Source organism: Mytilus galloprovincialis, chromosome 4, assembly GCF_965363235.1.
Source record: "Mytilus galloprovincialis chromosome 4, xbMytGall1.hap1.1, whole genome shotgun sequence".
Classification (NCBI taxonomy): Eukaryota; Metazoa; Mollusca; class Bivalvia; order Mytilida; family Mytilidae; genus Mytilus; species Mytilus galloprovincialis.
Genome location: NC_134841.1, coordinates 39,966,429 through 40,031,246, shown reverse-complemented (window position 1 = coordinate 40,031,246; position 64,818 = coordinate 39,966,429). Strand labels below are relative to the sequence as shown.

At 32.4% G+C, this 64,818-nt stretch overlaps 1 protein-coding gene across 2 annotated transcripts; it reads right to left on the bottom strand.

Moving 5' to 3' along the window:
- Window positions 1-8,208: 8,208 nt before the first annotated feature.
- Window positions 8,209-60,740, bottom strand: LOC143072123 (salivary peroxidase/catechol oxidase-like). Of its 2 annotated transcripts, none has more exons than XM_076246931.1 (13): window positions 60,659-60,740; window positions 28,081-28,286; window positions 25,686-25,821; window positions 21,412-21,626; window positions 20,873-21,052; window positions 18,468-18,525; window positions 15,777-15,883; window positions 15,260-15,361; window positions 13,556-13,648; window positions 11,794-12,511; window positions 11,227-11,396; window positions 10,372-10,474; window positions 8,209-9,285 (listed from the first exon to the last, which is right to left on the bottom strand). In XM_076246931.1, the coding sequence occupies exons 2-13, from the start codon at window positions 28,277-28,279 to the stop codon at window positions 9,111-9,113; spliced, it is 2,256 nt and encodes a 751-aa protein (XP_076103046.1). In that variant the 5' UTR covers window positions 28,280-28,286; window positions 60,659-60,740; the 3' UTR covers window positions 8,209-9,110. The 2 variants fall into 2 exon arrangements, with proteins under 2 accessions (XP_076103046.1, XP_076103045.1); XM_076246930.1 differs by lacking the exon at window positions 60,659-60,740 and adding an exon at window positions 29,851-29,940.
- Between the last annotated feature and the right edge of the window lie 4,078 nt (window positions 60,741-64,818).

Here is a 64,818-nt window from a genome sequence, read left to right as displayed (position 1 = left end):
TGACAACGATGCGGAAGCAATGTTGTTAAACAAACAAAAACTAAATTAAATATTTAAAAAATGACAAAATGAGGTAAAACTTGATAAAATACAAAAAAAGGAAAACGGAAACTAAGGAAAAAGGAAAAAGAGATATGAGTGACGGAGATCTATTTCTCAATTTAATATTGGAATTACAAAACAAAATTTCATTTATATGAAAATTATCAAATGCAATCCTCCTACAAAACTATCAATTCATGAAAGATCCAGGCTGATTGAAATCTGTTATTTTGCAATTGAAGATGGCGAAAGATCTATCTAACTTGGTTTTGAGGTGATAAAATTTAAATTGAAATGACAGTAATATTATTAGTATTTTGGACATGGTATAGAAATAATTGCTTTTGTAGCTATTCAAATGATCCTTAAACCTTGAAGTGTTCTGAATGCCGAGATGGTCATTAGCTCTTTACAGATAAAGAGAGGCCAATATAACCAAAGGAAATTCATATTCATAAGTAAAAACAAAACTGTTTTAAAAAAGCAGGGGTAATTTGAGGTGTTTGGTAAACTTCCATATAATTAGGATGTTTGGCTATCCATAAAACCAGGTTCAAATACCATATTTTTGTAATGCACTGTACCAAGTTAGGAATATGGCAGTTGTTATCAAATAAATCGTTTCTCGGTATATTTTTGTTTTTTTAGCAGTTTAATGTTTCTGGTTTTTTATGTGTTTCTCTTACAGTTGATGTGTTTCCCTCGGCTTTAGTTTGTTATCCGGATTTGTTTTCGCTTAATCGATTTCCGACCATTGAATTGCAGTATTGAACGACTGTTTCCTTTATGAAGCACACATCCTCTACAGACAATACAGCGTCGGTATGATTTCCCTTGAACAGTTAACACGAAAACATCGATGTTGCCTTCAACAACTTTATTTATTATACTTCATGTAAAATGCCAGATTTCTATTGGTTAATACGAGGAAGACAATTTACTCTATCCCATGGCTGAGCTGGAGACAATTATATTATTTTGAATGTCACCCTCTCGTCCAGATGAATCAAAAATCGATAATTGAAAAGAAAATGAATTAAATTTATATCAAGTAATTGAATACAATGCTTAAGTTCTACGTTTTGGCTTAGATTTTATTATGTAACTGTAAAAATTAAACATCTTGCCTCACTTTTGTTGATTTTTCTAATACTCGTAACGTTGTTATGTGCGTGATGTCATATAAAATACTTTTTAATAAAATTCATCAGTAAAAGACAATAATGATAGGACATTCAGTATCATTTATTAAATAACACATCGTAAGAGGGTGATAGAGCGGATTGGTACCCCTAAACAAAGCATTGTCAACCTTGGCTTCGCCGCGGTTGACAATGTTTTCTCGGGTAACACGCTGCTCTATCACCCTCTCATCTATGTGTTGATTAAATAGTGCGTATATATCTCGTTATGTATAAACTAATTAGAATAGTTGTACGCCGACACACGCTTCGTCTACCAAAAACCTGTAGGTGACGTTAGAATAAAAAAATGAAAAAAAGTATAAAAAAAAAGTACGAAGTTGAAGAGAATTGAAGACCCGAAATTCCGAAAGATTTTGTCAACTACAGCTAAGATTACAGGGATGGAACATTCTGAGTATTTAAAAAAATACAGTTTTTTTAATTTACTTTTATGAACATATCAATAATAATTAATATCAACACATAAGTGCTGACTACTAGGCTAGTGATATTCTCGGAGAGGATATATTCACCAGTAGTGGCATCAAAACAATGGTTGTTATTAACTCATCAACGATACCAGGGTTAAAAGTTTATACACCAGCAGCGCGTTTCGTCTTCCAAAACTATTTTTTTGTATAGAAAAAAAGACGTTTACAAATGGTATATCCAATCCGTCATTATCACACTTCATCTGTAGTTTAAGGGCCATGACTTGTTAAAATTAAGAAAATCTGTCAACTGGTACTTATCTTTGTTATGTATCGTCATTTTTAAAATGGCAGTTAAAAAATTGACAAGCATACATTCAATCTTACATGTATCATGTCTTCTTAGGAACAAATCGGAACCGAAGTGATTAACTATTCGGAAAGTACAAACATGTAAGTAGTAAAGCTCAAAAGGAAAGGAAGTGTTCTAACTGTGAACTTTCAGTTTCTATGTATGAACATTTTTTAAAACATATTTATTTATAGTGGATTGGGAAACAAGTTTTACAACTTATATTAATCCCTTTCCACTTTGCGGGTGCGAGTGCTGCCTTGTAACGGCATTAGCCTACTCTTTGTATGAACATTTAAGCATCATCTGCTTGATTTTATTTCTCCCAGTTACTATGATATTCTTGTTGTTGGTAACAAGTATGCTAATAAACCAAGGATTGATAAAAATGAAGTTGAAGTCACCCCTTTGGAAGTTTAAAGTGCGCTAACGTGAGTTTGTTGACCAATTATGGGTGTCTTTTTCATAGATGACCATGGAAAAGTTCAAATTGTCGTAGAAATTGTCCTGTTCTCCTTTTATGACACACCGTAAGACTTCACACATAAATTAAACTTACCATGATAGATTCAACTAGTGGAACAATGTTCACCACCTGATATTACCCACGCCCTCTCTTAGGGTTCGTGTTGCTCTATCTTTTTTTGTGTGTAGTACTTTGTGCATTGCTTTGAAGAAGTCATTTTTAAATATTTTGTATATTTATACCATGTGCAGGGGCGAGAGCTTGCAAACAGATCAACTGCCATCCCATCTTGTAGGTACCCGTAATAATTTCGAAGCATGTAGTGGTAGTTTTTGTTTGCTTCTTGTCACATGTGTACATAGTTGATTGGTTTGTCGTAAATCAAGCCGTGGGTGTTTTCATGTTAGTAGTTTTACACCATGTCTTGGTGGGTCCTTATATATTTTACCGTAAGATAGGGCTTTACTCGTTGTTGAAGACCTTTCGGTCAGTTGTTGAAGACCTTTCGGTCACCTATCATTACATACATCGATATCTGTTGGTCTCTGTTTGATATTTGTTTCATACGTAATCATGCATTGCTACTCGTAAAAATTATAGATTATTTATCTTTGAGCGTATTTCGATTTTTATAAATTTGAGATTTTACGTTTCCAGAGATTTTGTTCATAAAAGGGGTGATATTTAAGTTTTGGACCATAACACAAAAGTGTTTTGAGCAGTTTTCAGTCAACTTTGATGACTGATTTCTATGTACATGTATTGAGATAACCTTTCTTTAGTTTTTATGATATTGCATTAGGAAGTTTTTAATAAGGATGTGTATGCAGTTTCCTTTATAGTGGTGTTATTGGTATTGAGATTTCGTTTTATTGATTCAATGGTCTTGATTGCTTTGTTACAGATGTTTCTGTTGTGTTCGTTCCATTTTAAGTCTAAGATAATGGTACATCCATATCTTGCAGATTTTACAGGTTTCAGTGTGTGGCCATGCAATTTGTACTCTCTAACAATAGAATTGCGTTTTTTCTTGTTAGTACACTGCATTTATCAGAATGAAAGGCCATTTTCCATTTTGTTTCCCAGATTGTAAATTTGTTGATGTCCTCTTGTTGGTCCACACTGTCTGTGTCTGATGCAATGGTTAGATAAACAATGGTGTCATCTGCAATGAGTATAACGCTTGAGCGAATACCTTCTAGCATGTCGTTAATGTAGAAGAGGAACAAACTGGGTGCAAGTACAGAGTCACGTAGGACGCCTGCTTCTGGTTGTGTCAGATTTTTCTCCTTCTACAACTACCACATGGTGTCTGTCAGAAAGGAAATTCTCTATTCATTTGTTGGTTTTATATCTGATGCCATAGTGATCCAGTTTGTGTGTAAAAAAACCTGTGACTTACTTTATCAAAGGCCTTTGAAAAATCCATAATTAGGCAATCTGTTTGTTTCCCTGCATCCATGATTATGGTGACGTCATTTATGAAGTCTGTCAGTTGTGTTTTGCAGGATAGGTCTCTTCTGAATCCATGTTGTAGTGGGTAAAGTATATCATGTTTGTCAGCATGGGTCATTTCGTGGCTTGTTACAATGTCTTCCAGGATTTTACAGCAAATGCAGATAAATGAGACTGGACGGTTGTTTATTGCGTCAAAACGTTTTCCCTTCTTCTTTAATATTGGACTTATGTTTGCTCTTTTCCCAATTAACTGGTTTGTCACCTGGTTCATAGTACCTCCTGGTGATAGTTGTTGATATTGGCGCAATATCTGATGAAAATTCTTTTAGTACCGTTGATGTTAGAGTGTCTTGTCCAACAGCCCTATATGGCCATGGGTTTAGATTTAAAAACAATTTTATTATGTCATTTTCAGTGATTGTTAAGTCCTGTAGTGAAGGGTTAAGTTCATTTGTCATGTTGCAACGGTATTCAAATTTAAACATTTCATACTGTTTGTTAGTTTGCCGTTATTTGGATCTGGTTTTATGTCCTCTTTGTATTTTAGTATGCTTGTCGGATTTCTCTCTGCAACAGTCTTTGTATGTTGTTTTTTTTTTTGTATTTTCAGTGTTTGTGAAATTCATTTTATCCGTAAAAGCTGATTTAAACTATTTATTTAATATTTTTGCCTTTTCAACTGCGTCTAGATGGAGTAGCCCATTGCTTCGTAAAGGTGGTATTTGATTTCCATCTGATGTTTTGTGTTTGATAAATGTCCAGAAACGTTTCAAACAGTTTGGGTTTTATGTCGTTATGTGGATCAAGTGTTATCATGTCGGATTTCTCTCTGCTTTAGATCAGCTGGTAGTGTTTGTTCCGTTTTCGAGTTAGCCGTTTGATGACTGCTGTTATCCCAGGGTTGGCATCTTTTGATCTGGTTGTTTTCTGTGTTATGTTGCTAATTATGTTATTTTCTAGTTTGTCCTGAAAATGGCAAATGGGAATATCCACTCAAGGCTAGGGTCTTTATTTTATGAAGACTTGTTGTCATTTTTTCTATTTGAAAATAACAATGAGCAGAACCATCAAACAAAAAGGAAGATATATTTCCTAAAGTTGCCACAATATAATTGTTATAATGTTGTATGCATATGTCACAGTTCAGTGTACCAACAACAAGTATTCACTTTTCACAATGAACGAAACTTTTCAGAGCCTTGTGTTTAATAGTTTGATAGTACATTACGTGACATTGATACAATATATTATTATCTTTGTATTCTCTCCTTTTTAAAACTATTATATTACCTACTTTGACAGTGAAACTTGTAAACTTTACTATAAATGCCAGGACTGCAATTTATCTTCATTTGTTTCCTTGTAATGTCTACTTTCCTCTTATTTGTCGTGTTTTATGTAAACTTTCGATCTATCAAAAGTTAGTTGTGTAAAGTTTTAAAGCAGTTGACATTGCATTTTAAATCTTCCAAATAATCATGAATCGTGTGTTTTGTGTTCCTTTTTTTTCATATGTTGAATATTGTTAATTATGAATCAAAAGTAAAAACACAAAAATACTGAACTCCGAGGAAAATTCAAAAAGGAAAATCAAAAATCAAAAGGCAAAATCAAAAGTCCAAACACATCAAACGAATGGATAACAACTGTCATATTCCTGACTTGGTACAGGCATTTTCTAATGTAGAAAATGGTGGATTGAACCTGGTTTTATAGCTAGCTAAACCTCTCACTTGTATGACAGTCGCATCAAATTCCATTACATTGTCAACGATGCATGAACAAAACAAACATACTCAAAGAGTAAAAATGTCAAAAATAGGGGTACAACAGTCAATATTGTGTTATCATCTTAATATCACTACATAAACAACAAATGTAACAAAGTAGCACAAAAATGCATACATCAAATTTAACATTCTCATTTTGCTTTTCTTATACGGCTGAATTTATCTATGTAAAGTCTACCCATAAATGAAAGAAGGTTTTCATTACTGGTGTAAAATTGCGCGTTTGAAATTCGCACAGGTAGACATAAAAATAATTTTGTCGTATGACGGCATACATAAATGCAGACTCACGTAAAGTAGATATAACAAAAAACAGACTTACAGTAAAAATAATAAATAAAATAATGGTGTGGTTCAAAGTACGACGGGACACATAATTACAGTTTCACGTCAAATACGGCTGAATTTATCTATGTAAAGTCTACCCATAAATGATAGAAGGTTTTCATTACTGGTGTAAAATTGCGCGTTTGAAATTCGCACAGGTAGACATAAAAATAATTTTGTCGTATGATGGCATACATAAATGCAGACTCACGTAAAGTAGATATAACAAAAACCAGATTTAACAGTAAAAGTAATAATAATAAATAAAATAATGGTGTGTCCCAAGTACACGGATGCCCTATCCGCATTATCATATTTTATGTTCAGTGGACTGTGAAAATGGAGTAAAAACTCTAATTTGGCATTACAATTAGACAGAGCATATCATAAGGAACATGTATACTAAGTTTCAAGTTGATTGGACTTCAACTTCATCAAAAACTACCTCGACCAAAAACTTCAACCTGAAACTCACACTTTCAATTTCTAAACTTCAAAAACTTTAACCTGAAGCAGATCGAACGAACGAACGGACTAACAGACGCACAGACCAGAAAACATAATGCCCATAAAATGGGCATAAAAAGAAAAAGCAATAGAAAATTATGATCTATTGTTGTAGTTCTGTGTTGTTTACTTCATCTTTGGCAGCTTGTAAGAAATATAATTTCCAACTCAAAAAAAGCGTTTGTATCAACCTTAATAATGAAGTATAGTACTACGTGACTTTTGAACAGTATTAAAACAAGCTATTAAAATGTACCTGCATAAGCACAAACCAAAACATACCCTACTAAAAATAAAGACATAACTAATAAAAACGTACATAGGATACACATGTCAATTTATGAAAAATAATGTGTTTACACATTGTCAATTCATTTGATAATGTAGATTTTTACCTCCTTCACAAGCTTTTGAATTTGTTATGTATAATTTCACCGTCAATCGTTTCAACTTATTGTGATTTAAAAATTGAGAATTAAGTCGTTTTATGGATATATGTGTTTTAATAAGTTTATGCAAATGATTATCATCTATAAACATTCAGATTTGAGTGTCGTCTGTTGTTTGCACTTGCACATGTGGTTTGAATAATTGTCAATTGGTTATTGTTCTTTGATTTGTATATATCTTGTAATGTCCTTTAAAATATTTGCGACATTTTCCCCAATGACACAGTCGCGTTGTTAATTTTCTAGATGTATTGTTTTGTTTGGTAAATACAAAAGTATTACAGATGCTATAGATAAGATTGTTCTGTTAACGAGGGTTTTCCGTATTAAGTAAAACGAAATCAAAGAAAAGAAACTTAAATCAAATTAAAAAAAACAAAACAAGAAAAACCCAGAACAAAAATACAAGAACAAAAAAGAACTGAAAAATAGAATTAAAAGAACAAAAAAAAAAGTAAAATGCAAAAAAATGTGGAGAATTCATATGTACCCTATCGCGATTCAAAACTTCGGACATTCGCTACAACAGGGTCTGATTTACAAACTTAGATGATAATGATCAGCTTGCTAAGGAGGCATTCATCTTTTTAAATATTTTTCAGATGAGTTATCGTCTTGAATGCTTCATTTTACATGATTTCATACGAAATGAAATTAGACCAATTGGATGTAAAAATAAAAAGGCGGTGTCAAGCATCCTCAATGTCACTCATCAACCACTCTCTTAAATGATTGATTGATTGGTGGAGATTACTTCCACGATCAGCATTGTATGCTTGTTCAAAGCGGTCAGTTTTTATTGCTGAAAGAAGACGCACTCCCAGGAGAGATCCATCGACCTCCGGCAGAAATCAACATCAGAGTCGAATGCAATTACGAAAGATACCACCTGCTCCAGATGTAACATCGTATACTTGTTTCTGAAAAGACGTCTCTTTGCAAACCTTGTGAAATGCAAGATAGCATATTTGGTCCTGTTAGAACAAATATGCTTTACCCTTTATTCCTAAGGAATAAATACCCGCCTTTACTATTTGCTTCCAGCGGAAATAATATTCCACAATATTTTTTTTAATTTGGAGTTAAAATTGTGAAAGATCTAATCCAATTATGTAAACTCTCCGGATATCTTTGAAGAGTTATTTGCATGACATACTTGATAGGGATTTTTAGGGTTTTAGATTTCAACATAACAATGTAAAAACAATTGAGTATTTTTTATTAGTGAATTCGTATCGCATTTCTTAAGAAATAACGAAATATGTTCTGTAATTTCATTTTGAGTGAATAAATGTTATTTTCAGATCTTTACGGAACATACATTTTTCTTTTTACAATGGGCTTAATTAGGATTGATTGTTGGTGTTATTGGAGATTACTAGTATTTAATTATGATGGATCGATGTCCAAGAGAACTTTGACAATAATCATTTGAGCCAAAAAGTAATATAAGATTGCGCAATAATTCCAACAAAAACCAAAAATAAATCCATAGTATTTTGGAGCAGTGAACGAAGCTGTGAACATCAAATTGAATACATTCTTTTGAAATGATGAATTGTACTTTGTGTGTATCCATGTCATGTTATTGCTATCAAAATTTAGGTAAATAGTTTTCTCATCAACACTTTTTAATATAATAAAACAAAAGATATTAAAATAAAAAAATAATAACGACAAGATAATCTTAAGCTAAGATGGCAGTCTTTCCCTGTAGTGTATTAGTTAAGTGATTGCATTATTTATATGTTTTTTCTGTATTTGTATGTGTCCCTTTAAATTATAAGGCAAACATAAAACAGTAGTTTTCATATACAAAACAACATCATTTGATATAAAACAAACTGTAATAACCACCAAGTATATTATGCTAAGATAAGAAATTATATCGATGTATCGTCCACGAATCGAGTAGGCAATTTGATGCATTTTAAATCAGTCCTGTTTATTTTCTCCTATATTGAAATGCATCAAATTCCTTTGAATAAGATATTATCGATATTATTTGAAGCATCTATAAAAATAAAAGAACTGCCATAATTGTCCACAAAATAATCCCATTATTATTGTGTACAAAAGGAAATTTCCCTTTAAGAACTATTTCTTAGTAAGCTGCAATGTGTTTGTATGCTTCTTGGAAATGTCCTGGTCCGAGATTACTCCAGATAGGGACCGGATTGGCTGGAACGGGGAAGAAAACGTTTGTACGCAATTCACTTGGTTCTGCCCATGCCAATAAATCAATGTCTGGAAGTGCGTGACATGGAATCTTGTGATTACTGAAAACATAAAAATAAAGCAATGTATAGGAAAGTACTCATAAATAAAACAAAACAAGGGGAAAATGTACATTACATTCTTACATATATATTAGAGCAGTTTTCTAGTTAACTTCACATATGTATACGATATTTCTACTTATAACTTAGAATTTGCAAATAAAAACATTTATTTATATTAAAATGTGTTGATTTACTCTATTAATATAAATATAAAAAAGAAGATGTGGTATGATTACCAATGAGACAACTCTCCACAAGAGACATAACACAGAAATTACCTACAATAGGTCACCGTACGGCCTAGTCAGTTATAAAAGGCCCCGGAATGACAATGTACAACAATAAACTTCTTATATGATATGTGATTGGTATATTTTCATTAACATATTATAAATAAAATCAATTATAACTATAGCAATTAGATGTATAAATCTGAATTAGAGAAAATTTTAGTAATCAAAAAGTAAATACAGAAATACTGAACTCCGAGGAAATTCATAACTGAAAGCCCCTAATCAAATGGCCAAACACATCAAACGAATGGATAACAACTGTCATATTCCTGACTTGGTACAGGCATTTTCTTATGTAGAGTATGATGGATCAAATCTTGTTTTAAAGCTAGCTATACCTCTCACTTGTATGACAGTCGCATCAAATTACTTTATATTGACAACGATGTGTGAACAAAACAAACAGACACAATAGGCAAAAATGTCACAAATAGGGGAGCAACAAGAACCCAATTAAAAAATGGGGGGTGATACCAGGTGCTCCTGAAGGGTAAGCAGATCATACTCCACATGTGTCACCCGTCGTGTTGCTTATGTTATTACAAAGCCGGTAAATAGTCTAATTCGGTAGGTCACATTCGTGAAAAGGGAACAAGTTATAGTAACGACATAATTAAGGAACATTTCCAATATTATCTGTGAAACGGATATTCCATAACGGTCAACCAACTCGTGATGGCGTCCATAAAATTAACGAAGTGATGATTTCAAATTGACACATGAATTAAATTAATTATAATCTGCGTATAATATAAAACCATACAAAAGTCATAAAAGTTTATATACTCACTGTTCTGAGGGTAGTAAAAATGAATCCGGTTGGATATGATCAATTTTGGTGTTCTCACAAATAATTTTAGATATTTTGTGATGTCTGATGGTTTCAAGTTGTCCTACAATTAAATAAGTTAAATATAGTATTTATCCTAAAGTTTATATTATAAATATATAAATATGTCACTATTCGTGGAAATATTCATCAATATCTTTACAATTATCAAATAATATTGACAATGGAAATGGGGAATGTGTCAAAGAGACAACAACCCAAACAAAGTCTAAAAATCAATATTGATAGAATTCGTACACACAACTCTATGTACAATATAGTCTTTACGTTCATAACTCGTATTGAAATATATACAATGATAGGTTATTTTTTTTTGCAATATCTATCTATATATATATATATATATATATATATATATATATATATATATATGTGTGTGTGTAATGGCACAATCGTATTACTACCTTCCACTGATAAACTTTCACTTACCTGTGGTACCATCCTCTCTTAGCAAATTATTCCAGTACTATTTTGGTTTAAGGGATGTTTATTGTAAATTTTCAATCTAAAGATAATGTAAAGATGTGAAATGCAGGCGTAGGATACAAAATGGACAACCAAGTTGACAATGTCATGGCCACAAACGGTAAAGACGAGCAGACAAACAACATCACATCAAAAACCCAAATAAAACCAAAGACTTTGACTTCGACAGAAAATCGTTTCTAGTGCTTTGAAACCGAATTGATATGAATTTTATGACAATGAATTGTTAGAATTTACACATTATGTCCATTGAAATGACACTAATGACAAACCTATGCATTTTAAATTCATATCATCATAAATACTTACTAGGAGAGAATCCAGTCAGCTTGAAGTCATTTTCATACCAAAATCTATCGCCGAATTTCCAGTTGGCGAATGATTTACCGATTAAACATTGGAATGTTGGACCTGTTAATCCACCTTTTACTCTTCTCTCTGACAGACCTCCAGTATATAAATCAATGTCGTCAACATGTCTAAAAAAATATGAGAAATTTAAATCTTATTTCACATTATTAAACGTGATACTTGTATTGTAAAATTGGTATTATCATTTCGTTTATGTTATTTTTTGCAAATAAGCAAACGGTGAATGCAAGTATAGATACGAAGGAAATTTATGCAATTGGATGGCGATATTGGTAGAAAATTACCATCATATATATAGATATAGGGTATATTTTTCATTATTAGTTCCATCATCATTATTATTTATTCTGGATTCTAAATTGATAACTTTGAATGCAAAGTCAAGGGGAAACAATTTTGTGATTATCTCTGAAAATTTGAACAGATCAGGGAAATCCGATTCAGCCCGAGATTAGAGTATACAGCTATTTCTCAGCACATTCAAATATTAAAATTGTTACTTACTTATAAGATTTGGAAAGCCGAATAATTGATTCTTTGTCGTGATCAACCAGACCACCTGGTCCATGACCAAAGTGAATTACTGGTGGAAGTCCACACCATTTCCTCCACGCATTGTATGGAGGCAGTCCATGATCTCGTCCTCTCTGTATATTGACTGCTACCAAGTCAAAGCTCTTACCATGGTGATCCATGAACAAATAATTTCTAACACCATCGTTAACACAGCGATCACTTTTAGCGTGACTATCGTCTAACATCCATTCTCCAATCCAATCATTTCCTTTGCCCCCATGTGACATCAAGACACCTGGTCGGTTGTATGTTTTGTAAATTGGAAATTCTGCAATCTTATTACCCCCTGGAGCTCCGTATCCAAGGAAATTCGGAATCATTGAATGTCCAAATCTGAAAGCGGCACCTGCCATAACGTTAGCTGTAGTTGGGTCCAATTTTTCGTTGTAGACTGTATTATATTTGCCATATACTGAGTTAAGGCCATACAATGTCATAAATTCTTTGTTTAGAACCAGAGGAAGCCATTCGGCATAGACGATATGTTGAAGAACTCCTCCAATTATCTTTCTGGTTTCTTGGAAAATTATTTCATCAGTCCAGTGGGGGTTTATTTTACCTAAAGCTACAGCCAATCGATTGTGTTCTCTTAAGAAAACGATATGGAGGAAGGCAAGAGACGGAACAATTGTGTTTCTGTCATCACCTGTAAATTCAAAAATTATTCAATAAAATCATTACCCCAAATTTGAATAATTGGCAAGTTTTTGAATTTTTGGGTTTTTTTCAAATTTGAAAAAAAAAGTAAATTTTTCTTCTCTATCTATTTTTTCAGTTTTCCTCTAATGTTGGTATTTGTTGTTTTTATAAAAAAAATAATATTATACATCATTCTACATCTATTCACCTTGGTAATGTGTCTATGTGTTGGATATTGTAAATTTAAACCTTAAAAAGAAATAGCATACATACATTCTTCAAACTATTTATTACACTGACATTGAATCTAAGAGATACTTTCGAATTTAATGGAATAAATAGGTTGGCAGGTTATATATGATCTTCATAATGAAAAACAAAACCAATTTTATCTGATTCCATCTCCTTCATTGTAAGGCATGACTTCGACATATGCACTAATATTATATTCCATAACAGTACTTGATCGAATAAACCAATTTAAGTCATAAGAAACCTCAAATTAAAATAAATAATGCATACGTTTTTTTTATAACTCAATGGATAGTTTTCACCATAAAACTTATGTACATATACTTTTGTCTGAAGCAAATTCTTCAATATATTCATATTTAGAAGAAGTTTACTTCAGGAAGCAATTCCCCCGACATATTTTCCGTATGCAAAGTGACCTCAGTGTGACCCATCTCGTAAAAATCCGGTGGTCGCACTACGAATGGGTGTCCTTAAAATAAACTATTATCTGAATTTACATGTTGAACACGTGCTCAATTTCCATGCTTTTTTGTTGATTTTTTGTTGATTGTTGACAAACAGGTGACAATCGTTAAACTTCGGCTTCAAAACACGAACTTTAATTACCTGCCATATTTTCACAACAACACTGACCGATTGAAAAAAAAATGACGATTATACGAAATTTATGCGAAAAAAATGATAAATTCGTGCAAAGAAGACTAAGTTTATGACGTTTGTATGAATTGGTTCAAGAATTGGAAGAACATAATTTCACCGGTCACTCGTTTCTTATGACTTTAAGTTGATTAGTTACCTGCTCCGAAGCAGTATTCTCCAGGACTTTCCATAATACAATCTCCATCATCATAACGAGGTAAAAATCCACCATCTGTCATCTTCAGTAAACCTGCAAAAGAAATAAGTTATTTTTCTTTTCCAATTACTTTTTTCAATATTTATGTGACTTTTATACAAGTGAGAGGTTTAGCTATCTATAAAACCAGCTTTACCAAGTCAGTTGTTGCTCATTCGTTTGATTTGTTTGATCTTTTGATTTGCCATTTAATAAGGGACTTTCCGTTTTACATTTTCATCGGAGTTCGGTATTTTTGTGATTTTACTTTTTCCTATGTAATAAATTTTTTTCTTCAATCAATATTAGGTTTTTGCATTTTGCTTTTTCATTTCAAACATAAGATTTTCATTAAGTGGTATTGTTTATGCTCTCATATATATATATATATATTAACATTACTAGCTTGCGGATTATAAAACTAATTGTTTAGTCCATTTTGATTATATTAAGCTATATTTCTGTGTGTGCTACGATCACTTTAGTTAATGATCATTGGATCAAAATACGAAAATGACCCTTGCTATATTCCACATATGATATCTGGATTGAATTGGATGGCAGTTTTGCAATATTGTCGTTTCCACTGAAATTTTCACAAAACAATATTTGCTCGATTTATAATCCTTCTTGTCTCGTGTTTTCATCTTTTAAGGTGGTACCTAACACTACAGGGAGATAACTCTGTAAAGTCAGCTTAACGTTTTAATTACGTTGTGTTGTAAAGGAAATATTAAGCTTCTCAATGATCAAAATAAGTGTTTGTCAATCTGCTATATAACCAGTGTAATTTTTCTGATAAAACGGTTGGTTCAATTTTTTTGAAATTTTTATATTTTTGTAAAAGGGTCAAAGTAAATACTTTGTCAAAATTTTAAGAAAATTAAACGAGCCAAATTAATTTTAGTTAAAGTGTTGGGTACCACCTTAAGGTAGATTCATGGTAAACCGCCATCTTGGATTGTACAATCGCAGTACAAATTCGGTCTAGTTATTTTCCCAAATCATCAAATTTGGAGACATATTTTCAATTTAACGGTTAGACTGTTTATCTATATTAAGAAAATTTGGCGATTTATTGTATTATTCTAATTATTTAAACAAATATCATTTTTTTGTGTTTTTAGAATGATTTTTTCAAATGAGCCATTCAAGGGGATATAACTCTATTAGTAAAAAAAATACTGGACAAATAGGGAGATTTTTTATTTTACTTGTAGCAAGAAAACAAGTTCGTTGACACCATTTTTTCTTTTTATTTTCTTAAAACATCTTATAATTTTTTTTTTTTTTTTTTTTTTTTGTATCTTTTCACAATTGATTTCAAAATTCTATCTTATAGAATATTTTTTTTATATACATAAATGTGTTTTTTCATGAACAATCTAACCAAAATTTGGGCAAATTTCAACGACTAATAGCTTGAAAAATAGCACGGTGACCCATACTTTTTATTATATTTAAAAAAAAGCATAGTAAATCTTCATTTTGGCAAATTATAAGAAAATTCTGTCTCAAAAAGTATATACATATCATCTACCTTAAATGCAAGCTACTGGAGAGACATGAAATTGTGCGCCTGATATATACGTACACTTATCAAATTAAACAAAAAAGTGAAGCTGTTAAATTTAAGTACATATGTTAGACAAAAAATATGCTCACCTCCTTTTCCAAGACGTAGATATGTCTGCTCCTTCATTGAGTTTCCATAAATCATAGACCCATCGATGAAGGAAGACTGTTGGTTGATCTGATTTCTTGGCGCTAAAGTAAAACATGAACTCGTGAAGATAAATCAATTCTTTAAAAAATTGTAAAAATCTGATTTCTATATTTCAAAGGCAATTTTTGAAGACTGATATTTAATCATTGGTGGCAACCATGTCCTGAGATATATGCCTTAGTTATAATTTTCTTATTGCATCATAAACACAATATGTAAATAAATTTATTTACCACCAAAAAAAAACACATCTTCGTTTTAAAAATGTCCATGACTCCCTACGAAAAAATAACATGTGCAAGTTTACAGACTTTAGTCCTTCTTATTTCTGATAAAGTTCTTTGTTTCGACTTGTTTATTTATTCCATCTGTTCTCATTTGGATTAGAAGTATCAATGTCACCTTATACTCTAAAGGAGTAATACAAATATTTATATTTAAAACCAGCATACATACCTGGTTTACAGTACAGCTCTGGTGCAATAGAGGAACGAACAAAATTCATGCAGGGGTTATGGAAACGTTTGTCTTTTGGTGGAACTGGTATAGGGAAACAGGAACCTCTGCAAATTGCAAAAAGAATATGTGTGTTAAGTCTGCGTGTTTTTGTTTTTGTTTTTATGCAATGTAATGGTTTGTTTCTACAGTAATATTTTCTTTTCTATCAATGGTTTTTCAGTAAAACATTTTACATTTTTAATTTTTAAATTCCATCCTCGAGATCTACAAACGCGAAAAGGATACACGAAATGAAATAAAGTGTTATTCTCATTGGCAATTTGTTTTTATTAAATTACATATCAAAGTTGGTTTTTTTAAGGGTGCAGTTATTAATGATACTGGTCTAGATGTTTCACCTTTACTTGTCATATTAAATAACGTAATGTATAAATAGAAAGAAAATAAAGTGGAGACATATTTGCATGACTGTTGGCATGACATTGTTTTTACCAAATATTCATAAAGCTTTCTGTTCTTATAGAGACAATGCTAATGCCCGCGTCACACTGTCCCGATTTTTATATACGATGGACACCCGAATGCGAAAATTGTAAGTTCGTACGAAGTTGGTCCCGATCTCGTTAAAATACCAAAAAGTGACCAAAGTAAGTACGAAGTCTATACGATGGTGCCGAAATTATATACGATAGCAAAAGATGGACATACGAAGGTTAACCGAAGACGGGTATTTAAGCTTCCTATCTCAGCCGAAACCTACACGATGGATCACGAAGGCTACACGATGGATTACGAAGGCTACACGATGGATTACGATGATGGCGCGATGTCCATACGATGTCTAAACGATACGAACAGAATTTCGACAACATATCGTTTCTGTACAAGTCTGCCATGCATGGCAGGAACTCGATCTTTTTGTCTAATTCTTATAAAACTTAGTTTATTATCCCCTCGCCTACTACATGTAAGTTGCGTGTAGATAAAATTGTTATGGACACTCTAGAACCAAAATGCTCAAAACTTGGTATGGTGTTACTCGTTAGAAATATCTTAAGCGCTATTGACTTTAAAGTTCAAAGGTCAAGGTCACAGTGGCAGTTGTAATACAAGGCAATATCACCCTTGTGGACACTCTAAAACCAATATGCTTCAAAAGATTTTAATCACATTTGGTATATTGTTCCTCCTTGTAATGATCTGACATTTTTACGTTCAAGGCCAAAGGTCAAGGTCATGCAGATGGACTTGTTTTTTCTCCTTGAAATAGCATAATACACAGGAAATTGGTTGCTCATTTTTTTACCTGCTGGTTCTAAAGACAATATTAAAGGTATTTCCAGTTACTGAATGTTTTGATTGATTTCTAAATAGTTTATGTATCAAATATGCATATTCAATTTACCATTTTCTGCATGTGTCATATACAAATATAGGGTCCATATTTGTCCCCAATATGTTACATACGAGGGGATGCCACGCTCGGCATTGCCTTGTTTGAACTGTAAAATGTATGCACTAGTCTGAATAATCACCCATAATTAGGCCCATGTTTACTGATCTATCTTAAAGGTAAGGTAATGGGTTCGTTGATCCCTTTTATTCAAAAAGAGCTCTTTCCAGGAGAATATCATAATAATATAGACAAAAGGAAGGATGTGGGGAAAGCAACAAATGCGGCAAAATATGTCATATACAAAACAAAATGGTTATGGAGTAAACATTCGTGTGAAAACAACTCAGACGATACATAAAAAATCAGAATAATGAAGAAAAAGTTGGTTTCCCTATATACGTGTACCTGCAGTGTTGGTGTACGAGGCGCGTTTATGATTTTCATTATGTTACTTGATATGAAAAATTGACAAAAAATAATATTTTACTTGTAAAAGTAAATCCCGAGCCTGTAATAGCTGCTCTTCTTGTTCCATTTGAATTAATAGAAACAACGCTGTCGCCTTTCTTGTTCTCATAGAATCATATGATATGAGCTCCATGTTTTGTGAACGTCTTTCTTAACTGTCGTATTAGACTGACCAGTGCATCCCGCGCATGGCACTTTAAATGTGTTTTAGCGCGAAAATTAACTTACATTTAGCTGGATTTATTGCCGTCGTAGTTCCATCTTGTCGCCTTCGTACTTTTATTCGATGGCAACACGACGGGATTACGAGGTCTTCACGAAGTCGTGTTGCCATCGTAAGACCTTCGGGTATCTTCGTGATTCATTCGTGTAGACATCGTAATGTCAAAACTGCCCGATGGAAACGATGGAAACACGAATGCAATGCGATGTGCAAAGATGCATGCCCGGTAACATTACGATGGTGAGGATGGTGATACGAACTCAATACGAACCCTCAACATCGGACGCACCTTCGGGGATTTTTTAACATGTTAAAAAATTTAGAACCCTTCCCGAAGTTGTCCCCGAAGCCTAGAAAAAGTGGCCGATGGTTCTACGATGGTTAAAGATGGCACTACGAATAGCCCGATCTAGATACGATCAGTCCCGATTTTGAAAATTTGCATTATCGTGTTGCCATCGGCGTAAAAATCGGGACAGTGTGACGCGGGCATGAAGACTAAAAAAAGTGTATGAAAATTCTTTTCAAAGAAGTTAACACAATATGACAAGGTAAATATATACACTGCCATCATATTTTGATAATGTTGATGTCACTATACCTTTTATCTCTTGTAGTGGGATCTAGATCACAACACTGGATTTGTGAATTGTTGAAACCTGAAGGAGAAAACAAGCACTATGAGTATATGCTTCATTTGTAGAATGATAATTTGTATATTCTGAAAGTAAAAGCCTTAATAAAAAGGGAAACGGGAAAAGTCCTCAGTTAATTATCCTCCAGTTATTGGTGGTGTTTGTTTTCCTCAGTATTAAGTTCTATACGGTGTGTTTTGTATACTGTTAATTGTTTGTTTTATGATCGTTTTTCGTTTTTTTGCCTCCGAATTTTCGGTTTGTTTTCAAGTTTAATTATTCCATTGGTAACTTTCGCCCAGTAGTCAACACTTAAAATTAAGTGTTGACATGAATATCAATAATGTGGTCATTTTTATAAATTTCCTGTTTACAAAACTTTGAATTTTTCGAAAAAAACTATGGATTTTCTTATCCAAGGCATAGATTACCTTAGCCGTATTTGGCACAACTTTTTGGAATTTTAGATCCTCAATGCTCTTTAACTTTGTACTTGTTTGGCTTTATAAATAATTTGATATGAGCGTCACTGATGAGCCTTATGTAGACGAAACGCGCGTCTGGTGTACTAAATTATAATCCTGATACATTTGATAACTAACTTCGCCTCTCTCTTTAAGAATTATTTGTGGTTAGTTTGAACACAACATTACAAATGCGCTTGACATGCTTACATGAAGAGGTCATGTTCGGGCCAACATTTTAACTTAGGATTAATCTCAATTGCCATCAATCACAAAGCAATGCTATTGGATGTTTCGAGGAACTCAGCGACTGATACAAAGATAGTAAAGACAAGTATTTAACTAACAACCACAGGATTTCAATTCATATTTAAAGGCAACTATATCTGATATTGACCACTGCATGCGATTTATACGTTTTACTTTTTATTTACATAAGGGTCGAGATGGTTATCACTTTAATAATCAGCCACCTTATATTGACAGACATAATTTTAATAGAAAATTACAGAACAATAGAAATAACCGTTTATAGTTTGACGTCATTTTGAATTATAGTTTTTATGTCAGATGTTACTTTTGATCTTTGAAAAGTTCTTTCATACAGACCTACGGGAGACATTTAGTGTTTAAATAGGACAGTACCGATACATCTAGAACATAAGGTAGCAATAACGTAGCTATTTGTTATCATTCATATTACGTGTATGTCAAAAATCTCATTAGTTTCATATAAACTTGGGCAATAACCTTATTAATTGTTAAAATAATAGTAAAACTTTCAATGAAATAGTTATTAATTTTTTTTTCATTCATGAATTTTGTACACTAATTCTATATTTATATCATAGGCTAAGTATTGTAATGTAGAATTCCTTTGTAGTTATGCCTGGTTTTTTTTTTCTATATGACATAGCACAATACAAATGACATATTCGCCGTTTGTTCCTTTATGAGTTCTATTCTCCAAATTACGACATGATTTATTTCAATCAACATTTTTTTTTCTATATACCTGTTATAATTATACTCCAAAATGTATTGCTTTTGAAATTTAACATAAAAATATATTGGAATTATAATGTCTTAATACACTTATTTCCCAATGAAAAATACGTCATATGTTTTATTCTTTTATTGTATTATTATGGGGATGTCCTCACCTACCATATACATGTATATGTATACACTACGTAGAGCGTAAGTTGGATTTGCTTAGGCAGTGTGCAATAAAAATCAGTTTACCATTTCAATTTGGATATACATGTATTCTTCATTGTTCTTTATATCAGTTTTGCTTTTGATACACATATTCTTCGAGCAGTTGTTTTAAATAAAAATTTTCTCACATGATTTTCCTGTCATAAAATTTTAACAATTTATTGAATAAACGTTAAAGGTTTATAGCCAAATGTACACTCTTAGATGCCATATTATTTGAAAGTGGTCTTTTACTTTCCCTTTTTTTTTATGTTGTATGGAAAATGGTCACATTAAGTAAAACTTAAGGTGAACGTAAAAGGGGTCAAAAGATACCAAAAGGTATATTCAATCTCATCATGAGTCGAACACAAACTGACAACGACATAACAAAAAGAACCCGAAATACAGTCAATATACGAATACGAAATCACAACTTAAACAACTAAATAATGAAATCCGGAGAGATATCTGTTGTCCTAAATTGGTAGCAGATCCTGCACAACAGTGGCATACATTATGTTACTTATGCATGTATAAGCCCGATGGTAGAACATATCTGTCGTCGTGATAAGTGAAACATATATTCAAACGAACAGCCATTTTCGCGAACGCGGTTTTATGGTGTTTCAAGGGCCGATTTAAGACTTACAATCGTAGATATTAAAAACATGATTATAGGTTCTTCATCAGAATTAAAATCTTACCTCTGTTTGTTGGAGTTCCTACGAAGTCATGATCCAGAAACTGACCAAACTGCATCATCATCATTGATTGTTTAGGTTCCCTGAAGTCACTCATGTGGGCATTGTGGACCACGTTACTGATAAGTCGAGGACTTGGTAGAGATGCTCCGGTAACACTGTGAATTCTTGGAACATTTAAACCTATAATTACACAATTGATTGAAACCATCATCATACAGTCAATGTAGTAAAACAATCATCAAATATACCAGGCTTATAATTGTATATGCCAAACGCGTTATCTGTTTAAAAAAGACTCATAAGTGACACTTGAAACAAAAGAGTGAAAAGGGCAAAATAAAGTTCGAAGTTTAAGAAATGTTTTATATTGTACTAAACAACATTGAATGAAAAATTAAGAAAAATATAACATTAAAAGTTACTAAAATCAGTTCATTGTTCAAAGGCACGAGCTGTCCTTTATGACCTACACGAGTAGGTATGATAAAGTTACTTTGGGTATCCTATGATTAATTTGGACAGATGACAAATAATCTTACCATCAGAATAAGCTGCTGGAAGCCATCTTAGTTGTGCTCGATTTGCTTGTCCCCATGTTGGAACATGGAAATTGTTGCATCCACCATCTGCTGTTCTGTATGGGTATTTAGGGTTACACTTTGGAATGGGACATTCACAATATGGGGCTATATGCTTTTGCCATTCTTCGACTAATTTGAAGTCATTTTGCATAACATGGATTGGAACTCCAGATCTGTTTGCATATAATATATATTATTGAATAAAATATGTATAAAAAGTCATGTCTCATACTTAATGAACATAATCATTATGGCATGTTCGAATAATCAAACGCGTGTACATGATTAATTAATACAATTAAGATATGAAACGCAAACAAAGCTACATTTCAAGACACAAAAAAATATATATAAAACAACATTTATTTTGAGTGAATTTTTTTTTTTTTTTTTTTTTTTTTGTTATGTCTATTCGACAAATTTTAATAACTGATAATAGAAAAACGATATCAGGAGGTTATTGAAGAACCCGATATCGAACTTTGTTGGAATTCGTAATGCTTATTCTTAGGTAGGCTTTGAAGTCATTTATCGACTGTTGTTTCCCTTATCTTCGTTTTTCTTGGCCATGGTGGTGTCTTTTTTCTTTGACTTATGGTTTATGATTGTCCCATTGGTATCGACAGCATTTAAATAAAGGCAAATGTAGTATACCGCTATTCGAAATTCATAAATCGATAGAGAAAAAACAAATCCGAGTTACAAACTAAAACTGAGGGAAACGCATTAAATATAAGAGAACTACTACACAACAGAAACACAACATTAAAATGTAACACACACAGAAACGAACTATAATATAACAATGACCATTTTCCTGACTTGGTACAGGGCATTTTGAGATAAAATGGTGGGTTCAATCTGGTCTTGTGTCATGCCAAACCTCCCGCTTTAATGGCAATGTTAATAATAACATTAAAATGACAACAATACATGACAGGACTACAATACAAGTAAATGGGAGAAAATATAGGACAGAGAAACAAACGATTAATATCCAACAACATGTACCTGGTTAAAAAGTTAATACGCCAGACGCACGCCATGTCCACACAAGACTAACCAACGACGCCCAGATGAAAAAGTTTGAAAGCCAAAACAAGTACCAAGCTAAAGACCAAAAGTTCCAAAGCTGAGCCCAATACGGCCAGGGTTATATCCACCTGGGACAAGAACATCCTTATTATTTAGAATAATACATACTTTAGCAAACAGTAAATTTTATAAATTGACCATATAATAGATATTTACATGATTAAACTGAAGTGGTGACTAGCTACAGAACAAAAGCGGATAAATTAAGACTGTCTTAACTGTTGTTTCTTTTTTATTATTATTGTTATGGAATTTTTGGTGTTTTATAAACTGAGCATTCCAAATTAAGCTGACCATTGGAGACAAACGTTTGTTTCGTGCATATGTGTTAAACATGTTGTTGTTGTACCAACCCACAACAGTACATAAATAATACTGTTATACTTTGTTAGTTAGTTTATTTGACCTAATTACGCAATTTTTATGTATTATTTCTCAGGTGTGATAAAAAATAATTAATTGCTCATGATAAGAAAAAATGAATTATGGGGCATCGTGAAATAAAAATGCCAATACGAATGAGTCATCATATAATACAAAGTATTGATGTTTTCGATATGCTGACAAATCATATACATTTTAACGTGAGAAAACACTATAACCGGACATTGGCCTTACTGTAATGCGCGGTCAAGGCGTTGGCTTCACCTTGATGATTGGTCAAGACATTAAACTGACCTTGAGGAGCGGTCAAGAACGAATTAGCCAATATAAGTATAGATGTCACATCAACATTTTCTGACTTTGATACTCATGCAAACATTTGTTGTGAGTCTCTACTTTATTCATTAAAGTTTCAAATACAACGGTCATTATTTTTAAATGTTGTTATCGGACGCAAATTGTCTGGTTCTTTTAGATTGTGCAGTTCTAAAACTAATAGTAATTTTAATGTGTGGTGAAACCGATTTGTCTGATACTTAAATTGAGAGGTTCCAAATCTTAAAAAAATAATGCCCTAATATTTGATGAGCAGTCAATCATAGTCAAACTGAAAAAGAATAAGAAAAAGAATAAAGAGACAAAGGATCTTAATCATTTTTAACGATATTTTTTCTAAATATTGGAAGTAGTTCAGACATCTTCTTTTTTAGAAACAGTAGATGCACATGTAGGAAAGAGAAAACGGTTTTACCTTGCATCAAACTAAATTGAAAATTCACCATGGCAACTATATGAATCATACAATTTTGGCATAAAGCCAACAGATTCGCCTTATTTCTGTATTTTATTTTATCATAAATTTTATTCTGTGACCGGTTTATTATGTTATTTCCATGAATAATATCTGTGCAATGTCATCGTTCAGAAAAAAAATCTTATTTGCCAAAAAATGGCTTAATGGTTATATTTACATTTCTATTGTTACTGTTTGAATAATTATTAAAAAAAAGTCATAAACATGTAACATCTTATCGGTCAGTGATATACTGAGGTGAGTGACTTACAAACAATCTAAAATTTGAAAGCCTGCACAATTTTTAATTTTAAGTTAAGGTTTAGTGGTAATGCCTATATATCATCCAATAAACTTTGTGTCAGCGTGTGCTTACGTTTCAGAAATTCCAGTAAACCTAACATTAAGGATACTGCCAAAACTAAAAGGTCTTGTCCAAATAAAGATTTTTTTTTAAATTGACACTAATAGACTTAACGCTATGATCAATGAAAAATGATGACAATTTTTTTTCAATTGTCCACCTCCCATTCCCCACAGGTATAACACCCTCTGCTCTATCGTATATGTCTGTTGATACGTTACACACGTGCATGTTCACAGTATATAACTTTCTTCAACATGGGTTTGCTTTTAAAACATACACCTATCTAGCAGGATTGTGAGCAAAAACGACTGAAATTAACACTACACAAGTCTTAGGGTCATTTTCATTTTTCACTTTTTTCCCCTCTACCGCAGAACAATATATAAAAGGAACGACCTGATTAATTTCAAAACAACAAACAAATATGATAAACAGCAAAAAAACAAAAACAACTGATCTACAGGCTCCTGACTTTCGACAGGTACATACGAAATATGGCGGGGTTAATCATGTTTGCGGGCGCCCAAATAACTTTTTTGTTGTTATTGTCCTATTTGATAATCACAGCTTTGTAGACAGATATTTAAATACTAGTAATATCAATATATATTAAAAATGATATATACTATTAATATTTATAAATATTAAAAAAAAGATATAATTTAATGGTAGGACTGCATGTTCCGAGCCGAGTATTCTAAACCGTTTTGGTCAATGACACAGTACGTTGTTTCAAACGTCATATAACACATTTTATTGTATAGCAATACCAAAAGTTAGCCTGCAATAAATTCTAATATTGCACTAGTGCAATAAATCTTCAAAATTGATGACGTCATCAACGACAAAATCTTAGTTTAAACCAATTTTTACTTTTAAATATTATATTGCTATACAATAAAAGGGTTATTGCATGAATATTGGGGAATATTGTCCCTCGTAGAACATATATTGCACTCGCAAACTCGTGCAATATAAAATTCTACTCGGAACAATATTCCCCAATATTCATGCAATAACCCTATATTACTAATTTACACAAAAGGCATTTATTTACCTGATTGCTCAGATCAAAATTGATGTGATTTAATGTTATTGCAACATAAACAACCATTAAATAAAAAAGACAGCTGCAATTAAACATGGTCTTCTTACGAATAATGAACAAGAGGTATTACCATACAATCAGATTGCATTATCGTATTGAAGAAAAGAAGGATTTAAATAGCAAGGGCAAATTATGGCCATAGATTGTAACAAAATAAGGAAACCGACAGGACTCTCAACAAAAAGTACACAAAAGACTATGCAAAAAACTATAAATTACACCAAAAACCCACCCAAAAACCGAGGGATGAGCTAGGGGTGGACAAGTCACATTTTGGTAATGTAATAAATGAGATAAAGTAGACGGCTAAGACATGTGTCAAATGAGTGTGGTCATCCACGACAGATATGTACAATAATCGTCAAACAAATTAACTTGGTCAAAATATATAACATTTATATTATTATTGATAATTTTGATATATCAATTGTAAAGACGTATTCTGAAAATATGCAAAACACATTGGTATTTGTAATGTTACTTACAGTTTCTCAAATTCCGCCAGTGCTCTAAGATTTATAAAACCCTTTTGATTGAGAACTTGGACTTTGCTGTACTCCTTTAAATTCATGAACATAGATCGATGCCATAAATAGCTTCCCTTCGACACCTTATCAAAGCCTAAAATGAAAGATGATTATACATTGAATATACATTTACACTGAATGAGTTAAATGTTTAACTATTTTAAAATAGTTGGAACTTGGTATGAGCAATTATTGTGTTCGCTGAAATTGCCACACAGTCCAGTTGTTTGCAGTTTTGTCTTGATTGACTTAATAAAAAAAAAATGCATCGCTTATTTTGATCATTCTTTAAGATAATACTTTCCAATTTTCGAATTTAAGGGGGCCTTAAACAAGTAGCCTTGTCGCACCTCCTCTTTTATAAGTAAATGAGTACTTTATATACATCAAGTCATTTACAAAGTTTATTTGAATCATCATGCTTCCTTTTTTTTATAATTTCCTTTTCTCTTTTTGTATATATATGATCATATATGGTTTATACTTAAGTCTCACAGAAGACTACAATATATAACCCAATTGAAAGGTCGCCAATTTCACCAAATCTACTTTCTATTTATTTGAAAAGTATGAATATCCAGTTATATACAGAAAACTCGTCGAGTTGGGCATGCTTTCATTTCATATTACAGATTTTGCATACATGGATGCCACTAACTTAAATTAATAATAACATGGCATGTGTCTTTGATAATGTCGTTTTCTAATTTTACATTTCCATTTCATTAGATTAAACGCACTCTGTACTTTTGATGAATGTGTGAAGCCAAAGAATTTGATGTGAAAAGTGTGACAACCTTGTTGAAAAGAAGACATATATTTTTAGTTGAATTTGTTTTCTAAATTTACAACAATAAAATGTTATGATGAGTCATAAATTTAGCAGCTTGTCTGTTTTTCTATATATCTAGATAAAGGCACATAATTCATTATTTTGGTGTTGTCAATTTAAAGGACAAGAAATGTGTATCAATTCATGAGACAACTTCACTACACGCAAACGAAAAAAAAAAAAAAAAACATCAAAAAGAAATTCAACTGCACATTTATTGCTAATCTTCATTTCAACGACCTTAAAATTGAAGAAATCTCACCTCACTGCAAGTAAAGGAATACCTTTAAATATAGATTTAACTGGGTCTATGTTTCAATTCATACTTTAAATTTATTAAACTTCGAAGATTTAATTCTCTATTTTTTACAATCTTGAGTACCACTTGCCTTCTTATTAGTTTTTGGGGACATTTTTCCCTAAATGAAAAAAAATTATGTACGACTTACATCTTTGAAAACAAAACTTCTTCTAGCAAATCATATTTGGGTAAACGTTGTTAAAATCTTAATATTAATTCCTCAGGAGATCTAAAAATGAGGCAATTTTGAAATTAAAAGGAGATCCTTAAGGCGAGAAATTTCAAAACCATAGGCTAAATTATTTGAGACAAAATACAAATATGTTAATACAGATATCTATCTCTCCAACTAGTTTAAGCTTTTTGTACACGTGAATTTGTATGCCCCATCTACGATAGTAGAGGGGCATTATGTTTTCTGGTATGTGCCTCCGTTCGTTCGTCTGTTCGTTCGTTCGTGCGTCCTTTCGTCCCGCTTCAGGTTAAAGTTTTTGAATTTTTGACCCCAATTTCACGGTCCACTGAACATAGAAATTGAAAGTGTGAGTTTCAGGTTGAAGTTTTTGGTCAAGGTAGTTTTTGATGAAGCTGAAGTCCAATCAACTTGAAACTTAGTACACTTGTTGCTTATGATAGCATCTCTCTAATTTTAAAGCCAAATTAGACTTTTGACCCCAATTTTACGGTCTACTGAACATAGAAAATGAAAGTGGGAGTTTCAGGTTAAAGTTTTTGGTCAAGGTAGTTTTTGATGAAGCTGAAGTCCAACCAACTTGAAACTTAGTACACATGTTCCCTATGGTATGATCTTTCTGATTTTAATGCCAAATTGGATTTTTTATCCAATTTCACGGTCCATTGAACATGGGAAATGATAGTGCGAGTGGGGCATCCGTGTACTTAGGACACATTCTTGTTCGATCTGCATACGTCTTTGTTACTTTCAATTTCAAAAGGGTTATAAAAAAGGAACCCTAAGTTAACAAATACATGATGCTTTTATAATCATTAACCGATTTTAACTGAATGAAGTAAAAAAGAAATTTCATATTCCTATCTTTTGATATTGAATACGCTATTAAGACTTATTACATGTGGAATGCACCGACTTAATTGCAAATTTTTGTTCTTCCGTCGCGGGGATTCGAACTCATTCAATTGGGATAACGAGACAACACTGTCTGTAGACTAAACTACTTAATACATATCTTATTGCTTACCTGAAAGGTACATTTGTTTTTCCAGCTCTGTACGTATAGCCCAGTCTTTAAGGGCAATTTTTATTGACTGTGCCATCATATCTGATATGTGCATGCCACCACCGGCTAGTGTTCCTATAACTTCTCGTTTTTGCCTGTCCTTCCCCGAAATAACGGTGAAACAAACTATGGAAGCTACAAGGAGAAGTTTAGTGGTCATGGTGGCTCTGAAAAATAAGATGGTTTCAATTATACATCTTCCTAAAGTTTTGAATTGGTCTCTCTCTTTTTTTCTTTTTTTTTTTATCTCAAATTATATAGAAACAGACGCCTGTTCTTAATTATTTCAATAATGCTGAAATGGTTAAGGAGATGAAACATTATTCTGTACAATTCTTGATCGCTCCAAGGCTTTCGCGAAGTTTGAAATCTTAGTTAATAAAGTATGATTGACAGATATAATTGAAATAGTCTTCTTTATCGATGTCATTTATATGATTTATTTATCTTCATAATATTCAGAACATTTACATCAAATCTTAATGGTCACAACCGCTACTGCAGAAAATTACACATATAAGTTAATTATAATTTCTTCTGCAAAGACAGTCAAACTCTGTACCGTAAAATAATAACGTTAACATAGGCCAGAGCTTGTTTTGCTTTATAATGTAAAAACAAAATTGACGGAAAAAAGGTCCTAAATTTTATTCAATATCATAAAATACAAAAAATATATAATTTGTAAATAAAACATTTGACATAAAAGTTCAAAATCAATATAGAATTATAATACACAATTAATAAGTAATTACATGAACTAAAATCATACCAATTGAATAAATGGCAAAAAAACCAAAATTGGGGAAAAAATCTTCAACAAGGCCAAACGGTACCGCAGCAAATTTCACATATGTGTAGACAATCATAAGCTACACATGTTTTCTTATGCAAAACTTTCTATTGATTGATAGTTGTGTTATGTGTCATTTTGAAGTTTAAAAGGCAAATGAGAAATAGTTTGTATTTTTGTCACTTTTAAAAGTATGATTTCCTTGTTAAGTTGTTTAGTTGTGTTTACGCCCAAAATCGAACCAGGAAATTAATACAGTGATTTATAAGGAAAAAACAGAAAAAGAAAAAATCCAATTTTAGAGACAATTTGAGTATGAAAACTACCCTCCCTATTAAAATAAAATTAAGAAAATTGATTTCTACTAGTATTACAGGCTTATTTTAATGTAGCGCCATTGTGTTCGTTTTTGAGCTCAAAGGAAAGCCTGGTATTTTTGTTTATTTGATTAATGATATGGTTAATTCTGAAATTAAACTACACAATATTTGAAATTTTACTTTTAGTTAAGGTAAAAAAAAAAATGAGACTGCAATTAAATGTAAACGGTTTTTCAAATGTTCCAACTTATTCAAACGCGTGAACAATATACTTGTCAGAGAAACTTTAAAAACAATAAATAAAACTATATTATATAATCTTCCCACTCTAATGTTCAGCTTGATAAAAATTATCCAGAACAAAAGCAGTTTTCAAACAAAGATGACTGCGTGATTGAGTTTAATAGAATCACTGGAGATGATTTCATCACAAAAAATGTGATTATTTACAAAAAAAAAAAAAAAAAAAAAGACTTTTCATACATTTGTCACGTGCTCCTTTTTTTTTTTGAGTAAATGCAATTTTTCTTAATGTTTCGCTTTGACTGTTTATTAATTCTTTTTCCCTTTTTTCCTTTCTATAATTAATAGAATTAACCTATCAAAATCCCAACTAACCTTAGCATCAGTCCTGTTTGAAATATCCATAAATTGTAAATTATCATAACCTTTATTACATATTCATTGTTAATCATGTGACAAGCTATGATAATATATCATATTTTGAAGGGTATCTTTTGTCCATTCAAAAGTTATACATCTTAATTCATAAAGTAATAAAACTGCTTGCTCATGGGCAAAAAGAACACATGTTTCAGAACACCAATAATGAAGCTTAGGATTAAAACGATCACGTTCTTCGAAAAATTACCTGACAGATTTCAGACAGTTTCTTTTGAATTTAAGAAACCAATGACACTATTTTAAAAACCGCACCAGTCATAAGAAATTCTGATTTTCATTGTGTGCATACAATTGCGGTATCTATTGTTAAATTGATATAATTGTTGTCGAACATTATTTCAAATTGTTTAACCTGGAGCAAAATATGTCTTGCTTGCTTATATGACATAGTGCTTTTATATTATGAATGACACCGTTGTAATAATATTGTAAAATATGTTCTGTATTTTACTGTTTTGAACAAGTACAACGTAGGTTCTTATTTTGATTTAAAAAAAAATATGATAAAATTCAGTTTCCATTATACTTTCAAGCTTTTTGCTGCTTTTTTATGTTTTCAATTTAATTTCAAATAGATCAACTAAAGTGAGATTAAACGAAAAATTGATAATGAGATTTTCCACATAACTGTCATTTTTGGCTGCTTTTTTAAATGTTTTAAATATAAAGCATAGACCAATTTATAACTATATGAATGTAAATATAATAGACAATAAATAGTGTGTTTTAAAATTGCTGCATTTTGACCAAGCTAAAAAAACAATTACGAAAAAAAATTGAAGATATGATATGATTGCCAATGATAAAACTATCCACAAGAGACATATATGACTTAGACCTGAGCAACTATCCCATGTCATAGTACGGCTTTCATCAATGAGCAACACTCATGACTTAGACCTGAGCAACTATCCCATGTCATATTACGGCTTTCATCAATGAGCAACACTCATGACTTAGACCTGAGCAACTATCCCATGTCATAGTACGGCTTTCATCAATGAGCAACACTCATGACTTAGACCTGAGCAACTATCCCATGTCATAGTACGGCTTTCATCAATGAGCAACACTCATGACTTAGACCTGAGCAACTATCCCATGTCATAGTACGGCTTTCATCAATGAGCAACACCCATACCGTATAGTAAGATAGTAAAGAAGGCTGACATGACAAAGTGTATTTAGCAATTCAAGTGCATGACCTTGTTTGACAACTTTGAAGATTTATAATTTTATTTTGACATGATCAAATTTATTAAGTGTAGAAGTATTAAAACAATTCTGATTTTTTATTTTTTATTTGATGACAGTGGTGATAAAACATTAATTAAGTAGAGCCACGACCTTGTAAAGTAACAATATTGACGGTTTCTATAGTTTTGCATACACGTAGATTCATATTCAAATTCAATATTTTATTGTAATCTCATCACATACAAACAAAAATGAGATTCACAGAAATAAACTTGAAACATTAAATCATTTGCACTGTATGCACCAATCTTACAAATATTTCTAGGAGACTTTAAAGACAGAATATATACATATAAACATATTTTTACACATTTATTTTAAATGTAAGTAAAAAATTTGTTTCTTTAAAAAAAAAAACAGTGAAATAAAATACTGTTTCTTCTCAATAAGATAGTGTTGCAGGTTGTGGCAACTATATCAGCAACATTGTCATTATCGAAAGAATCTAAGCATAATACCACTGAGAGCATTTGAATAAGAAGACTACACGGTTGTTTAATCCCCCCCCACCAAAAAAAGGAAATATAAGATCTTTATTTCATTTTTGTGTCTTTGGGTTACTTTTTCAGCAACATTGTCATTATCGAAAGAATCTAAGCGTAATACCACTGAGAGCATTTGAATAAGAAGACCACACGGTTGTTTAATTCCCCCCCCCCTCCCCAAAGGAAATATAAGATCTTTATTTCATTTTTTGTGTCTTTGGGTTACTTTTTCTTGACATGTTACCCAAAACACCTCTTATTCATATTGACCGTCCTGGTCCTGTGAAGACTTTTATACGATGTATTTAAGAATTGAATGCTTCTTTTTGTAACTTCATTGGGGTGTAAAAGCGTTGACCGAAGTACATTTTGTATGAGGAAGCGCTTCATTCTAAAAATTTGCGCACGGTCAACGCTTTTACAATTTTTATAATTACATTTTTTAGTTAGTTTTATTGTGTAATGCAATTGCTTAAGGAATAACACGTGATGTGCAGTTAGCCAATCAGAATATCGTATTATACTGAAAAATACATCTAATGTAATTATTTGGGTTTTAACTGCATTGGTTGGTTGATACAAGATTTCTTTTAATGTATGCATCAAAATTGATTAGTTGATGCAGTACACGAATAACGTGATTACCATCAATAAGAACATGCATCCTTCTCTTGTATGACATCAGCAATTACCTAAATTTGTGTCAAAATATCTGTCTTAAGTGATGTAATCTAAGTTTTAAAAATAAGTCGAATAGCAATTAACTGCGCATAATTTTATTTCAAGACAGCCTAATACATAATATTTTCAACAATTATCAATTATAGTGGAGGATTTTTCTTTTTCTACGTTCTTTTATGATTAAACAGTATGGTAAACGTTCCGAATCTACACTTACGTAACCAGTGATTAGTGAATCTAATTTTCAAAAGCGCACTGTTTTAAAAACTAATAAATAAAAAATATCATAAATTCTAATGACATGAATTACAAAGAAATTCTAAAAATATCAAAAATTATCCTTATAATCAACCAATAAAATTAGGATTTTTTAAATGTTTTAACACTCATTTTATATAATTATCACGTATGAATCTCACAAACTTTGATAAATGAGAATCGCCTCTTTCATTCCAAAATTGGAATATGGATGGATTTGTCAACATTAGACATATTAAGGGAAATAACATTCGAATAATTGCTCCAAATAGTTCTAAATGGGGTTAATGGAACAGATACAGTCCAAATGACCTCTAAAAAAACAACAAAAAAAAAAAACTTTTCTAATAGCATGGAAAATCAAAGGATTGTTTCAAGTCAATTTCTTTTCCTTACTGATATAATTGACAAATTATCAATCTTAAAACCCTCGGGAGTGAAGGGGTCTACTTCCTATTTACAGGGTGATAGGACGTACCGCTGGAATAGTTAACATTTACCAGCTTGACAGCAATATGTGAATAGGTGGAAAAACTATCAGAAATATATGATAAGTCACCCCACAATTAAACAGATTTTAACAAAATCAATATAGATAAAATAACAACAACTCAAAAACACATGTAAATCAAAGAAAGATTTCTGAAGGTCAATATACGACCTTCAACAATGACTAAGCGCCAACAACGTATGAACTTCTTATTTTGTACTGTTATACCACTGTCCTAGGTTAGGGGGAGGGTTGGGATCCCGCTAACATGTTTAATCCCGCCACATTATTTATGTATGTGTCTGTCCCAAGTCAGGAGCCTGTGATTCAGTGGCTGTCGTTTGTTTATGTGTTACATCTTTGTTTTTCGTTCATTTTTTTTTACATAAATAAGGCCGTTAGTTTTCTCGTTTGAATTGTTTTACATTGTCTTATCAGGGCCTTTTAAAGCTGACTATGCGGTATGGGCTTTGTTCATTGTTGAAGGCCGAACGGTGACCCATAGTTGTTAATTTCTGTGTCATTTTGGTCTTTTGTGGATAGTTGTCTCATTAACAATCATACCACATCTTCTTTTTTATATTTAAGTAACTTATGACAATGTAGGTGTTTTTTTTTACCGTGATTGGACTCTTTCGAAATTTGTGATTAATCATGAATCTTCCGAGCTTATTTATTTATTTTGCATGTGTGCCAATGCTGTTCTTGGGAAGTACGAAGAGAATAAGGCAGCAACCATTTGATTTTAGGGGGAGGGGGCTATGGAATTTTTTTGGGGGAAAAAGGTTTGTTTCCAGTTTTGGGAAAAAAAAATTATTTATTTCTGACCCCAAAAAAAAAAAGAAAGTTTGTCCAGAAAAAAAATCCATAGACGTGTGTATTGGCGTGTACCTTCCTGTTGTTTGGATTCATAGACAAATATTTAGAGAAGAAAATTATATAAAAAAAAAGTCCATTGTGCAATCCCCAGGTTTTCAATATTGTAGATTCAATATTGGTGAATAGAAAACATATGATTGCCATGTGTGTGTGATGTACTCTTGATGACATTTGTTTTTGAAAGAAGTTTGGTTTTTAAAACATCTTGCTTGTCACATGACCACAGTCGTCTTTTATACGCCACTGAAGGGGCATATCATTGCCATGTGTGTGTGTGTGATGTACTCTTGTCTTGGTGGTTACTGTAAGAACATGCGTTTTAACACAGAGTTGATGAAATGATTATGTACCTGACAAAATCTTTGATGAATAAGAACATAGTATCGTGAGACGGTATATGATAGATGTTTAAAACAACCTACATAAGACAATTCATCATCACAAATTATTTCTTGACCATAAAACTGTATTTAATGTCTGAGTCTTATATTTTTTCCCCTTATGATTTGAATAAAAATTACCAGGACAGGTGATGTATGCGGTAATGGAATGCATAAACTTATTTTTTGCTACTCTTAGGTATATTGTAATTGGGTAAAAATTAATAAGTACTAATATTGATTACCACTACTATGAAAACCAAATGACGTCTTTATATCTATATATAGCTGGAGAAATACTTATAGTTTCCTACATTTAGGAATATTTTAATTGGGTAAAAATTAAGTACTAATATTGATTATCACTACTATGAAAACCAACTGACATCTTTTATATCTATATATAGCTAGAGAAATACTTATAGTTTCCTACTCTTAGGTATATTTTAATTGGGTAAAAATTAATAAGTACTAATATTAATTATCACTAATATGAAAACAAAATGACGTCTTTTATTGTTATAGATGGATAAATAAGTTGGCTTTAAATGTTAAGGTTACTTTGATCTTTGTAGGGAATCTTTTAATATATTTGTTTGCTATTTCGGATAATTCATATTCTATCTTATAATCAAAAGGTGTTTTGTACAATATTTGTTTTAAAGCACACATTTTTCTAATGATTTAAACGACTACAAACGTTTATAATTTTTATGCAAATATGCTTGAACATTAGTATCCTTTTCGCCACCCTGTCTTGCAGAAAAAAAAATAAGTGGTGGTAAAGTCGGAATTCAGGAACATATTTTGAATACTTTTCGGGAAATTGACAAGTGTTCAAAGATAAGAGCACACACTATCACATACAGGTTAAATTAATGCAGATATAATTCAGTACCTTGCAAACAAGAATCATATTTTTAAAAGATAACAAAACTAGAACAGCGGATTACTCAGCTATATGTTCAATGTCATTCAAAATGTATTCACAATGTATGAAAGCACATCTCTTCACATCAAAGGACATTGAAACAGCTCTTTTCGGAGCCTAAAGGTGACCTGCTGCAGGAAAAATAGTTTTACTCTATCAAACACCCTACTTTTTATCAATTAATAGTCCGAATTCTCTATCTTTAATTATATAATCCTCATTGTTCCACTTTGTAGAACCAAACTTTATATGTATGATGCATTGTTATAAATGTGTTCTTATCTAGAGTATGAGTGAAATACATGCCCCTGGACTTTAACAACCAATCAAATAAATACTTAATTGTTTGTGGGTATATATGTCTAGAGTGTGTCTCGAACAATGAAACTATACAACTTCTCCCGACAAAAAACAAGACTCAAATACAAGCATTCCCTTGAAGAACTAGAAAAATAAAGATAGCGATGAAACATTGATATAAGTTGTAAAAAAATAAGTAAACGTAGTATGATTATTAAATGAGACTAGTATCTCCACTATAGACTAATCTACGTAGTAGTTATCAACCTCTATGCCATAGCACGACCTACACCAATGAACAAAGCCCAAAGAAAGCTACATGTATATGGTTCATGAAATGATAAATGTTAAACTATTTGAACTAGAAAACTAACAGCTCGTCTGATTTATGTACAAAATAAAAAAAAAAAAAAGAAAAAACGAATATGATATACAGCAACGAACGACATCAACTGAGTTTCATGCATCTGATATTAGACAGGCACATATAGAAAATGGTTGGGTTGAACTCGTTAGCGGCCGACTAACCCTTCCCTACATCGGACAGTGGAGTTATTGTTTATGTTGGATTATTTTCTTCTTCTGTCTGTTTATTAAATATATGTAATATAAAAGACAAGACATTTTTTTATTCTACTAGACTGTTTTATAATGTTCATTCATTTAAAAAAAAAGATGAATGAGGGAGAAATGCATATCTTTATTCTAGTTTTGTTCGTGATATTTGACATATAGACCTATCATTATAAAGTTTACACTGGTCGGGTCGTAATGTTCTAATGTTTAGTACACAACTAAGAGATGATGGATTTAAAAAAAGTTTTACTTCGTATTAATTACGATAACATCAATTATACATATGAAAAACATTAAAATGATAGAAAACTATTCTATTTTATAAATATAAAAAAAGTTAATCATTTTGAATGATCATATTATCAATTTTAGCTTTACTTAAATAGAAGTCTGAGTGATCATCAAAGAAATGGATTACAATTTTCGGGAATTTGGAAATGATAAGATCTTGTTTTAAATAAAAATTATGATGATGATGATGGATGGCTGTCTGACGTCCAACGGCAAATTATATGCATATTCAAAACGGTAATTATGTAAATACAATATGCATATTATTAAAAACTGGTTTGTACAGAAATAAAATGACACACTGAGCTGGATTTTCATTTATTTATATCTTTATACTGTCTAACCATAAAAATCAGTTGAAAAAGGCTTAACTCATCAGATGGACAAAAATACAAGTGGACGTGGCCGGGTACTTGTACATCCCTATAACAAAAAGACACTAGGAACAGATAGGAGAGTACTCGTAGTTATCTGACAGCTAGTTCAAAGCCACTAACAACTAATAAAAAAATCATGCCTCTAAAGTATTTTGCCATTTTTACCTCAATCATACCATCTATTGTAATGGTCAGATCTTTGTCGCAGTGAAACAACACCCCTGGGCAGGTTATCAAAGTAAGGCATTGAATGTAACAGACACAGTGAAACAACGCCCCTGAGCAGGTTATCAAAGTAAGGCATTGAATGTAACAGACACAGTGAAACAACGACCCTGGGCAGGTTATCAAAGTAAGGCATTAAATGTAACAGACACAGTGAAACAACGCCCCTGGGCAGGTTATCAAAGTAAGGCATTGAATGTAACAGACACAGTGAAACAACGCCCCTGGACAGGTTATCAAAGTAAGGCATTGAATGTAACAGACACAGTGAAACAACGCCCCTGGGCAGGTTATCAAAGTAAGGCATTGAATGTAACAGACACAGTGAAACAACGCCCCTGGGCAGGTTATCAAAGAAAGGCATTAATGTAACAGACACAGTGAAACAACGCCCCTGGACAGGTTATCAAAGTAAGGCATTGAATGTAACAGACACAGTGAACCAACGCCCCTGGGCAGGTTATCAAAGTAAGGCATTGAATGTAACAGACACAGTGAAACAACGCCCCTGAGCAGGTTATCAAAGTAAGGCATTGAATGTAACAGACACAGTGAAGCAACGCCCCTGAGCAGGTTATTAAAGTAAGGCATTGAATGTAACCGATACAGTGAAACAACGCCCCTGAGCAGATTATCAAAGTGAGGCATTGAATGTAACAGACACAGTGAAACAACGCCCCTGGGCAGGTTATCAAAGAAAGGCATTAAACGTAACAGACACAGTGAAACAACGCCCCTGGACATGTTATCAAAGTAAGGCATTGAATGTAACAAACACAGTGAAACAACGCCCCTGGGCAGGTTATCAAAGTAAGGCATTGAATGTAACAGACACAGTGAAACAACGCCCCTGGACAGGTTATCAAAGTAAGGCATTGAATGTAACAGACACAGTGAAACAACGCCCCTGGGCAGGTTATCAAAGTAAGGCATTGAATGTAACAGACACAGTGAAACAACGCCCCTGGGCAAGTTATCAAATTAAAGCATTGAATGTAACCGACACAGTGAAGCAACGCCCCTGAGCAGGTTATCAAAGTAAGGCATTGAATGTAACAGACACAGTGAAACAACACCCCTGGACAGGTTGTCAAAGTAAGGCATTGAATGTAACAGACACAGTAAAACAACGCCACTGGGCAGGTTATCAAAGTAAGGCATTGAATGTAACAGACACAGTGAAACAACGCCCCTAGACAAGACAGGTTATCAAAGTAAGGCATTGAATGTAACAGACACAGTGAAACAACGCCCCTAGACTAGGCAGGTTATCAAAGTAAGGCATTGAATGTAACAGACACAGTGAAACAACTCCACTATACTAGACAGGTTATCAAAGTAAGGCATTGAATGTAACAGGCACAGTGAAGCAACGCCCCTGGACAGGTTATCAAAGTAAGGCATTGAATGTAACAGACACAGTGAAACAACGCCCCTGAGCAGGTTATCAGAGTAAGGCATTGAATGTAAGAAACACAGTGAAACAATGCCCCTGGACAGGTAATATCAAAGTAAGGCAATGAATGTAACAGACACAGTGAAACAACGCCCCTAGGCAGGTTATCAAAGTAAGGCATTGAATGTAACAGACACAGTGAAACAACGCCCCTAGGCAAGTTATCAAAGTAAGGCATTGAATGTAACAGACACAGTGAAACAACGCCCCTGGACTAGACAGGTTATCAAAGTAAAGCATTGAATGTAACAGACACAGTGAAACAACGCCCCTGAGCAGGTTATCAAAGTAAGGCATTGAATGTAACAGACACAGTGAAACAACGCCCCTGAGCAGGTTATCAAAGTAAGGCATTGAATGTAACAAACACAGTGAAACAACGACCCTGGGTACGTTATCAAAGTAAGGCATTAAATGTAACAGACACAGTGAAACAACGCCCATAGGCAGGTTATCAAAGTAAGGCATTGAATGTAACAGACACAGTGAAACAACGCCCCTGGACAGGTTATCAAAGTAAGGCATTGAATGTAACAGACACAGTGAAACAACGCCCCTGGGCAGGTTATCAAAGTAAGGCATTGGATGTAACAGACACAGTGAAACAACGCCCCTGGGCAGGTTATCAAAGAAAGGCATTAATGTAACAGACACAGTGAAACAACGTTAACGCCCCTGGACATGTTATCAAAGTAAGGCATTGAATGTAACAAACACAGTGAAACAACGCCCCTGGCAGGTTATCAAAGTAAGGCATTGAATGTAACAGACACAGTGAAACAACGCCCCTGGACAGGTTATCAAAGTAAGGCATTGAATGTAACAGACACAGTGAAACAACGCCCCTGGGCAGGTTATCAAAGTAAGGCATTGAATGTAACAGACACAGTGAAACAACGCCCCTGGGCAAGTTATCAAATTAAAGCATTGAATGTAACCGACACAGTGAAGCAACGCCCCTGAGCAGGTTATCAAAGTAAGGCATTGAATGTAACAGACACAGTGAAACAACACCCCTGGACAGGTTGTCAAAGTAAGGCATTGAATGTAACAGACACAGTAAAACAACGCCACTGGGCAGGTTATCAAAGTAAGGCATTGAATGTAACAGACACAGTGAAACAACGCCCCTAGACAAGACAGGTTATCAAAGTAAGGCATTGAATGTAACAGACACAGTGAAACAACGCCCCTAGACTAGGCAGGTTATCAAAGTAAGGCATTGAATGTAACAGACACAGTGAAACAACTCCACTATACTAGACAGGTTATCAAAGTAAGGCATTGAATGTAACAGGCACAGTGAAGCAACGCCCCTGGACAGGTTATCAAAGTAAGGCATTGAATGTAACAGACACAGTGAAACAACGCCCCTGAGCAGGTTATCAGAGTAAGGCATTGAATGTAAGAAACACAGTGAAACAATGCCCCTGGACAGGTAATATCAAAGTAAGGCAATGAATGTAACAGACACAGTGAAACAACGCCCCTAGGCAGGTTATCAAAGTAAGGCATTGAATGTAACAGACACAGTGAAACAACGCCCCTAGGCAAGTTATAAAAGTAAGGCATTGAATGTAACAGACACAGTGAAACAACGCCCCTGGACTAGACAGGTTATCAAAGTAAAGCATTGAATGTAACAGACACAGTGAAACAACGCCCCTGAGCAGGTTATCAAAGTAAGGCATTGAATGTAACAGACACAGTGAAACAACGCCCCTGAGCAGGTTATCAAAGTAAGGCATTGAATGTAACAGACACAGTGAAACAACGACCCTGGGTAGGTTATCAAAGTAAGGCATTAAATGTAACAGACACAGTGAAACAACGCCCCTGGGCAGGTTATCAAAGTAAGGCATTGAATGTAACAGACACAGTGAAACAACGCCCCTGGACAGGTTATCAAAGTAAGGCATTGAATGTAACAGACACAGTGAAACAACGCCCCTGGGCAGGTTATCAAAGTAAGGCATTGAATGTAACAGACACAGTGAAACAACGCCCCTGGGCAGGTTATCAAAGAAAGGCATTAATGTAACAGACACAGTGAAACAACGTTAACGCCCCTGGACAGGTTATCAAAGTAAGGCATTGAATGTAACAGACACAGTGAACCAACGCCCCTGGGCAGGTTATCAAAGTAAGGCATTGAATGTAACAGACACAGTGAAACAACAGCCCTGAGCAGGTTATCAAAGTAAGGCATTGAATGTAACAGACACAGTGAAGCAACGCCCCTGAGCAGGTTATTAAAGTAAGGCATTGAATGTAACCGATACAGTGAAACAACGCCCCTGAGCAGATTATCAAAGTAAGGCATTGAATGTAACAGACACAGTGAAACAACGCCCCTGGGCAAGTTATCAAATTAAAGCATTGAATGTAACCGACACAGTGAAGCAACGCCCCTGGGCAGGTTATCAAAGTAAGGCATTGAATGTAACAGACACAGTGAAACAACGCCCCTAAGCAGGTTATCAAAGAAAGACATTAAACGTAACAGACACAGTGAAACAACGCCCCTGGACATGTTATCAAAGTAAGGCATTGAATGTAACAAACACAGTGAAACAACGCCCCTGGGCATGTTATCAAAGTAAGGCATTGAATGTAACAGACACAGTGAAACAACGCCCCTGGACAGGTTATCAAAGTAAGGCATTGAATGTAACAGACACAGTGAAACAACGCCCCTGGGCAGGTTATCAAAGTAAGGCATTGAATGTAACAGACACAGTGAAACAACGCCCCTGGGCAAGTTATCAAATTAAAGCATTGAATGTAACCGACACAGTGAAGCAACGCCCCTGGGCAGGTTATCAAAGTAAGGCATTGAATGTAACAGACACAGTGAAACAACGCCCCTGGACAGGTTGTCAAAGTAAGGCATTGAATGTAACAGACACAGTAAAACAACGCCACTGGGCAGGTTATCAAAGTAAGGCATTGAATGTAACAGACACAGTGAAACAACGCCCCTAGACTAGACAGGTTATCAAAGTAAGGCATTGAATGTAACAGACACAGTGAAACAACGCCCCTAGGCAAGTTATCAAAGTAAGGCATTGAATGTAACAGACACAGTGAAACAACGTCCCTGGACTAGACAGGTTATTAAAGTAAGGCATTGAATGTAACAGACACAGTGAAACAACGTCCCTGGACTAGACAGGTTATTAAAGTAAGGCATTGAATGTAACAGACACAGTGAAACAACGTCCCTGGACTAGACAGGTTATTAAAGTAAGGCATTGAATGTAACAGACACAGTGAAACAACGCCCCTGAGCAGGTTATCAGAGTAAGGCATTGAATGTAATAGACACAGTGAAACAACGCCCCTGGACAGGTAATATCAAAGTAAGGCAATGAATGTAACAGACACAGTGAAACAACGCCCCTAGGCAGGTTATCAAAGTAAGGCATTGAATGTAACAGACACAGTGAAACAACGTTCCTGAGCAGGTTATCAAAGTAAGGCATTGAATGTAACAGACACAGTGAAACAACGCCCCTAGGCAAGTTATCAAAGTAAGGCATTGAATGTAACAGACACAGTGAAACAACGCCCCTGGACTAGACAGGTTATCAAAGTAAAGCATTGAATGTAACAGACACAGTGAAACAACGCCCCTGAGCAGGTTATCAAAGTAAGGCATTGAATGTAACAGACACAGTGAAACAACGCCACTGGGCAGGTTATCAAAGTAAGGCATTGAATGTAACAGACACAGTGAAACAACACCCCTAGACTAGACAGGTTATCAAAGTAAGGCATTGAATGTAACAGACACAGTGAAACAACGCCCCTGAGCAGGTTATCAAAGTAAGGCATTGAATGTAACAGACACAGTGAACCAACGCCCCTGGGCAGGTTATCAAAGTAAGGCATTAAATGTAACAGACACAGTGAAACAACGCCCCTGGACAGGTTATCAAAGTAAGGCATTAAATGTAACAGACACAGTGAAACAACGCCCCTGGACAGGTTATCAAAGTAAGGCATTAAATGTAACAGACACAGTTGCATATGATGATATGCTTCAGAAAAAATTCTGTTTAAAATTTGTGTATGTACATGTAACTGTTTAGCACCTTGATAAAGCAAAACGGTGTTTCGATTTGACGGTTTGTTTCCATAACAATTGATCAATGTGATTTATATTTTATCAATTTCCAAAATTTATTTATCAACAGTTCAAATTAATTTTTACTGCGTAACTTCAAACCGCTCTTTTTTTCATAGTCTCGTGTTTTGTCTAACGTCCAAGTAATGTTTAATGGTATTTACATACACACGCAAGCTAGACAGGACAGGGCCGTAACTAGGGATCGATTTCAGGGGAGGCAGGGTTTGGGGCCGCCGATTTTTTTCCCCTCAGTAAAATGGCTTAAAATGACCCGTTTCCCATCGATTTCCTTACTTTAAGACTCATCAGTATTGCTTGAAGCAATTCTAATGCAAAAACAAACTGAGATTGCTGTTCGGGGTGATCCAAAGCTCCGTCTTGAAGGTCGTACTTTTAACTATAATTATTAACATTAAATACATTGTGACCGCCGATTTTTTTCTCTCAATAAAATTGCGGGAAAAAAAACCCGTTTTCCTTCGATTCCCTTACTTTACGACTCATCAGTAATGGTTGAACCTGGGAGCAATTTGTTTTGCAAACAATTATTATCTGTATTTAAAGATATTTTTGTTAGAAATCAAACTGGTAAGTTAAAAAAACATATAAAGTAAGATAATAGAACGCAAGAATATTTTTTTTTATCGAGGCATCTTGAATTTCAATATCACAGTTTGAAAGCTGAACAGACATGTATAGAACTACAACGAATGGGAGTGTTTAACTACTAATTAAGGCATTGGCCATAATGTTCTCGTACGATCGGCAGACTAGACACGTTAAAAAAATTATCCAACAGCTGATTCAGCCGGTAACGAATTTCCGATATCATAAAAGATTCACAAAAGTCGACTAGAGCTTGTGTTTATGTAGTTTATTGAATATGGACTCTAAATAAAACTTTGAATCTTGACAATACAAAGGGAACTTCCTCTGCTTAATTGAGCCCCTAAACATGGTAAATAAACGTGATTAGTTAATTTTTAATTAAAATTGCCGAAAGCAAAGTTTCATATGCGTTCTCGTACGACATAGGAAATACTGAATAACAGATGGATGGCCATACGAAAAAAAACTAAAACAAATGCTGAAATGGTTCACTTTCGATAAAAAATCCTGAAAATGACAGATATACATCACGTATCATGATAACACTGTTAAAACTGTAAACGTGTGTTGTTAATAATACAAATTCAAGTTCTTCGTGTACATATTGTCAATATTTCATTTTATTACTTCAAAAAAAATTGATGTAGAAAATTCAGGGGAGGCAACTGCCTCCCCTGCCTCATAGGTAGTTACGGCCCTGCAGGAAGAGATTTTTGTCACGTAAATCTGGTTTTAAACCAGACGGGCTATTTATCCGGACCCTGTAATAATCGTTGTTTGATTTTGACTGGGGGTCTGTTCTTTCAGAGGAGTCGGGTGCCGGTGGTTGATTGGGTCTGTTGTATACTATCTAGCCATTTTGGTGATGTCTGTTATCTGTTTATATATTACAAAGCGATAATATAAAAGTTCTAGTTTTTTTCAAATATCCATAGACATATATGATGAATGACACAATGCCGAAAGCCACTTTATATTTTAGAAAGGGAGGTATATGTCATTGCTTTTCGGGAAAATAAGTTATTTTTAGAAACATGTTCACTATGTTTCAATAACGTTAACGGTTAAACAATGTCAATGTTTCACTTCAGTGATGGCAAGACCGAACCAATATTTGAAAGCGATTTCTTGATTTTTTTTCAACATCTAAAATAAATGTTTAAGTAGATATAGGAAGATGTGGTGTGAGTGCCAATGAGACAACTCTCCATCCAAATAACAATTTATAAAAGTAAACCATTATAGGTGAATGTACGGCCTTCAACACGGAGCCTTGGCTCACACCGAACAACAAGCTATAATGGACTCCAAAATTACTAGTGTAAAACCGTTCAAACGGGAAAACCAACGATCTAATCTATGTAAAAAACGAGAAACGAGAAACACGTATAAATTACATAAACTAACGACAACTACTGTACATCAGATTCCTGACTTAGGACAGGTGCAAACATTTGCAGCGGGATTAAATGTTTTAATGGTACCAAACCTTCTCCCTTTTTCTGAAACAATAGCATAACATCACGCCAAAAAAACTAAAAATATTGATAGGTAATGGAGCTCCTTTTCGAGATATAAGAAATTTAAAAAAATGGCGGGAAAGGACTCTGACTTTTACCTTAAATTTCTATATTGGTGTTTTTGTGTCTCAAATTGAAAGAAAAGAAATTAAGAATCTGCTCAAATTTTGGAAAATGACCTAATGAACTCTTACACGAAAAGAAAATGGTTGTTATGGGGCAAAATAATAAACCCTGAAGGAAGAAACCAAGGATTCATAACGTCTGCCACATATTATTAAACCTTATACATCTTTAAATAGAATGAATTCACTATATAATTTAAAATACTAACTTTATTTCTTATTAAAAATGATTAAGAGGAAAACAAATTAAGACTTTATTCTATCTCATTCAACCCTTTGATTTATTTGACACCTCATACCTTTAGTCGAGGCGTACCTGATGGAACTGTTTCCATAAATTTTAGATGCCCTTATGGGGTTGTCCAAGTAATGATGACAATCACAAAACGTTTTTTAAAAAGATAATCAAATATTAAAATATACAGTCCAAGATTATCAAATTATCAAATAACCAGGAAATATTTGGTCTGTAAATAAAAAAATCACTTTAAAAAAACCCAGCAAAGTCATCACATACTCAAAAACCCCATGAGGAGGTTCATCTTAAGATTTAATATATATCCATCATTATAAAGATTCTACTGTTAATTCAATAAGAAAGAAATGATGGATTTTTTTATTTATTTTTAATTATGATAACGTCATAGTATACATATTAATAACACTAAACTGATAAAAAATTATTTGATTCTATATATTTATAATTCATTTTTTATTTCTTTACACCTATTCACCACAGGCCTTCAAGCTCAAAGTGTCAAGATCACGAAGCGATAGTTGAAACAACCTAATTTAAACTAGTTTAATTAAAAAATATATATGCATATACAAACTCAACATTTGATAAATGGCACAATCCATTTTAGTTTATAAATAAATAAATGAATATAAAATTGTACTAGTACTACAACAACGATTTCAACTACCCAACATGACATAGATCTTAGATTTTGTCCATTCTATGAAGATCTTTTATTAGGGTTGATTTTAATTAGTTTTGCGCTCAAAAAGGAATCTCGGAGGTTCTCTATTTATCTATTTTTAAAATGTTTAAATGTTGTAGGGAAAACCATAAATTAAGCATGGTTTGTCGTTTAAGGGCAATAACGACTATGATAATTCAATTAATGGTTTCAGTTGAAGGTAAATCATTGAAAAGTCTTAACTCGCTTTGGGCATAATTATCAAAACGTGTTATTTTCAATTTCAGTTTCACTGCAAATTCTACAGATCTTGTTTTCAACCTTGGGTGCACAACTATTCGCAGGTAGTCGTAAATAATTTTCCATCCATCAAAGCGTTTGGGTATCAAAATGTTTTGACAATATCGTTGAAATGCAGCTTACATTGGTTTAGTTTTCAATAACGTTTAAATCTTTGTTTTGACTTTCATTTAGTTTTAAAAAAGAATTAAAGGATACCGGTTTTGCAAACATTATGCATAAAACACTTCATTCCTTTCACAATAAAATGTTGGGCATCATTTCTCCTCCCCCCCCCCCCCCAAAAAAAATAAAAATTTTACAGTATTTTGAGATTATTTTTTCCTCAACCTATCAAAACAGTTTTGACACACTGATATCAAGCAATGCTTTAGCTATCGCTGTTGACTATGTGTAAGCAAACACTTTTATATACAGTAACTTAAAAACTATATATCTATTTTAAATCGTCTAATCTATGCTATCAAAGGACAGCAGAGGAATCCGTAAGTAGCGTAATGTTCCTGTTTTAAAACGGAATTGTATACGACTGTCATACACGTGAGAGGTTTAGCTAGCTTTAAAGACTAGGTTTAATTCACCTTTTTCTACATAAGAAAATTCATATATCAAGTCAGGAATATGACAGTTGTTATCCATTCGTTTGATGTGTTTGAGCATTTGATTTTGCCATATGCAGGGTGGACTTTACGTTTTGAATTTTCCTTGGAGTTCGGTATTTTTGTTATTTTACTTTTTTTATCTAAATTTCATAATCTCAATTATAATTGATTCTATTTTGCCGCCATCAAGTTGATACCTTATCATTGCTTTTGTTTCCATTTGAATCACTGTCCCCCATTTTCAATAGTCAAATGTACATGATGATAAATGAACTCATTAAACATACCAGGATTAAATTTTATATTTACGCCAGACGCGCGTTTCGTCATTAAAAGACTCATCAGTGACGCTCGAATCCAAAATAGTTAAAAAGGTCAAGTACGAAGTTGAAGAGCATTGAGGACCAAAATTCCCTAAAGTTTTGCCAAATACAGCTAAGGTACAGCCCGTAACAGAGAAGTGATCGAATTGGTGTTTCTTTACCGTCAAAATTAGTTACGTTATCGACAAACTTAATTGAGAAGTGACCGAACTATTGGTACTTTAACGTTAAAAAGATTGACAATGCTGACAAACTTTCATCTGTCGATACCGATAATATTGAAAATAATTCTAATAATATGAAACAAAATATGTCCATGCACCATTTCGATTGGGCGAAAAGTAGTCATTTCTTCAAAGTCAGAACAGAAAAAAAAGATTTATGGAAGGACGTCTTGATAGTATTATTTCCTTTACAATTTTACCCAAAACTAAAAGAAATATACTGGTAAACAATTAAAAAGGTGTTTGATAGGAATGAAGTCCTTTATTTTTTCGGACTACAATGTGTACCGTATGTGTGATGGATTTGAATTCAATCAATAACTTTGAAATGTTTTCTCATATGTATACACAAAAGGGAGGACTGGTATTTGTACTTCTGTTAGAATATGTCTTCGTCCGTTTCACATGCCAAACTTTTTTCTAGTACAGTTTAAACGGGAAAATTTTGTTGAGAATTTTTTTAATATGACAAAATAACGAGCAAAACTATTTCTTGCAATGGCACACACAGAGAATATTTTTTTTTAGTAAAAATCAGTAAAAATCATTTCTCCAAAATATACCATGGCCAGAACCTGACAGTTTTTAGCAGTGTACAAATGAAAATCGTCCGGAAAACTGCGCTTGCTGTCATTTTGAGGGATCATGCAACATTTCACCTATTACCCCATAAACAACATAGGTTCTCAATTACTGAAAAAAGTTCTAAAAGATAATTTCAAATCAGAGTAAACATATTAACTTCCTTATATCCAGTCGAATTTGTCTATAGTTTACACAAAGCTGGTTCTTTTAAAAAACGTTTGCATCAGGGAAAACATTTTTCTTTGACTTTTAAAACATGCAGGGGAAACGGATTTCCTTCACATATAATATTCCGATTTTCTGTTCGATAACGTAGATTATACGACTTTTTTATGACTACGTGAACTTGTGCCATTTAGTTTTGCTGGTCTTTAGGAAGACAATTTACAATTGTGCAGTGAACGGAGGCACTTATACATAACCTTATAATTCTGTTTGGAAACAAAAATAAATTCCCAATATATAAATATACATGTATGAATATACATGTATTATATGTCGTGTACATGATTGGATTTTGTAGATATAACTACATACGTTTGGTCATCAAGAGATTCTGGTTTCTCTTTTTGTGTGTCGGAAACGTTCAATTCGGATTTAAATTTAATTTACCGAAACATTTCCGTACATTAACTCTTAGGACGGTCATAACATTTTAAGGACGCAACAGATCGAAGTACAATTTTAAGTAGTACATAGATGTGCAATAATTCAGCTTCCTGTACCGTTCATGAAGTTCTAAATTTTGAATGCTGATTTCTTTAAAAAACACAATTTTTTACAATAAAAAATCTCAAAATGTCCGTTAACAATGAAAAAGTTTGACCATGAAAAATCACATATCTAAGAAAAGCAGTCGTTTAATTGATTATAAGAAAGTTTCAGTATATCATGTCAAATTTCTTTAATTTGAGAGTTTTCCTTTAGTTACAAATGTAGCTCCATGTCTGATGGTGAAATAAAAATGAATGTCTCAGAAAGTGGTGAATTAGTTTCAATAAATGACAGATGAATCGGGCCAAGCTTAGTAACTTACAGTAAACAGACTACTGTAACATTGACGCACTCGTCGAACTGTTTAAAAGATTTGTGTTTATGACCAAAATGTATATACAACTTCATTTATAAATTAATCTGAATTTCATAGCGCGTCGTCACAATAATGAAAGTTACAAAAAAAATCTATAACCAGCAGATCCTATAAAGAAAGTATTCTTGTACAAAAGGGTATTTATTATAAAAAGGTCCTAACTATAGAATAGATAGTTTACCACAGAAATCTTAAACGGAAGTTTCGACAATTTTAAACAGATTTGAATATAAGTTTAACTTTAAATAAACACTCAAAACATTTTAATACCTCGAAGGTGTAAAGAATAAAAATTTTAATACCTCGAAGGTGTAAAGAATAAACCAACAATCTCAATCTTTAAAAGTGTCTTCATTGCACTAACCGACGAGTTCATGTTTACAGTAGAAACAGTGGATGTGACTCCAATAAATTCATTATCATTGTAGTCATGAATATTTATCGCTTATATTAAATTGATAAAAATTTTATCGAGGTCGCACCAACTATTTCTACAGCTAAGATCAGTTACATGTAACATGATCTCGTCGATTCGCACGACGAAGCCATTGTTTATGACAGAACACACATTCCAGATAATGTATTTTTGTTTCCGTCAGTTCGAAATATATATGTATTTCATAATATGTGTCATGAACAAAGACATATGTTCGATTTAATAATGATTTCCTCGTAACAAATGATAGAAATTTCGGAGATCCCGTATTTGATCCCTTACCGTTAAAATGAAAATGCCAATGACAGAGGTTGATAATAAAACATGTTTTACTGTGTTAAAAAAACTTTGACTTAAACAATGAAAACTTACACGTTGGACATGAAATATTTTGTCGATGAAGACAATTAAATTATGTCACTTCTGAAATAAGTTTGTCGATAACGTAACTTATTCTGATGGTAAAGAAACGCGAATTCGATCACTACTCTGTTACGGGCTGTAATCTATTCCCGAGGTAGAAAAACTTTAGTTTTTTAAAAATTCAAAAGTTTTGTTAACAGCTAATTTATAAATATGACCATATCAATGATAATTCGTGTCAGCACAGAAGTGGGCTGATGATACCCTCGGGAAGTAAAACTCCACCAGCCATGACATCGACCCAGTGGTTGTAAATAAACTCATCCTAGATACCAGGATTAAATTTTATATTTTCGACAAATGATACAATATTAAAAGTCAAAAGTTTTAATCAGAGCAATGTGTCATTGTACGACGAACATCTAAGCTTAGTTCAAATATGTTCTGCAAACTGACCAGCTTTTGCTACGTGATTCAAATAAACAATTTAATTGGCGAGTCTTAGATTATTACTGAATCTCATTTTTTACTGCAAACTCATAGACAAGTACATTTTGGATCAAACTGAACTCTTTCACAAAAGTTTCATTTCTTCAAATGTGATAGTTAGTTTTAGTAAACAATGGTAGTAAAATCACTAGATTTTGTCAGAGTAGGGCTACTGTTACGTTTGAAATAGGAGGGTGTGACTTGGTGGTCTGACACCTGAATATCTTTATAACCAAAAAACCGATCAAGTCAGAATTTAAAAGGTGCCACTTATACGCCGGTCTTGTGTTATACTGCTTTATAACACAGTGTCGATTGATATAACCCTATTGTCGACATTTTTTACCTATTGTGAAGTTTTTTTTTGTTCACACATCGTTGTCAATATAATGGAATTTGATGCGACTGTAATACAAGTGAGAGGTTTAGCTAGCTATAAAACCAGGTTTAATCCACCATTTTCTACACAAGAAAATGCCTGTATCAAGTCAGGAATATGACAGTTGTTATCCATTCGATTGATGTGTTTGATCTTTTGATGACGTAATTTGATTAGTGACTTTTTTATATATATAAATCGCGAATCGCAAAACAAATGTCATTATGTTAATGAAAACAGAACGTCAATATTTTTGAATTAGTTAATTGACTCATGCATATTTAGATGCAGTGGGATTTTTTGTCACACGGACTCAATCTTCTAGGTATGCAATGGTGTAGTATTTTATCTAATTACATAATACAATACACAATTGTATACCAAGACAGATATGTTATCATTGTATATGATAGAGCGAAATGCATAACTTTTTCAAATGTTCTTGAGATTAATATATTTATAAAATCTATCATTATTAAAATTTTACAGGTGGAGTTCTCATGTTTATGCAAGAACCAACATATGATGCATTAAACAGAGTTTTTTTTCATTCATTCTAATTACCATGATTGCGATAACGCTCTACTATACATATTAATAACTTTAAAATAAGAAGAAATTGTTTTATTTTAATAATCATGATAATATAACATTCTTTTTTATTTCTTTATACCTATTAACAGCAAGTTTTCAGCTGAACATGTCACTATGACAATGATATAGCTAAATTTAAGAAAAGGTAAGAAATGTATGAAAGACAAAAAGTTATATATATTTTTATATATGAGCGTAAAGCCAACAGTCGGCATACCAAATGGAATCATTGATTCTGGTTATATAATCTTTTAATGTTGAAAATAAAATATAATATTCAGTGAAAAACGATAATAATCTACCGTATAATAGTTTTCAGTTTTATACAGAAACATATATAATGTGTTGGGGTAAAACGTGTTTACTACCTTCAAACACTATGCCTAACCTGGGACACTGGTGTAACTGCTAAACATACAAATTAACAATACAATCAGTTGAACACAGCTTACCTCAACAGATATATACAAAGCACAAACATAACCATAAAAAAACCCACAAAAGACTCAAAGTACAGATCTAAGAAAACTTGAAAATACTTGAAGCTAGTTCAACGCAAAAAAAAACTATTAGAAAGATTATGCATCAAAGAGGGTGGTAAAGGGGCCCTGAACACGGAACACGTGAAATAAAAATTGGAAAAACGTTGCACGGAAAATAAAAATAGGAAAAATGAAGCACGAGAAAAAATTTAATAATAATAATGGAAAAGGTAAAATAATTTATAAATCATCCGTTCTTGGAGATCATCTAGTCATTATATAATGGACATGATGACCCTCCAGTTATCTATTAACGTCCGCTAGTTGCAACTAATCAAATGCGGGACAAGCATGAGAAATTAAGAGTACCGACACGAAACACGAAATAAACAAAGGAGACCACGTGGCACGCACGTCGAATCAAACACGAGAATACGAAATAAAAAAGCCAACAAACGTTGCACGAAAATAACCCTTTACCACCCTCATCAAAAAAAAACAAAAAAAAAAAAAACAGTACGCATCCAATTTCCTTTTGATTTTATGTAAAGATGACATTAACAGTCGAAGAAAATCTTGACCCCGTGCTATATTCCAACATATCATTATTGACAGATTGTAGTACCATAAAAGTACATATATATGTATAACATTTATATTTAGTTGGTCTTTAACTTACTGATGACTCAATTTTGTTACAGATGAAACAATATCAAAAGATCTAATACAGTGTTGAATAGACAACCTTTTAGAATAAGTTTATTTAAAGGAAGGAAACATTGACTTGGATTATGTAGGCTTTATTGGCGGGCGTGTGGTCCAAATAACTACTCCAAAAGTAATGAAGAAGAACGACTGAAACTTCATAAGTTGTTATAACAACGAATGTGTTGCACGATATGATCTGTCTGTCTGTCAACTAACTAGCAACATGTTTTTGTCCTGTTATATCTTAATTCACACGAAAATTTGTGTGATCTGTACAATTTTACTGATTAGGTCCGATTTCTAATCTTGACAATTGGATTGAGTGGGGATTTGCATGGCGGCTGACGATTACACTCTCAAGAACTTTTTTTGTTTTTGGAAATTGTGGGTCCTCAATGCTCTTAACTTTATACTTGTTTGGCTTTCTAACTATTTGATTCTGAGCGTCACTAATGAGTTTTATGGAGACGAAACGCGTGTGTGTTGTATTAAATTTAATACAACTATATGTTTATTTATCATTTGTGTAAATATTTATCATATTAATTTTGTATTTCACACATGCTATATCTTGTATATGTTATATATATTATTGTAATATCTTCTCTGTAACTATGTATTTGGTTTATGAGAATAAAGATCATTCATTCATTCAAATTATGGGCCTGGTACCTTTGATAACTATCAACGCAACCAATCTCACTCCTTTTGTATGTCATGCAACTCTCTCTATTTTTGTTTGTTTGTTAGATTGATTGATTTATTTATTCCTGAATGATTTACGAGAATAAATATCGTTAAACTACTTTTATCTTAATTTATTTCATAGTCATACCTTAGTAAATTGTTCAAAACTATAAATATAATTTGGTTTGAAGGTTGATCTATGATTGTATTTGTTTCATTTATATTCATAACTTGTATAGACTATCAACTATATAGTGCTTGACCTAGTATAGACACCTATCTATTATCAAAGACTTTATGATGCCCTCAAGGGTATTATGGGGTATTTTTGTCTTATTTTGCTCTTTCATTGACATTTTCTCAACCTCCACTTGTATATGTTTAACATTAAACAAAGATCTTTATAAAATGTGCTTCCTATGCATTTTTCTGGATTTAGGTTCATTAGGAACGATCCAACTATTTAAGCAAAATTTGAAGGTAGGCATGTATAAATACAGATATAGGTTAAGAGATATATAACAAAAAACATACAAAAAAGTAAGCAATATTCAAACAAGGTCAATTTATCAATAGGAATTTGAGAAAAAAAAAACACATTCATAGAATTATGCCAATACCACATCACTGACTTCTAAGCTGATAATACTCTCGGACCGATCAGTTCACCAGTAGTGGTAATCGTATAACTTTCAACTAAAGTCATAATAAAGTACAATTTTTATTTAATTCTTTAGATTATTAATTAGTATTTTATATAACCCTAACTACACTTGCAAATACTTCTTACACGGTTTATTACAGTTCTATTTTGGCTTCTTTTATGTTTCAAACTATTGTCGTATATATGCTGTATTTTAAAACGAAGTATATAAATGCATCATGTATATCAGATTAAACAAATTGTACGCCAGACACGAGTAGTTTGCAACAGCATCATAGTCGAAAACATATAGATCAAAAGAATTAAGGTGGTACCCAACACCTTCACTAAAATTAATTTGGCTCGTTTAATTTTCATAAATTTTTGAGAAAGTATTTACTTTGACCCTATGACAAAAAAATAAAAATTTCAAAAAATTTGAACCAACCATTTTATCAGAAAAAATACACGGTTATATAGCAGTTTGACAAACACTAATTTTGATCATTGAGACTCTTAATATTTCGTTAACAACACAACGTAATTAAAAAGTATAGCTGATTTTACAGAGTTATCTCCCTGTAGTGTTAGGTAACACCTTAAGACGAGGAGGAGAAAACGAAAACAACAATATACCAAACATTATATTAAAGACTTAACATTGATCAACACGAATCCAACTGGAAGTCTGAGATGCATCTAGGGGCTCTGGAAAGATAAATAACTTTTGTGTAACTAATGTTGGTTATAACCAATCATTTCGGTGAAAATTCACTGTCGGTGGTATCAAGAATGAGAAAATTAAGGAGTACAAAATGTCAATAGTGTAGACACAACACACTGAATGAATAGTTGATCATTTGTTACAATCATGAAAGCATTGTAAAAGGTAAACCCACAAAAATACTGAGCTCAGAGGAAAATTCAAAACCGAAAGTTCCTTATCAAATGACAAAATCAATAGCTCAAAAACATCAAACGAATAGATAACAACTGACATATTCTTGACATGGTACAGGCATTTTAAAACTTCAATTCTTAAGAATTCACTTTTACGACGAAGAACTGTTAACTCCAAAAATGTTTTTTTGTGAAAACAGCAACCGTTTGTCATGTTTATAAAGAAAATTTAAAACACAAATCCTGGATTATCATTTTTGTGAATACATACAATCAATAAGTAGGCGCTGCTGGTATATTGTAACATACAGCTGGAAATTCACAATTGGAAAACTGAAGCAATGTTTTTGTTGAATATTTAACCGACCAACACTATCAACTGCTAAATATATGTCATGAAACAGGCATTTAACTGACTTTAGATTCATATATCCAAAAATGTCTTCAAACAAATTGTCATTGAAACAGCAGTTAATTGACTATAATTCATGACTCAATGCGATTACAGGTGTTATGCTATGGAAAGTATATTAGCTGTCAAACTCCTGGTCACCGATTTCACTCAAATTCTTATATTTGATATATAACATACTGAAACGTATACATAAATTACAAAAAGTTTAAAATAAATAACTATCAATGCATGAATTCTATGGTATGTACCAGTATGTCGTGTGTATTTTAGTCTAGGCACCTTCTAATTTACCATCGCGATGACCTGCGAAGACTACCAACATTCATATACCCCTACAAAAAACATATATATAAATAAAAAAGCGAACACGCAATTGTTTTTTTGTGTTAGGTCTTTTAATGAGAAGGTTTTGCTTAAACAAGTATGTTTATCATCGGTTATAAATGTATAAGAATTAATTTTTTAAGGATAGAATTAGTCAGCAAAAGGGTTTAACCTTGTTTCATTTTTAATATTGACATTCTTTTCTGTCTTCAGTAGTTGAACCCGTCTAGCTTATGGGTAATCATTCTGCAGCTAAGGGGTTAAACTGAAGTTATTAACACGAGGTTAAGATGTAAGTTTATAGTACATCATTGATGTTTTTCAGCTTGTTTTGACAAATTTTATGCAAACTGACAGCTAATAACGAAATAATATGTCAAAATTACGCTTTTATTAACACTTGAAACAAAAAGAATCGTATATTATTTTTTTGGTCTAATGTGTAGTTAAAACCGCTTTAATAACAGAGCACATGTACATGAGATGATATTTAAACGAATGTTATTTATTAGTTATTCTACCGATAAATTTTTGGTGATATTTGTTGTGATGCTGAAAGTATTCAGATTCAAGTTATATTCATGATATAAATTCGACACTATATTATGAATATGTCTTGTCTTACAGTATTATGATGGAATATTTGTTTAACTTTTGCGGTCAACGAAAATATTCCACACATAAATTGGTCAAACATAATCTTTCAGTCGAATAGTCTTCGATGAATTCAAAGTACAATGTATCAAACACATTATCCAGCATTTTTGTCTTTTATATTGCTTTTTCTTTCATAAACATTTTTATGACATGCCATTTAAGAATGTGGTGATATTGAACAAAAGTGCGTGTTCTCTCTGCGGAATTAGGTTTGCATATAATTAGCCTTTATAATACACGCTGGGAATATTCAAAAGGGTAATGACACTTCGGTGAGTACTTTAAGTGGCATTGTTTAGACATGAAATATCATTTTTTGTATGTTCTTATCATTTTATTATTTCGGATATGATAAATTGGTAGAGGGATCAACCAAATTCGTTTTTTATTTAGATTTGTCTGAAATTAGTAAGGTTAATTATGTTGTTTATGTCTGGATTGTAACCAAGTTATCATCAATTCAGTATTGGCGTTGAATTTTCAAAAAGGTGACTACGTAATACATTATTTTTTTTACGCACAAAAATTTAGAAACCGGTTTTTTTTTCTTTCAAACTACAAAAGTGAACTAGATCCTCGTGGTAACAGACATACTTTTCTTGACAAGCAAAAAACTACACATCTAAAAGAGGAAATATGAATTTATCGATGTTAATTGATTTGGAGATTTAAATTAAGCTTTCAGTATGGGAGCAGCTGAATAAGTCTTAAAGTAATCTTCCACTAAATACCCTTTAAAGCAGTACACAAAACGCCTTTATTCTGTCAACCCTCTAACTTTTTGCATATTTAAGATTTAAAACATACCCTGGTCTATCTTTCAATCGTTTAAAATTAAATCTAATGCAATTTAAATTTAAAATCTATAATAAGACATATAGGAGGAATTCTGATTCCAGGAACATGAGGAAGTATAAAATACATAACAAAGTTAGGCGATGTAGTATAGCTTAACAAAGATCAAGGCAAAATGTTATAATTTTATAAACAAGATAGAAATAAATAAATTGTAATGAATGTTTCACAACACCGTGTCTTGACACAATATGATACATCACCAAGGAATAAAAATCATGGTGTGCTATTTTGTTTGTAAAGGAATTGTTATTTAAGAAATGATCAACTAAGCATTAAAGTCCATTTTCATGTACCAATAAAAATATAAATGTGACTGAATGTTTTTATCATGTTTTGTTTTTATTGTAAGCTATGGTAGATTCTTTTTCAACTATGCAAATGCTGGTTAAATAAAGCTATATACCTTCGGGTACAAGTTTGAAAATATAATTTTCCTGAACGCACAGAAACTTAGATTGTTTAGTTCCTAGCAATACTATTTTAACACGTTATATCACTGGTTTAATTGCATGCATTTAGAACGCATTTGTTTCATTCTTATCATCTGTCTTAACCAAGTTTTTGTTAATGGAAGAGAAGATGAAATTAATTATCTTCACCACAAACAAAGTAGAGAAATTAGTTTAATTTACAAATAAAAACTTAACGCTCTTTCGATCACTGAACATTATTCTTCCATTTTTCATTCGGTTTTTCTATTATGAGAAAATAAATAATTATAAATTTTAAACCGTAAAACACTCTTTTCAATTCTTACATGAACTGAAAAAATGAATTAGAACATATTTATTAATTTTCATACAAGTATCTTTTTACTTATATCAAGTGTTTTAAAACAACGTTCGTTTAGGATAAACTGCTGAACCTCCCAGAGCACCTCAGGTTTATGGTGTTTATAGGTTTATTGCTCAATAATAATTTTTCGGTGAAGCATTTTGTGTTGACTGTTAATTGCTTTTCGTCGCTTTTCTCTATTTTTGTCTTTGGGTGATTTGTAATACTTTGGATTTCCGATAACTCCATTTGGTATCTTTTGTATATGTGTTTTGAATATTTCTTTTGTATTTTGTTCCATCCTGTTACATCCCTTTTACGTAAATACTATATGACGAGATTGTAATCAAAATACATAAATTGGCAATACGTCATGTGTTTCCAGCTTTATACATCTTTAATAACTGATATATGCTTAATAGCACTGCTTAGTGAAGTATTGGCAACTTCCCACATCAAAGACTTTCATAAGAAATACACGTTATACGTTTTATATATCCCATTTCTATGTCAATATATAATTATACATTTAATGCAAATGTATACAAAGTTTCGGAAGAAAGAATGTTTTATGAACTATTTACACCACTGGGTCGATGCCACTGCTGGTGGACGTTTCGTCCCCGAGGGTATCACCAGCCCAGTAGTCAACATTTAGGTGTTGACATGAATATCAATAATATGGTCATTTTTATAAATTTCCTGTTTTCAAAACTTTGAATTTTACGAAAAACTAAGGATTTTTTTATCCCAGGCATAGATTACCTTAGCCGTATTTGGCACAACTTTTTGGAATTTTAGACCCTCAATGCTCTTCAACTTTGTACTTGTTTGGCTTTATAAATATTTTGATATGAGCGTCACTGATGAGTCTTGTGTAGACGAAACGCGCGTCTGGCGTACTAAATTATAATCCTGGTACCTTTGATAACTATTATGACACTTATTTATGACTTCCGCGATATAACTAGCTGTTGATAGTCCTATATGAAATAATATGCTCTGTTTATTTTTGTCATACAACATGCACTAAATCTCACTGACATAAAACATACTGCCTTATGGTTTGGTCAACAACCAAAATGACAACCGCTGTCTTAAACGCCAACTTTTATCTTTTGGTTCGTGACCTGTAGTGACATGATGTACATTTATCGTCATCAAATTCTTCATTTGAACTATCAGTAAGACAATAAACATCAAATAAAGAGGTGTTTTTCCAGTGATATTTCAAAGGGGGCTTCAAACCTTTCTTCATCTTTTTCTTCTTCTTAGATTTTTATTTTTACTTGTTTTCAAAATATTTCTTATGTGGGATTTTTTGATTGATTATGTTCGCTTTAAAAAAAATGTCTCATAACTTTTGTTGCGATTCATGCATAATCTCCACTTTTTTCTTTTTATTCTTATTCAAGAATAACATCATTTACTAACATTTATATTCATTATGATTATTATATTCAATTCAATTCAATGTTTTATTAAAGTCTCATCTCTCAACAAGTACAATCAATCAATAACACTAAATAAAATGAGAGCCATTCTATACAGAATTATACGAGACTATTAAAATGCATAGATGTAATACACAATACGAAATAAAATACTATTTACAATATATAAAATTTCTACGCCTTTTTAAAATCAAATGACAGGTTTTGGCACACACGCGAATCATGTTTACATCTGAGAATAAAAACACTAACTTTTGGTTATCATCTTAAGTATTAAAATTATCATTAAAAGTTAACAGAATATAAATGGTTTCTTAAATCGTCATAAAGAGGACATATGCAGCGTCCGATCATGGGTCTTTTTGAAAGGAAAACATAACAGACATAAAGCTTAAAAATGCTAGTCAAAATGATAGATAAAAAATACTTCGGTCCTTTTTTTGAATATTTATGTAATAAATCATCATCTTGTAACAACTATAATACATATACAACATAAAAACAAAACATTAAACACAATTATGTCTCGTAAGTTTGTATTTTAATCTAGAAAAACAATCCGTTGGTTTATAGTCTGATTTCGTACTTTAGATAACAATAATACAAATTAATATTATAAACAGTTTTCGGTTGTTTTTATATTGTCCTTAATATACATTTGAAAATATTTATAATTTTTTGATAACTTACAAGTAGCATTTAACTAGCCAAAAATTTCTCTTTAGTATGCTTATAGAAATAAAGTATACTTGCACATTAAATGTGTCTGCCAACTCCGTAAAAAATGAATTATATATGTTTGAAAATTAAACGTATTCCGAAAAGAGGCTTCCATCAAGGATACCCCTTTCTTGGTCGTTTTTATAGAAAAAATGTGTATATTGTAGTCGTAGAAAACGTCTGTTAAATCAATAATTTATTAATATTATTTACAAACAAATCATTTTTATTTTATCAATTTTAAAATGCAATTATAATACTTGCATTGCTCCCTCTTTTGGAACATTATTAAGTCTATATAATAAAATGAATGGTTCTACATAGAAAATAGCATACTTTACGTTTGATCATATTTTCTTTTAAAAAAAATGACATACATCAAAGATAAGTCGTTTTTGGAGTATTGTGAAACGTATCATTCACGCTGTCTTGTTAGAAAGCATGTGAACTATTTAAAGTCAAGAGATGTCAAATAAATAGATAAGTATAGGCATCAAAGACTTTACCTGTCAAATGTGTTAACACGTTTAAGTTCTAATATTTTTAGCGATAATAACATAATACATGTTATATTAAATATATTCAAAATGATTCAAACATCAAATATAAATTAATATTTATTGATATTTAATGTCTGTCAAAAAGATAAATTGAAATGAACAAATTACCATATCATTTGAAATATCCAGTAAAAATTTAAAAATGAAATAAATCGAATTGTTTGCAAAGGGAACTAAAAATTAGTCGTTCATGAAATATCGTATTTATCGATATATCAGATACCATATATCGAGAGAAAAAACTGAATTAAATTAGATAAAGAATAAATGAAACGCTCACCCGTTTTGTAGTATCAGCCAGGTAAACCACAATCCAATGATATGTATAAATGTTTGAATGATTGACAAGTAAATCTATTGTAATCTGAAATATGACAGTAGATTTGATTGATGTATAGCTCTACAGGTTACAAGTACAAAAGGTTTGGATTGAAAATAATGTTTTTTGTCCCTATTTCAGTTTCTTTTATTTTCCGTTGTTTATACGTTGTATTTAAACTTAATAAGTTTTTTTTTAATATTATAACGATTTATAAACTAAATAGTGTACGAATTAAATTTTATATTTCATGATCTTGTGAGACACGATAATCCTTGATGGGAAATGTGAGGCAAAAAAAAAAAAAAAATCGGCTATATTGGTAAAGAAATCGTAGGCATTTGTTAGAAAATATTATTGAAATCAAGATAAAAATGTCGCATTCGAAATTAACCTTCATCCTGATAACATGTCGAACTTTATGGGCAAATTAGATGTGAAAGTAAAATACATTTGGAGAAAAGTACAAATGTAATACAACGTTACCTAAATAGAATAGTGAAATCTTTCTATCTATATGTAATATTGAAATTAACATGTAAAATATTGGACACATGCACTTTCGTTCAATTTTTATTCTGAAATGTAATGGTTGACATGACCCAAGTAAACAGATCGTTTACACATGTTAGAAACGTGAATATTTAAGGAGATATGATGTAATAAACAAGGCTATATCATGACACAAGGACAACTGTCTTCCCTATTAGAATGTGTTCTGCAGACAAAAAAATCTACGTCAATCATTACGTACAAGAGTAAAGATTGTTTATATTCAAGGGGACCAACCTGCCACGGAACGTCGGTAGTTCAGTGGCCTTAGTAGTTTACCTACTGTATCATTAGCATGTTAACACTGTGGTGACAGGTTCGAACCGCACGGGGTGCAGGCAAGTGCTTTCAAATATCAACTGCCTGGGATTGCAAGTTTCTCTGTCTAAAGTCTCTTCATTTAATTCAGCTTCATCCACCTATAACAACTGACCACCAAACAATAGCCAATATTTTGGAAGTGGTGTTTTACTCCAATTATGGGGAAGAGGAAAGTGGGGAGGAAAAGCTTACATTGCAAAAAAAAACACCACCAAAAGAAAATCAAGAAAATCACTCTTTTTGAACGTAAACACTCCTCCTCATCGCACCTGTTTGAATATACACATACCATATGATTTTTTAAATTGTTTTATAAGAAAAACATGACATTCCTACTAGGAATGCTGTGTTATTGGTAACGAATTCGTTTGTTGTCCTTTTTCAAATCAACATCTTACTTTTCGTCATTGTCGTTTTAAACTCTCTTTCAGTATCTTCGACCATCATTTTTGTAGACGATTAGATTTTACAGGTTTTGTTCTCTAAAGTAAGGATGTTTTCGGTTGTGTGACTTTTGGGAAAACATTTTTTTTGTATGCGTGGTTACATGGAAGAGACACCATGGGGTGCTACACATGATTCTCTCCGTGTCCAAAACCATTAAAGCAAGCAAATATATGAAAATATGAAATGACGAAAGCATTAAATTTTCAACATTAAGTATAAACAAAATAACTAAAATGTTTTTAAATAATGAGATGACCAAACGAACTTTTCACGAAGATTCATGTCAGCAAAAGTATTACCACCAGACCAATTTATTATAGTCTTTATAATTACTATAAACTCAAAAACAAATTGTTTAATATCTTAACCTCCTACAAGGAACATTTTGGCAATTTCGAGCATTTGACTTTTTTGTAGTTCTTTTCATCCTTGTCAGTTTTGATGTGTAAAAAACTGATCATTTAAACTTATCTTAACATATGATAATTTTCCAGATAATAGTCAGAAATGAAACTGGAAGTGAAAAGTAATCTTGTAATAGCAACAACTACTCTGATTATTTCTACTCTTTTGAATTTAAAGTGGCACTAGCTACGAGTTTAAAAAAGATATTTCTTTTCTGTTAAATTGCAAGTGAATAATTCGTCGTCATTTAATTCGTATTCATATGAATTTTAATTCATCCATATAGTAGAGATGAGTCATAAATTAAATGTTCATTTATTAAATGGAAAATAATGTAAACATTAGAAGTGATAGAAGGGTAAATCATTTGTTTGACTGATTTGATGAAGCAAAACGCATTCTTATGCAAGTAAAAACCCTTATCAATATACAGTTTTAACCTATAATATGAAATCATACACAACTAGTAAAATCCAATTACATGAGTTCGAAATCTATTTATATCTATTGGTATGTTTATATCGGGTTATATGACCGTTGGCAGACTTCGGAGGTCACCTCGATTGTAAATTAGATCGCGTCTTGACTAAAATACTCACAATATACTGATAAATCCTCTTGAGTCTATGCATCGCAAATTGTATATTTTCGAATTTTCATAATTTGGATATGCGTTTTAGTATGTTATAGATCAAATTTGAGAAATTGAGTCAAATCGGTAAGCATGAATTTGACAGCTAATGCCCATTTAAGCTGAAGAACAACACTGATTCACGAAAAATATACCGACGATAATTTCATCAAAATGTTGGACAACATATTTGATGAGTTTGATGGGTTGATAATTCTACAGACAGTCGGTATTTCAATGAGCACTATTTATGCACCACTTATGATAGATTTGTTTGTATACTTACATAAAACAGAAATCATTCGAAACCTTGCCACATTCCTATTTTTCCTAGATATCGACACAGATTGTCCAGTTCCATCTAGAAATTAGAATCTATGATTACCGTGAAAATTGTATTTTTCCAATTTGCAACTTCCCATTTATCAGTAGTATCAATCATCTGCTCCGTTGTTTTGTGTTTTCGTATTTCAATCAATATGTTACGCTCGTGCATGTACTTTACCACATGAGTTGAAGTAATGTATATGTTACAATGTTGATCGAGGTTTGCATTGCTGAGTCTCAAGTATTTTATGAGACTAATTTGTTTGTGTTTTGCCATTATTGTTTTTCGATATTTGTGTTTAAAGTCACATTTAGTATATCATCAGTCTCCTTTTTACACCAAAAAAAAAAAAAAAAAAATACATTGGAAAAGTAAGTTGCCACAAAGGACGGTTCGGGTTGTCAATCTTCCTTAAAAGAGCTTTTAGATCCGATATTTACAAATTCAATGAGATTTAAATGTCAGTAAACTACTGTTTCCTATAAATTTAACATTTCATCTTCAGTGTGCATTTCTTTAAAAATTATTAATCTCGGTGTGTTCCTATTTATTAATCTTAGAGTTGAAGTGTAATTATCTGTTTTGTTTTCTAGATATCATCTAGAATATGATGATATCTAGAAAACAAGAGGCTGGGTTCATCAACAGATAACAACCAGCGATGTTATTTTTGAAATTTTGTATTGCTTAAAATGTTTGCAGTACAAAGATTGTATCCATATTTAAATTTTGCCGAGATAATTCAAAAACACAAAAAGTTTACACTAAAATTGTGTGTTTTTATTAGTCTATAACAGTTTTCAGATAATTGGCTATATATTAAGATATTTCTTTACACGATCTCGTTTTTTTATGTAATTATGATAGTATTATGAACATGAAATTTCAACGCAATGTTAAACCATGTAAACTACGCTAAACATTCAGTCTATGAAGCGTAACTGAAGTGCTAAATAACCTACATGAATATGGAAAATGTCAATTCTTATAAAACTGCATACCACATACCATAGAATCAGCACGAGTGGTCATATCTAAACTAATCTAAACACACACTTTACTATGAAAACTACGCAAAAATTTAACAAAAGTCAATGGACCATGATGATGGGGCAAGATCAATCATATAATGTCAATGGAAATAGAGTTGCAACTGAAAATATTGTTCTTAACATTAGTGGTTCATCTTAAAATGATCTATCACAGACTTTTAACATGTAAAATATGCAAAACATTCAACGTCAATAGACGAGGACTATAGAGCAGGTTCAAATAATCTCAATGGAAATGAAATGGACCACTGCATTCCAATTATAATTGCCCTATCACTAGTGGTTTTTCATACACTGGCCTTATCATAAACTTATACATTATTGACGCTGGTCACTGGCGGATATGGCACACATGAGACTCGGTTTTTCGACTAGGTCGAAGTAT

Bases quoted from the DNA above. Each gene is read 5' to 3' on its own strand.
- LOC143072123 (XM_076246930.1), bottom strand. From the start codon at position 29,927: ATGATTAACAATGAATATGTAATAAAGGTTATGATAATTTACAATTTA. The intron at 11,397-11,793 runs GTAAGTAACAAT...ATATTTTTTTAG, and splicing joins CGGCTTTCCAAATCTTATAA to ACATGTTGACGACATTGATT. The intron at 9,286-10,371 runs GTGAGTATATAA...TTATGTTTTCAG, and splicing joins TTTTTACTACCCTCAGAACA to TAATCACAAGATTCCATGTC.